This window comes from Medicago sativa, chromosome 1 (assembly GCF_051527215.1).
Source record: "Medicago sativa cultivar Bolivia chromosome 1, Bolivia_mono, whole genome shotgun sequence".
Taxonomy (NCBI): domain Eukaryota; kingdom Viridiplantae; phylum Streptophyta; class Magnoliopsida; order Fabales; family Fabaceae; genus Medicago; species Medicago sativa.
The window spans coordinates 63318279-63381811 of NC_140749.1; the positions used below are offsets into that span (position 1 = coordinate 63318279).

Sequence of the window (63533 nt, forward strand, 5' to 3'; positions counted from 1 at the left end):
AGAAGAAGTCAAGATAGTATAACCATATGTAAGAAAATGACCATTACGTTTCATTGTCCACAATAATGTACGTAAACGGTGAAGTTCCCTCTTTAGATACCTGCAAATAACAGGGAGCATAACCACAAAAAAAAAAAAGTATTAATAAAATAGTAGAGGCCATTGGCAGTCCAGAACCCCACTAATTAATTTTAATTCTCGATGGAATGAATTCATATCTATATAAAACCTTAATTAACTACATTTCGATTTGTCTGGTCATATTTAATTGATAACCCTTGGGAAATTATACTTCGAATCAGTTGGTGGGGAGTGTCAACAAAATACTGAGATTTGAGAGTGGATGTGCAAGAAATCAGGTACAGACTTGGAGAAATCAGCTGCAGACTAGGGATCATGTACTTTCATCAGATGATTATATTGTTGCCCATAACTAAAAGGCATGAGCAACAAATTCAAATCTTACTACAGATACCAAATGCAATAAACCAAATTTCAAGCTTCATGAAGATTGCAAATGCAATTAAAGAGAAAAAAGTGTTAAAACCATTACCACAATAAAAGATGTATCCACGCCATCAGTCTGTAGCTCATCTAATATGCCCCTGCCTGGGCTGTCATCCGCAATCTAATGAGTACCAAACACATTAGTAAAATGCACGCATACACAATGGTTTCAAAAAACTCAGGCTTGTTTGGACTGACCTATTTTATTCAGTTTATTTAATGACATAGATACTTGTGAGACTGTTTTGGAGAGCTTATGAAAACAACTCATGACTTGTCCATAAGTTGTTTTCAGCATATTTCGCATAAACTTTCCACAATAGTCTATGAAAAGAGTTTAACTTCATTTTATGTTTTGTTGAAGAAATAAAGTATACATAAGCACTTATATGATAAAATATTATTTTATAAGCACTTAAACAAGTGGTTTATCGGTCCAAACAGCGCCTAATTAAATAAGCAATGTCGAGAGGGTTTAGTTAAAATAGATAACCTTAGAAACGAGCCTTGTGTTTAGACCTAAACGAGCAAGGCAGGTTAAAGCATTGCCGGCATTACCACCACCTTGAACCTGAAAATTACAATGCATAATAAAAGCCACTCTTTAAAGCATTTGGAGCTGCTAGAATTGATTATGGAGGTGTAAAAGACATTTGTTCTCGAGTAGAATTGACTTTGCTTCCAGCATTGATTCTACTTGACGCTAGGATTTGTAATTTTTGAGTCTAAAAGTGATTTTTTACACTTCTTTTTTTTACGCAAATATATCCAAATATAAACATTTTACATTATTAATTTTACAAGATCAATTCATTCAAAAATCAATTCCAAATATGCACTATACTAGCTTAAAACTATTAAAAAAAAAAAGGAAGCAACCTTCAAAGCGGTTGTTCTGATTTTATCATCTGGCTTAGGATAAGCAGCAACGGTAGCCAAGAAATCGACGGTGACTGATCCGCAACCCACCTGCATAAGCACGTGCGTGTATGTGTAAAGAGACATAAAAAAACCTCAAAATTTGGCGGGAATGAAAGAAAGAGAGAAAGAGAGGGAAACGCACAACGGTGGCGCTTTGAGGAACGGAGGAGGAGCACATTTTGACCTTCAAATTTCTACTGCGATGATTCCTTGTTAACTGAAATTAAACAAATGAATACAAATAATTGAATTTACATGATTCTTAAGAGAGTAAAAGAAAAATAATGCGTGAAGTAAATATATTTACATTGTAGAATTTGAGATGTTGAATATTGTTGAAGATGAAAGTTGAAGAAGCAGAAATATTAGAAGAAAAAGTGCAGAGATTCGACATGGTTACGGTTTGTAGCTGTTGAAGATTGAAATTGAAATTTGATTTTTGTGTTTTGGGTTGAAATGAATGAATGAGTGGTGATTGGCCATAAAGTGAGTGAAGTGGATCAACTTTTTCATCACTTTCTTCCACGCGCCGTTCGTTTGCTTTGCTTCAACTTCAATTGCCAATTTTTTTTTTTCCCTTGCCAACTGAGCTATGACCATTTACAATGGTAAAATACATTCAACAACACTCAACACCCACTTTTTTATTTTCAATATTGTACATCATTTTCTCTCTCTTAATTCAACACCCATTCAATTTTTACCTCTTCAATGGTTTTTTCATTCAACACTCTACCCCGTCACCTTTTATTTCTTATTCTTATTTAATTTTATATTTTTGTTTTTTATAATTACATAAAATTACAATTATCGATTATAATTAAATTAAAATAAAGAAACACTTAACAATTTTTTTTTTGTAAAAATAAAATTTATTTAAATAATTTATTTTTATTTTCTTAACTTAAAATGCAATACAACAAACTAAGCACGCGAGACACAAATAGCTTAAAATGCAAGACAACAAACAAGCACACAACACACAAGTAATTTATTTAGTACGATACAAATCATCTTCAATCACGAAACATTCCAAACTTTGTCCATATGTGCTTCCCTAGATCTGCTTGCAATTCGTGATGAACATTTGGATCACCCAACTCGGATCTAGCACGCACATGATTTGAAAAAGTGGGAAACACCTCGGTCGAGTATGGTTGCGGTGTACTAGATTCACTTCCCTCAGATTGCTCAAAATCGGTCCAACGTTGAGCATACGTATCTCGGTCATCCTCAACAATCATATTATGTAATATGATGCATGACCTCATGATGATACCCAAATCGGCTATGTCCCACAAGCGAGCTGGTTCACGGATGATTTTAAATCGAGCTTGAAGCACTCCAAATGCACGTTCGATGTCCTTCCGACATGCCTCCTGATGTTTTGCAAATAACTTATCGGGTTCACTTTGAGGAAGTCTAATCGATTTGACGAAAGTTGGATAAGAAGGGTAGATACCATTAGCTAGATAGTATGCCATATTATAGGGATGTTGATTCACAAAGAAATTCACCCTTGGAGCCTTTCCCTGTTCCACATCATCAAACACCGGTGACCGGTCTAGAACGTTGATATCGTTCAACGTTCCTGGACATCTAAAAAAGGCATGCCAGATCCATAGATCATGAGATGCAACTGCTTCAAGAATAACTGTGGTGGTTCCCTTATCCTTCCTGGTAAATTGACCTTCCCATGCTTTAGGACAATTTTTCCACTCCCAGTGCATGCAGTCAATACTCCCGATCATCCCTGGAAACCCCCGCATTTCACTAACATGTAGTATTCTTTGAAGGTCATCTTGAGTTGGTGCTCTCATGTACACTTGCTCATACAGAGTCCACTAGATCCTACAGAGTCCTCGTGAGATCTCTTAGATCCACTACTTCCTGAGCCAACATTTCCTCCTACTTGACTACCATAACGTGGTTGATCACGGAGAGCGCGCCATTCTTCCTTTAAAGTAAATTGAACATTCTTCCCACATGCATATAATTCCTGGGCTTTTGCCAAAACATCATCTTCCGACCAACCGCTTCCTTGCAAACGCTTAACCCCATCATAAGCACCAACCCATTTATTTATTAATTTACTCATATAATTAAAACGGTTTCGGCATGCAGCTACATCGCGCGGAAAATCGAATGAGCAATGCTCATTACAATACTAAGCAATTTTATCCCAATATGCTTCACTTGTCTGGTTTCTCCTGACAACCCTGCATGTTCCATATTTTATCCACCCATTAATTAACACCAAATTTTGTTCAGTGTTCCATGATGGTTGCTGGTTTTTCTTGCTCTTAGGAGTTGTATCCTCTGGAATTGGAGTGACTTCATTAGCTCTTGTCATTCCACCACGATTTATTTGTGATGAAAATTCAGGATATTCACCAACACTCTGAAAATTTTCATTCACCATTGGCATATAACCATTAAATGGGGGTGTTTGAGATGGATATCCCATCATAGATCTAGAATATGGATGAAAGTTGTTTGGAACAGAGGATGGGTGATTGAAATTTGAGGCAAAACCAAAATTAGACATGTTTTGAGGATGTTGGTTGGGAAATTGATTTGGGTGTTGATAATTGTTGGGATTTTGGTAGCTAAATGAGTAATCAGAAGAATTTTGGGTGTTGAATTGATTGTTATTGGGATCCATTTCACTAATGAAAGACTAAAACTTCAAAAGAAAAACTAATAATAAGATTAAGAGAGTGAAAAACTTGGTTTTTTTTCTGTGTCCAAATCAAATGATCCAAGTCTCTATTTGTAGAGAAAAAAAATCACGAATTTTGGTAAAATAAAATAAAATTATTTGCAATGAAATAATTGAGTCCAAATTATTAAGAAGATAAAAATCCAAGCAGCCAATCGTAGCAAGCCATGTGTCACAACATTATCCAAAAAGCATTCTCTCTCCGCGTCCAACTACTCCACACGCGCCCTGGCGGCGCGTGCACTACACGCGCTCGCTTTCACCAACCAAACGCGACGCGTGGCACGGCGGGGACATATTTCTACATGTTGAAGGCATTCATCTACTCTTTCCTCCAGCTCATCTTTAATACCCTCCCTCCAATGGTTTCAATCTATGAAGCCCCGATACGGATACGGATACGGGTACGATACGATACGGGTATGCGAATACGTCAAAAATTTCAAATTTAGGATACGATACGGCTTGGATACGTTTACAATTTTTTTTAATATATATATATATATATATATATATATATATACACATATATATATATATACATATATATATATATATATATATATTAGACATAAACGCACAAAAAATAAATAGCGTGAAATCTTAAAACTAATTACACCAAGTCAAAATACATTGGACCATTCACCAACTAAGATATCCTTTAAACCAAAACATACCATATAAACAACCTGCACTATGATGATACCAAGGTAGTATGAAGATAGTCACCCTTTTCAAGTAATGGCCAATATAATGATCCCAATTTACAAAAATTAATACTTGTGATCAAAATACAAATAAAAATTTTAAATAAAAATTAAATTAAATCATTCGGATACTTCTGGGATACGTATCCGGGAGTATCCTTAACGTATCCTTAAGGTATCCAATATATTTTTAAATAAAAATTAAATTAAATCATTCGGATACTTCTGGGATACGTATCCGGGAGTATCCGCGGAGTATCGGTATCCGATACGTATCCGACACGGGTACGACACCATTTTGGAGTATCCGGGCTTCATAGGTTTCAATATGTTGAAAATGGCATTCAATAGGCCATTGTAAATATGGTCTTAGGTCATGGGAACCAATTTTATTTTAATTAATAATCTAACCAAAATACTTTCTTTTTCCAATATTTCTTTAAACAACAATTTCGTGCTTTTATTTTATTTTTTACCTATTATTCTAAAAAAAAAACTGCGATTACTGGCTGTTTAGGTTTTTATTATTACAATCTTATTTTTTATGTTTATTTTACAAATTTTCATTATATTTCACGCTATGACACAAACTCCTTTGAGATATGTCCAAATGAGTAATGACACAACTATTCTCTCTATTTGCAAGGATGACTTGAGTGTAATTAAAGGAAGGAAAATGAGAGTGTTTTGTTTCGTTTCAAAGAGAAACAGGGTCTCTTAGTTCAAAAGAAAAAAATAAGTAAATCCGATAAAAAGTTGTTTCAGTCGGATGAGTGTTTTTTATATAAAAAATTGAGGTGATGTACACCAGTTATATATATTTCAAAATCTTTTTTATTTTTAAGGAATATATTTCAAAAAACTTATAAATTAACAAAGTAACAAAAAATTATGAAGGTTTAAAGCTCACAAGCAGATCTAAAACCAAAAGGAGAATAGCATGAGTTCAGTATGAAGAGCAGAGCAAATTCACAAATTGCAGACAAAGCCTTTGATGAAATTTCCATTTGAGTTTCTTATGATTCCACCACAAGTATATAAACCAGTAATATCCTATTATGAGTACCATCAACATTGACTTTGAAAGAATTCCATGGAGGTAGAGACCAAAGCAATATGAATTATTGTTTGTCGATCTTCCATAAAACCAGAAGATTGAATGATTTCGTTCACAATTAATTGAGTTTGGCTGCAAATTTTATGCCACGGATCATTTTCAACGCGAGTTTCTCAAGAGAAAACGAAAAGATCCTTATCGGTACATTGTAAGCCTAGACCACCAACTTCTTTAGGAAGACAAATTTGATTCCAATCTACCAAGTGACACTTTATAGCATTTGTAGTAGATCACCAAATAACTGTGACTTGCATCACAAGTTTATTACACTAAATCCTTAAATTTAATTTACTACAACAAGAAACAAAGAAAACAAGCTTGTACCAAAAAAAGAAACATAGAAGTACAAGCATTTCATTTCAACTAAATGAATAACTAACTTTTGTAAACTAAAATATGCTGAGGATTTTGATGACCAAATATTTGAGGCTCTAATTAATAAAGGATGCCAGGTATGGATCAGTGCGATATGGAAGACCACTCCTAGCTCCAAGAGCTCTACATTGAGCAGCTGCCTGTAATACCATCACATGCCAACAACAAAAACATTCATATATAGCAGTTAATAATAAACACAGGTATGGTCTGTGACCTTGATTTTCTCCTAATTTCAGTTAAATTGCCTCTAAAATGGTATGAAAAACAACAAGATTTTATTAATTTAATGATGTGCGTTTATGTAAACAATCTTTTATATGTCCATTACCGACCAATAAATTGCGTAAAAAAAAGTGCCAACTATAAATCTTAATTATGCCATCTTATCGCTATTTGAGTAATTGCTTGTTTCTTATGCTGCTTACCACATGAGATGCAAAAGGCAACATTTTCTCTGGTGAGAAGTTGGCACAGATAGCTGCAAATAAAATAAGGCATTGTTAACTATAAATTGTATCATCAAACTAACAATATAAACAAAATAGTTGTTTGGTGAATTAATCAAAAATTTAGAAGATAAAACAACAGTTCGTAAAGTGATCTAGGCCATCAATTTGAAATCGATCGTTTCACATTACATTTTTTAACAAAATCATCTTTAAATATTATTTATCGTAAATTTGAGATCAGGTGGCCAAGATCAATAAATGTGTCTCGCATTTAATTCATGGAATGTTAAGAGGTTGAACATACCATATAAAACTGCGCCAACAAATGCATCCCCAGCACCAGTTGTATCAATAAGCTCTGATGGTGGAATCTTTTCAGATGTCCCATAATATAACCTCCCACGTACTGATCCTATCCCGTCCGCTCTAAATTTTGTAACATTCTAGGAAGATTAAGCAAAAAAAGATCAATCTAAGTTGAATCTAACAAGAGATATTGTTCTGTAGACAAAATCTACTTAAAACCTGTTTATAATATTAGCTAGATCAACAAATTTGACTAATTATAGCACCAATGATTAGAAAGGAAAAAAAAGGCTTGTATGTTGCTATTGACAGGAATAAGTGATGAGTCTTTGTGGCAATGTAGGTTACCAAAATAGGGAAGAAATAACTACAAATATAAGTTAATATACTTTGTTCGCTTTCTCATATTAACTATCTTTCATGATAATGCACAATTATTAGGAAAATGATTACTTACAAGTTACACCTATTTTCAATGTAAAGTATGTTTTGAAAAAAAAAACATCCCTATATTCTCAGTTTTTATTAACTCACCATATACTTACAACTACTTTAACAAATACGAGTAATATTTGATATTCTAAAATGACAAATGATATGAGACAGTGAAATATATCAAATGTAACACTTAAGAATTATATGAGAAGGAGGGAGTAAGTTTTACGTAGCTATTACCGAGGCAACACAGGTTGGCATGGTGGTGCTATCATCCTTTCTCATTGTTAATGATTTCATAGAGTCGTCCACATCCACTTCTTCTAAGTGAGAATCCTCTGCTAGAAAGTAAATTGAAAAACAACATGCTAAAGTTTCTCTCCATTCTTGTATATAAATGCATCATGACAAGGATCAAACAAAAGGGGTGGCAAAAAGGTATGTTTACCATCTGCACATTTCTGAAGCATTATGCAGCCGTCTTTTCCCAAAGTTGCAATCACAAATTTAAGTCTTGGAAGCCTTAAAAGAATTGAAACTAGTGCTCTTGGCATAGATGATGCCTCTGTCCATGTCTGTGAAATGTGTCAGAAAGAATTACTTCAGAAATTCTCATTAAATTATGTATGTTCTTGCTTTACATAACTATTAATTCTACTTCATGATAGTACTATGATATGAGTAACTTGCCTGAGGAAACTTTTCTGAGCATACAGCATAATCAGCCAAGTCCAAAAGGTCATTCAATCCTTCCCTTGGCCTTTCAGCATCAACTAAGATTGATATATTTTGGTGAAATGCCTGCAAGAGCGAAATTCAATTAGCTTGGTTTATGGATCTCTCTTTATATATCAAATGCAATTAGATGAACATACATGTGTATTCCTTATCAATATTTGGTACATGGTTATGTTCTGTCACCTCCAACAATGAGAATTTACTTAGAAACCACTTGAGAAAAGTACTAATAGAAGTCACAGAAAATTGAATTGTTCCGAATCTATTTAGAATTATGATAATCCTATATTACATTATGCTACAACTAATATCTAATTACCTCTTTAGCAATGACAAGAGCAGTTGCAGGCATCCTAACATCAAAATAGGCCACTCTAGCTCCATTCAATGCAGATAACAATTTTGCACGCGAAAGATCTTCCGGTACCATTGTAGGAGATCCTTCTGTGAATATACATGTTCGTGTCTTCCTGAATGTTCCACGTTGTAGAATAAATTAGCAGTTGAATTACATCTCTAATAACTTCATGTAGAATACGAATCAAATGAGACTGATTATCAAACCACATGCTTAAGAAATCTAATTATCAATCAAGCATGTCTCACTAGACATTATGTTATTGGTTGTTCCTTTTTAATACTCCTAGTGCTTAAATTTAACTTAATTATAATTTTTGGATTGTGTAATGCCAATAACTTTCATATACTTATATTATTGTCTTTTCAAAGCCCCACAAGTGAAAAATTAGGAGAAAGGTAAAATCAACACAAATTTATGTAAAATCATTTAAGTAATGGTGTACATACGTGTGGTTGTCAATAATAATGTAGCTAAATGGTGTAGTCCCTTCCTTTGAGACCTGGAAACAAATGGAAAAGGAAACAAGAGTTTAATGTAACTTCTGAATATCAAATGTCTAGACAAAAAAATAAATAGCAAGTTTATGATGTTGGTCTTGATAAATTTATTTGATTTGACATATTTTATTTTAGATATGGTTTTTTTTGAAGTAATTTCTTTTAGATGTGATTTATGTACTATGAACTTTGAAAATTGAAGTAAATTTTGGCCTGTTTGCTTTAGATTATTTTTTGAAATCATTTACCACAAATGAAGAAGTATCCACACCCTCAGCTTCTAGCTCCTCTATCAAAACCCTACCCTGAGCGTCATTTGCAACCTAGTCATTAGAAATTAATTAGCCACATTCATAAGGTTTTTGAGTACATTGTCAAAGAAAGCATTTCAAACAGAAACAAAAACCTTAGAAATTATTCTTGGCTTTAAGCCCAAACGAGCAGCACAAGTCAACGCATTTCCGGTATTTCCCCCACCTTGCACCTATATTGCAAACACACATTCATTAATTAGTTACTATTAGTGCATGTATGTTTTAGAAATTGTGTTAGAAATCGTGGTTGGACTTAACACAATCCTATAAAACTGGTATGTGAGGTAAGAATTGTCACTACTTATATTAAACACATGTTTTGGTCATATTTTGTCAGACGTGAGACTCTTCAACACACACGCTCATGATCATCACTATTGGGCTTGATTCATAGAGATAAATGATGGGTGACACAATAAAGGAAACCTGATGGCAGGTGGCCCAATAGATCTTAAAAGACTTTGATATCATGCTTATGTCATATTTTATCCTATGTGAAACTCTTTTAACGAGAAGTATAATTCCAACATCATTAAGAAATATTGATTCTAAGTAAACAACTTTTATTTTAATGAAATCGATGTAATCAACTTCAATATATATATATATATATATATATATATATATATATATATATATATATATATATATATATATATATATATATATTCCCTCCGTCCCTTAATGTAACCATCCATTTGATTTTATTTTTGTCCCTAAATGTAATCCCCTTTTCAAATTACTAGATGCATTTATTACTTTTTTCCTAAACATACCCCTAATTAATACTACTAATTTGTCTTGAAATATGAATAGTCAAATTTATTATACATACAAACAAACGACAGTTTGGTAATATTAATACACAAAACACACACATTAATTACACTGACAACTTTTCTTAAGAAATGTGAAAAAAGTAAAGAGGGGTTACATTAAGAGACGGAGGGAGTATATATATATATCTCTATCAAAATTTATTTTAATGAAATCGATGTAATCAACTTCAAAATATATATATCTCTATCAAAATCAAAGTAGACCGAGATGACGTGGGAAAGAAAATGGGTTGCATTTTTTAAGAAAGTAGCACCACGCCAATATTTAAAATATAATTAGCCCATAATAGTACTCACTATCAAACAAAAGCTAGGCCCACTTTGACTAAAATTATACAGCAGATTACTATCATTTTAATTTTCAAAACGACAACAAAATATTCACTCTATTTTATTATTTAAAAATATTACCCTATCTTAATGGTAGAGCAAAAAAAATGCAACACCATTGCTAATAGTTCTTTAGGATCTCCACATTGTTGTGAACTTTCTAAATTTATCTCTGTTCTGTGCAACGCAACAGAGTACTTAAAGAGCAACCATATGAAGTTCAAGAGATATATGAATTTATGAAAGATCCAAGCGTGAGAGAGTGTAGTTAAAGTGGGTTTTTTTTTTTCTAGCGTGAAAGAGATGTATAGAAGAGACATATGAACGAAGCAATTGAGTTCAAGTGCTTAATGATGAACTTCACTAATGATAAATTGTTCAGAAGAACTCGAGTTTAATTCTTAAGTGAAACAATTCTTAATCAAATTATACTTACCTTCAATCAAACTCTAGATAACCAGGATTTCTTTCTTCGAGAACCGGAGGGTTAACGCAATAAAAATAATGATTTTTTTTTCGTGTCAAAAAGAAAGTGTGTTTTTTTTAGATAGAATTGTCCTTAAAAAATCCATGGACCCACAGAAGTTGCACATCCAATGACTCCCACGGAGATTTCAATTAATAATTTGTTAGCATGTTGCCAAAAAGCACACATATTGATTCCAAAGAGATGAGTACACCAACAACAAATGTTAAACAATGTTGTCTATTTTATCAAGTATATTTAAGAATGTCTTAAGGAGGACTGCTAAGCACAGTCGCTTTAACAGATGCCCTTGGACACACACTCCACTATTGGTCCAAATCATTGACATTAAATTGCCTTGCAATTGGCAACCGACTGAGTTGGTACAATTTATTTTAATTTTAAAACATAAATAAACAAAAAAAACCTATTTTGTTGACTTTTCATTACTATGCTTCGTGTTTAATTTTTCCAAAGCCACAATAGCAATCGGAAACTACAAGATTAGTGGCAAGGAAATCTTTCTTCGTCAAGCTCATAAAAATGGTGGCAAGCAAAGAACAAGTGCTTCAATCCTTTGCATTGTGAATGCGATGAAGGCATGTGAATATTAAAAAATTGGTACAAAGAAAGAGATATAAACATGTTAAATTCAAGCAAATTTATTCTGGATGGATATTGGATTTTTGCAGATGATATAAACATTAAGAAATAGAGATAGAGATAAGTAATTATTTACAGAAAATCAAAGAACCTGATTTTTTTTAATAGTCAAAAACCCTTTTTTAATTTGTAAGGGAGTAGTAGAATGTGTTTGGCTTGTTGAGATGTGTAGTTGTGTTTGGGCAGGATGGTTGATTTTGACTATTCTCAGAAATCAGATCTGGGCACAAAGAAAGAAGGTCATGTGCGATAGATTTTCTTTTCCTTCTTTTTTTAATTTGTAAAAAAAAAAAAAAAAAAACAACAACATGAGTGAATGTAAACCAGCACAACCGGTTATCAGGTAATTGATTTTAAAAAGTTGATGATGTGGACCAATAATTGAGGGAGTGTTTGAGAGAGAGTGTGAGAGAGGTTGTCCTTAGCATTCCTCATGTCTTAAGAGTTAAGGCTGGTGCTAGTTGTAATACTTTTTTCTCCGTCCTTATACATAAGATTTGTTTTTTTAAATTTACCTTGTCTATAGTATTCATTATTAAAAAAACTAGTAATATACACTTGTTGACAAATTTAGTTAGCATGGAGTTCCGTAATTATATTTTTTTGACAAATGAGTTCATTGATTTTTGTGAGGTATAACTAATTTTGATTGGTCCAAATGGAACTTCATTGTAATAATAAAAACACAAGGAAAAGAGGAAGAGGATGAACCTTGAATTGAGTGGTTCTATTCTTGGTGTCTGGTTTTGGAAAAGATTCAACTGTTGCTAAAAGATCAACTCCAACCCCACCAAACCCAACCTGCCACACAAACAATTTCATTCATTCAATTTGAATTCATATATCCAGAATGAGAAAACAAAAACAGTAACAAGAACTAAGAAGACACTCACAATGACAGGATTTTCAGGGAGAGGAAAAGCAGTGTTGGAAGACATTAATTAAGGTTTCAGTGTTTGTTTTGTTTCTGCTCCTGCCAGGGAAACTGAAAGAGAAGTTATTATTAAAAAAGTTAGCAATCATATGATTTCAACATTAATATATATAGTACCAGTAGCATAATAACCAACCTGGGGGGGTATAGTATAGCGAGTAGCGTGAAGAAAAGAAAAAAAATGGAAGGTGTTGAGAATATTATTGTATAGTATTATTTGGACGAAGAAATCAATAAAGAAGCTTGTTAATTTCTGCCATGGTGAAATTGGTCAAGAGTCATATCTTAAATTTATTAGTATCAACTAACTACTCCAATACTAGTATTATTTTCATAGCTAAATTGCCATGCAATTGACTTGTGAAAGTTGAAGAAGGTTAATGGCCCTTCCTATACGCGGTGGTAGGAATGGACCGTTTTGTCTGAATCGAATGCAGTTCGTGTTCATCGGTTTGGATTTGACTTTACACATCATCTCAAGAAAATAATTGATCAAAAAGTGTGAGGTACATGTAAAATGATGATAAAGCTAGTTGTATTCACGTTTTTTGTTTGGTACAAAGTTGTATTCACGTTTTAATAATTATATAAAATTATAAATGAAAAGGTAAAATGTTAAATTAAGGGACTTGTAAAATAATTTTACTCAGTTCTACCAAAAAGAAAAAAAAGAATAATTTTACTCAAAATCAATTATGGATAATTATCAATGTTTTAGCTAAATCTATATTACCGTCCATAAATATAATCAATGTTTTAGCTAAATCCCCCGTTGTAAATTTTACATATATTAAGAAAAATCAATAATATAATTAATGTGTCTATTTTATGTGGTGATATTTTTAAATTGTTCTTTGCATATAATGTGTATTTAATATTGATTTTTCATATGATTCTAGCTTTTGGGGTGTGTTTGTTTCAAGTTATATTTGTAGATTCGTGGGAATACAATCATAAAAATACATATGTCTATGTTTGTTACAAGTTTACTAAACTTTATTCCCAGGTATAAAATGCATGGGAATAGAAAAGTTTTCCCAAAGAAAAGGGTGGGAATAAAGTTCTCATGAAGATGAGAATAAAATTATGTGTAATTACCTATTATAATCCCTATTTTTAAGGTTCCTTGAAATATTATAATGTTAACCAAACACACCCTTAGATACCTTAGAATAAATTTCTCATCTTTATATTCTAAGAAATGTTATTCCTAGGAATACATTTGGTAAACTTGCAACAAACACACCCTTAGATATTTATGATTGAGGATGAAGTTAGAACATTTTCGAGTCTCTTATTAAGATGTAGTTAAAGTGACCTCCACGCCTGCACATCATTTATTCAATCAATTTTCAAAAGTAATGCCTAATAAGCATTCATTTGTTTCAATCCAAAAACTCTTAAAATATACTAGGTGGGTCCTGCTAATAACTTTACATCAGTACATTTCAAAAACAATTAATAATTTAATATATTTGCCCAACATTTTTTTTAAATACGAGGAAACTATTGAATATTAAATAGAGTATGCAATGAGACCATAATAATGCAAGAGAGATAATGCTTGCACAATCCTTATTCTAAATAGCACTACTTCTTATTTCTTCTCCAACGAAAGTAGTTAATAAACTCTACATGTTATTAGGCAAAACATCTCTCATTAAAGATGCTCTTAGTGTAACTAAAGTCTTCCTTCATATTGGGACTAAAATATTTTCCTTAGTTCCCCTAATGGTGTTGTTAGGGGGTAGCACTTTGTGCCATTAATGGCACCGTACCATTAAATCTGGGTCACACAATCACATTGCCATTGCATCTGGGCCACACAACACATCTATCTTGGTGTCATTAATGGCCCAGATTTAATGGCACGGTGCCATTAATGGCACCAAAGTGCTACCCGTTGTTAGGTGGTAACGTATTTCCACGGAAGCAAATTAGATGGTAGGCTCTCTTGCAAGTTTAAACTTAGTCAAACTACTTCCGTTAAGATTTATAATTTTGCTCTTTATTTTTTGACTCTCTCTTTAGGTGTTTAGCCGGTGTTTTTCCCCTAGAAGTTTCTAGATCGTCTTGACTCTTGAGCCTTTAGCTTCTTTATTTCATTTAAAAAAACGAACTAGTTGAACTCACGTCTAATGTATCTAACCTATATATAAAACAGATACATTAGGTATTTGAATTTAAAATGTTGATTTTTATTTGTAAATGTGATTGGAGGGAGGAGGTTAATAGGGTTAATAGGTCATTGATGGAATTAGAGAATCGCTGGTAAAGTTATTTGAATCCATGCGTGTATATTAAAATTGTAATCCAGCATTTTCTTTTTAAACTGTGGGGGCAAGAAGAAGGTCTTTTTTTAGTTTGATTTTGCACTGGTTGCAATTTCCTTTTCATTTGGAACGAGAGGGGGGTAGGGTTTGGACACTACTACCAACTCAATAATTTGAGTAAAAGACCATGACCTCTCTTTTAGGCTCAATTCAAAGGTGTACAGTTTAATATTTAAGGTATCAGTTCACAACTAACCATTATTTGTTTCTTTTTCTTTTTTAAACTAATTGTTGTTTAGTTTAATTAAATAATATAATGATAATTAAAGTATATGTAATTTGCGTGTGCGTTTTTTTTCCGTTTGTTAAAATTATGAAGAATTGTTCTACTCAGAAATCAAATTCAGAAGTTTATTAACGAGTTGAGTCCAATTGTTTGGTTTAACTTGTGTGTGATTAATGCTACACTATTAGGAAAATTGTATTTAAGGTTGAAAACCTATTGTTGGATAACTTTACTTTGCTGATAATGTAAAGATATATAAATGGGGATAATGTTCAAAACTGGTATTTTGTTAATATGCTTGCAATGAATTGTGGAGGATCTTATGAAGTGACGTTTCTCCTTTCGGTGCATTCATTTGGAATAAATTTGTTCATTTTTTAGGTATCGTTGTTTGCATGGAGATTGGTGAATAATAGGTTTCATACAAAAAACGGTCTTACCAAAAAACGGTCTTACTAAATGTGATATTTTACAATCTGATTTAAGATCGTGCATGAGAGGTGTGGTATAGAGGAAACAATTCAATATATTTTTTTCAATGTCCATTTTTTCGACGTGTATGAACCACGACTTTGTGTTGATTGGGCATTCATTGTATTTTGGAAAAACGATGTATTATTTCAGGCTTAACAATTTTCTAGTTTGAACTTGAGAGGCAGAGTGTAGTTTTTTTTTTTAATATCACTCTTTAAATAAAAAAATCCAAAATGCACCACTTTTAAAATTAAAAACCAAAATATTGTTTTTTCACCCTCACAAAATCGCATCCTCCCAACATGGCTATGTCTTTTAAAAGCATTTTTTTTTATATGTTTTTAAGTGGTGCAGGTTGGAGACCGCATCCCCATAATGCGGCCCTGCTTCACAAGTTTAAAGCCAAAAAAAATCAATAGATGGCAGGATGAAACCTTCCCGTATAAAGTTAAAAAAATATACTCCCTCCGTTTCAAAATGAATGTGGTTTTAGGTGTTTACACACATATTAAGAAATAAAATGATTAAAAGAAAGAGAATGATTATTTTATCAAATTATCCTTATTAACTATTGGTTAGTTTTAAAAGTAATACTTTGGAAGTAGTGTGCAGAGTATTAATTGGAGGGTACAATTGAAAAGAAAAAGTTATTATTGCATTGAAAACTGAAAGTGACATTCATTTGAAAATAATTTTTTTTGGCTAAAGCGACACTCATTTTGAAACAGAGAGAGTATAAAAATAAAAAGGCTTAATTGCATGTTTGGTCCCTTATGTTTATTTTAGTTTTCAAGTTGGTCCCTTACGTTTTGAAAGTTTCAAGTTGGTCCCTTACGTTTTAAAAGTTTTCAAATTGGTCCCTTACGTTTTGAAAGTTTCAAGTTGGTCCCTTATGTTTATTTTAGTTTTCAAGTTGGTCCCTTATGTTTATTTTAGTTTTCAAGTCGGTCCAAAACATAAGGGACCAACTTGAAAACTAAAATAAACATAAGGGACTAACTTGAAACTTTCAAAACGTAAGGGACCAACTTGAAAACTAAAATAAACGTATGGGACCAACTTGAAACTTTCAAAACATAAGGGACCAACTTGAAAACTAAAATAAACATAAGGGACCAAACATGCAATTAAGCCAAATAAAAATCAACAAAACATAAACCATGTTGGAAGGTCGCATCTTGGAAATTTACATTTTATGAGGGGGGAGAGAGAAGAGCGGGGGGGGGGGGGGGGGGGGGGTGTGTGGGGGGGGTGGGTTCTCTTGTAAATAGAACCGGAGGGAGTATATTAAACTGTACACCTTTGAATTGAGCCTAAAAGAGAGGTCATGGTCTTTTACTCAAATTATTGAGTTGGTAGTAGTGTCCAAACCCTACCCCCCTCTCGTTCCAAATGAAAAGGAAATTGCAACCAGTGCAAAATCAAACTAAAAAAAGACCTTCTTCTTGCCATTTATTGAGCTAATATATGTGGTTAAATTTCAAAAGTGGGGTTTTTTGAACCTAAAAAAGTATTAATTGTAAACCGTTGCGTAAGAAATTTAACTCTGTTTAGTTGGCTTGTGCATGGTCTACTCGAAGTAACAAAAAAAAGTGCATGATCTATTTGAAAGATGATAAATAATGCTATATTCCTTCATCAGGAATTGAGTGTTCTGTTAGTAAGAACGTGGTTGTAGCCTCCTCTTAAGTGTTAACCATTTAATTGAAAGGAATTGAAGCATTAGAAGTGAATGTTAATTTTTTTCTTCTTCAAAACTATGTCCTTATAGTTGAATTTTTATTTAACAGAAAAAAATTATAAAAAAAAAATTCCAACACTTAATACTCTTAAAAAAATTGGTCTATATTTATGGAGTAAACTATGTATTGCGCTCAATTGCAGAGATTAATTCATTGATCCGATTTGAGTAGGACCACAATAAGAGAAGCTCTTGCACAAGAGTTTTAACGATGCTTTATTTCCAGGGATTGGATTCGAATCCATGATTTTTAGTTAAGCTAGAAAAGACTTAAATAATTTCATCTAAACACTCTTGGATGGTCTATATATTCAAACGCTCGAAATAAATTTCGCTAAGAACAACTTGGTGTTAATGTGAATGACGAATTCTTGCAGGAAGCCTCCATCTTTTTATCTTGTCATGTAAGTTCTATTCCTTTCAAGTTTTTAAGTATGCCTGTTGGAGCCAACCCTCGGCTTAAGGCTACTTGGCTGCCACTGGTGAAGAGTCCGAAAAAACAATTGGTTAGTTGGAAGAGTCACCAACTATCCATCGAAGGGAGAGTTACATTGGTAAAGTCGATCTTGGCTTGCTTGTCTTTGTATTTTTCTTTTTGCAGAGCTTCCAAAGATGTGACCAAAGCATTTATCAAAATTTAGAGGAACTTCTTATACTAGCTGGAGAAAGGTGTGTTTTCCTAAAGATAAGGGAGGGCTAGGGGAGATGGAACTTGAATGATTTAATATATCTTTATTGAGCTAATGGAAATGAAGACTGACAACATATTGGTTACCTGTCATGCATGCCAAGTACAATGTCACATTACAGCGCATATGAGTGACAACAACATATGCTCAAGTTGGTGGCGCAATCTGGCCTCCATCGAGGACTTTCCTGCTACTACACAACACAACTTATCATAGTTCTCTGGCTATGTATCTCACAAGTTAGGTAACAATGGTGACATGTTTGTCTGGTCTGAACTGTGGTGTGGTCATATTGATGATATGGGTTGCCGGGATAACGGAATTGGAACTGGAATTTGAGACACACTCTTTTTGATTGGGATGAAGAGCAATGGGTCAAGCTGCAGACTTTTTTTCGTTGCAGGAACTTAGTATTCAGCTAGACATATTGGATTCATGCATTTGGGATTGTGATAGCAGTGGCTGCTACACAATAAAATCAGCATATCAAAATTTGTTGGTGAACAATTTTGGTGGGAGTGTAAACCAGCACCAACACAACTGAGCAAGAAATTGTGGTTCAGTTCCCTCAAAGGTGCAGACATTAATTTGGCATTTGTTTGCGAATGAATTACCAACTTGTAAAGCTACTGGTGCAAAGAGGCATCAATTCACAAGCAGGAACCTCTTGTGTGTTATGTTTTCGAGCAGAAGAGGAGACAGGTCACCTCTTTCTATCATGCACTTTCTCTCATAAAATTTGGTATGAGAGGTATGCCTGGATGAGGGTGTTAGGAACATCCTATAATAAAATCACATAACACTATGTACACTTTGGTTCTTTGGTTCCTGGCAAGTCAGTAAAGAAGGTTAAATTTTAATTTGGCTAGCCGTGGTGTGGTGTCTATGGGAGGCAATAAACGTAATCATCTTTAAAGGAGAAACATTTGATCCCATCAGAGTCGTATCTCAAATAAAACTTCTTGGGATGGTTTATAAATCGGGTGGAGAAAAATTCAGGATTGAAATTTTCTGAAGGGTGGTAAAAGCCTATTGGATGGGTGCAATCTTTTTGATTTGATCGTTTTTGTACCATGGGTTAGAGTACCATTTATACTTAAAATATATTCTGATTATTAAAGAAAGAAAAAAGAATCAGTGAGTTTATAAGAAGTCAATCTGCCTAATATTGCAAACTGGCTATAATCCTAAACCCTAAACTAAATCCATGTTTGAACCTAAACCGTACCGGGGTACCATGTTTGGACCTAAATCGTACCGGGGTATAACCACGAAAATCTCAAGGTCCATCCCTTCAAAAGTATTTGGGACAAAAATCAAGCAATTAGAAATATGACGATGAAAATCATGCAAACACCAAACCAAATGGCTAAAAATGTAATTAAGCCTACATTTTATAACGCAAGTTTGGTTCAAATTACATTTTCTCCCTGTATAATTTAAATCGAAATTTTAAAATTAGAATCCATCATATCTCCAATCTTAACAAGAAAACTGTAGGATTTTTTTTATATACCAAAAACACTAGAAAACTTTAGGACTTTGAGACGCCTTACCTACCACCAATCAAACACTTTGGATCCATGTTGAAACTGTACAATTTTAAAAATCGCCACTAGAAGAAACCTCAAGGCCAGTAACCCTCGTTCCTAACACGCTTGGAAGGAAGTACTGCAGGATCACTCTGACTTCCATTAAACCTATAAAAGGAAAGGTTGCTTCTTCGGCCGGTTCTCAAGGGACCTGATCTGTTCCCGAGTCTACTTGCTAAAGACATATCATCTCCCACAAAACCTGAAGCTACAAAATGTCTGTTTTCCAGTTCTTCAAGTGGACCAGAACTGTAATCCATTGTGATGAAGGAAGATGCTAATGGTTGCCTAAAACCTAGTCGACAGGTTATATCTTCAGGCTCATCACACCGCCAACTGCTATCAGAAAGGTCGCCTCTAAAATCAGACTCTTGACCAGAAGATTCCTTCCGGCTGTAGCGATCCATGTCATCGTTATCATTGAATATCAACTTAAGAGCCTGCACAACTTCACCCATAAAGGGTCTCTTAGTGACCTCCAGGTGAACACACATTGAAGCGATAGCAGCAACCTTTGTCATTTCATCAAAGTCATAAGTTCCAGCCAATGTTGGATCCACCAACTGTTCTAAACCCTCCCTACTTTTCAAAAGTGGACGTGCCCATACTACTAGATTCTCCTCTCCAAGAGGTTGAGACATATCCACTGGCTTTCTTCCTGTTAGAAGTTCAAGCAGTACAACACCATAACTATAAACATCACTTTTAACAAGCAAGTGGCCTGTCATTGCATATTCTGGGGCGACATACCTGCAAAACCAAACAGATAAAAATGGTATCATTTTGAAGGCCAGGAATAACGACGTCACACACTGATGTTAATCACGCGCAATTTATAAGATACAGAAATTACAATTAATGCAGTTGATAATTTTGGTAAACTATTAAGTAGAGAAGAAAAGACAGTCTACAGAATTATTGGCTAACTGACGTAAAATATAGTACAAGTTAATCATTATTCTGTTAAAAATTGAAAGATATCGAATATCTTAATCATGGCCAAACTCAATAATGCTTACGAAATGGAAAAGGTACACATCATGTATGTACCACCCCCATCTATTATGCAAGTTGGATTAACAACCATACTCTCCAGGGTATAACATTTTAAGAATTATTAAATCAATTGTGGCAGACAAAGTCTTGTACTTACCCAAAAGTCCCCACGACCCTTGTAGGAATAGAACGACTTCCTTCAGTTGCTTCTCTTGCTAATCCAAAATCAGAAACCTTGGGGGTAAAGTCATCTTCTAACAACACGTTGCTAGCTTTAAAGTCTCGGTGGATCACACGAGGATTAGAATCCTCGTGAAGATAGGCCAATCCTCTCGCAGCTCCAAGGGCAATTTTTTTTCGTGCTTCCCAATCTAGAGGGTGATTTATCCGGTCAACACCTGCAAGGAAAAATAACATGAGTTAAATTAAGTTAATGGCAACGCAATGTAAATTGAACAACAGATGCATACTGAAGCCGGAAAAAATACGTCATCACTTACCATGCAAATGAGACTCGACACTACCATTGCGAATAAGCTCATACACCATGCACCGTTTGTGCCCTTCTGTGCATATACCGATGAGTTTCACAAGATTACGATGATGAAAACGGCACAACATCTCAACTTCCACAATAAATTCATGATCTCCACCTTGATGAATATCCCTCCTTAGTTGTTTAACTGCAACATCAGTTCCATCATCCAATCTCCCATGATAAACACGCCCAAATCCTCCTTCTCCCAATAATCTTTGTGAGCTAAACTTATCTGTTGCTTTCTCAAGCTCAGAAAGGGAAAATGTTTTCACAGAAAGAGCAGAAGTAGCTAAGTTGGATGAATGGGACACTGACGATGAGCTTGTAATTCTGCTAGACAGCATAGACTCCATGGCTGCAAAACAATCAATCATCCGTTTTTATTTAACCTCGATTCTGATATGATATACTGAACAAAGTAGACAGCAAAGAGTCCAAGGCAACATAATAGTTTTGCCATTAATGCAAGAGACAATGTACCAAATTTGCAACAATTTTTGCATCCCACTTAGCAACCGAAGTCCACAAAATAGGTAAAGGCGATTTTTTTTTTTATCATAAATGAGAAAACGTTAATTTCATTACTTTATTTGTTGAATCACAAAGTTATCGATATAGCCACTTAAAGCGGAGAAAATCCCGCTGATCTTATAAATCTTGTAGACAAATACCACTATCATATTGGTTGAAAACATACTAATAAGGGTGTGGCATGCCAGGGATCCCAGAGGATTCTCTTTAAGGATTTTTGCCCCTTGTAAGAAGGCTATTCAACTAGCCCTTAAACAGGAGGCGATGTCCCCAAGTAATACTAATATGTATTGGTCAAAAAATTTGCTTTCTAATTGTTGAATCGAATCAAATCACTAGAAAGCACACACATTTAAATCACGGAAAGCTAATTGAACTGTGGCACAGTTGACATTTGATGATCAAATAATATTGGGAAAAAATGAAATCCAGAGATCATCAAGCTATGAATTTGTAAAAGTGTAAAAGACAGTCTTTTGCAACTACTTTTCAAGAAATAGAATATAACAGACATAATCTTTAGCACATGGTAATGATTCTAATGAAGATATTTTGAACTGATAGAAATGAAGTGCAAAAAGAGTCAATCTTAACGTAAGGAATCATCTCTTAAGCAAGTAAGCAACAACCTAACCTAGAATAATTCACAAGATAATGCTTAGAAAAACCTCAAAATTTCTATGCAAGCATCTGAAAAATATTTTACAAAACAAAAACAAACACACACACAAAAGAAAACTGAAACTGTACCTGAGCTCTTGTTTAGAGATGATGTGAATGGTGGGTGAACAGCACCTGATGGTCTCCGGAGTTTTCTCAGCTTAAAAATGATGAAAAATGCTCCAACCAAACCCAGAAAGAGTATAATGGAAGATGCAGAAATAATGATTATGGTCCTCAGAGCCATTTCCTCGTTCTTGTTGATAAAGTTGGCAGTGAATGGGAGAAGACCTGCAGCACTTCCACTGGGAAGAGGACCACTCCCAGTTATTGTTCCATGTGGTGGCGATGATGGCATTCCTGATACTAATTGCTTCAGTCTCAACCAGTAACATATGACAGGAAAAATGTAAAATTCAGGTAAGCAAAACAATTACCTACCTGGATAATTAGTGTACAAAACTGTGTAATCACCAAAAAGACTCCTATTTAGAGGAACTTTCTTGTGCCAAAATCTTCGGGATATCAGAACCACAGTTGTATTGCTAAATTTTTCACCAAGTGGAACCAGGTAAATATCAACTACGGTTCTTTCTTGATTTTGAATGTCAGCACTAACACCCATTATCCTCACCTGGCTTTGCTTCAAATATGTTCCGAATGCAAGTTCAATCTCTAACTCACGAATTACAGGAAAAACAACCAAAGGAGCTACATCCAGTAAAAGTCCGACTTTCATGGGAAATACACAGCCACAAGGTGAACCAAAGGGAGTTGTTGTGAGTGGATCCCTGCAGCTTAGGCCACATTCTGCAGAAATTTGTTTTTGAAGAATGAGTGCATGGTAATATGTTCCATGAAAAATGTAATGAAATGCAATCCTTGGTGTAGTGTATGGTACTAAGGAATAAAAGGACTGAAAAAATGCTGCTTCACAGAACTACGTGTATTTCAATCAAAAAAATGATTAATCTCATTGAAATGTAAACTTTGGACTTTCCATTAAAATGAAAAGTCAGCACCACTCCAGTCCACTCTATTAGCTAAACCCGTTAGACATTATCATGATGTACATAAGCAGACAATAATTTTTAAAAAAACCAAACGAAACTTCAATGAACATCCAGAGGTAAATTTAGTTTCAAATAACTTCCTTTCTACATATAAAACCATAAAATCTAGCAAATAAATTGATTCTTTGCGCGTTATTTTTAATCCAAATCATTAAACTAGTTAGATTCAAAAAATTCTTTCCAATATTTCTGTTTTTGAGAGTATGCCTATTTATAGCATCTTACCGCTTAACATGATAGCATGCACTAAAAGAATTACTATAGACAAATCACAAAATTTCAGAGTATTAGGTTATGTTGTAACATTCCAACATGTTACAAAAAATTTACTCATGATTCCCTTGATCAACTCATCGCCAAGCATATAAAGGAAGGGAAAACAAGGGACTGTGGCTACAATATTATTTAAAGACCAAAAAGACGTTGAGATATCATAATAGTCCCACTCTGGTAAAAGTAGAAGCAGAAGAAAGGTGTCTAACTGCAAGAAATTACCTTGGCCTTCAGAAGGGGAGGGAGACACGGCATAAGGTTTCACAGGATGGTATTGTCTGGGATGGTGAGGATGTTTTGGTCCTGGAGTCACGCTAGGAGCTAAAACACGAGAAGATTAATTCAGAGGCTCATTGAAAACATGATATGTAACAGAAAGTTCTCGATAAATATGATAGTATATACCTTGAAAAGATTGAGATGACACATGAGCAGAAGATGTCCCAGACGAAGGTTTAACTAACCACACTTTAGATGGTTCAGATGAAGCAAATGACACACTCATAGAAACCAACTTCGCTGCAGGAAAAGAAGCCAAAATATCATACATAATAGCATATATTTTAGTAACCATGTCACTTATACGAATTATCCACTGACTTTGTGGATGACTACTGACCACGTTTAGTGGGATCTCCCTTTCCAACCACGTTTGTTTCATCAACAAGGTTCGAACCCGAGACCTTGCTTAAGAAATCTGAGTCCTAGTTCTACTCAGACCAATGTAATGTTGGTATACAAAATAAGTCCTAAAAGAAATCTCTTACATAATCAATACTTTTTTGACAGTTCTGAAATATTGAGTACTAATATTTACATTTGTTTTAAAACTCGGTATCCGACCTAAGGACTGAATAATCCAAGGTTTCTGATCCCACCATCCACTTGCGAGGGTACTAAAATTTACATTTAAATCAATTGGATCAGCAGAATAGTTAGTTATCTTCCAGCAAAAGCCAATATAAACAAGATGCAATTAAAAAAATGGGTTTCATTTCATGTGAGGTTCAAACATTACAAAAGCAGTTCAAGACGTAATCAAAATCACAAAATTATTGAACAGAAAAAAAAAAATTATAGAACAGTAATTGAGAAGCAATTAATAAATGAACATGACATTATGAACTCACACTCTAATAATAAGTTAAGTTTCTTTAATTCAGATTACTGAACAGTAACATAAAAGAATTAAAACATGGTAATCGGCAACGAATTTAATTATACGATCATTTTAGATTATCTTCCACAATAGAGTACAGCTCGCATCCTTTTAATATTCAGAATTAAAAACAAAAAAAATGAGGTGAGAAAATAAGTAGAAAGTTTGACAATGAAATCGTAGTTGATGATCGATGATGAATGAAATTGCAAGAGGATTTACCTTGAGAAGAGTAAATTAGGAAGTGAATGAAAGCAAAGAAGATGATGATGAAAAGTGAAGTTGTAGACATTTTCTTCCCTGAAATAGGGAAGAAAATAAGAGAGAAACTGAAATGCATTGTGCAACGATAGAAGAAGAAAATGTAAGCAATGTACTGACCCAGTAAAAGAGAGAGTGATGACATAAAAGAAATGGACACTGAATTTTGGGGACTATGAGTTTTGTTTTGTGAAGGTGGCGCGCGTGAGAATATTCAATTCAATTCAATTCAAGGGAGAAAAGGCGTTTTCTGACGTTGGATATTGGAAATTGGAAAATGGAAAATCATATTTCTTCTTCTTCCTTCCTTCCTTCCTTCCTTTTGAACTCAGTAAAGTAGTATGCGTTTTTTCTGACGCTTTTCAAAAAGCCAGCTACCTTTCACTCAAACAATTCTACTCTCTAATTGGTTCAAACTCCTTCCTTCCATACGAAAACAAATCTTTTTTAATCATAAAATATGTTTGATTTGCTAAAATGCTTTTATTAATTATATTTATTTGAGTATTTAAATGATTGAAATGTAGTAATGAATATATGTTGGTGAAAAATAATAATAAATGTTTTATTGACACCCTAATTTAAAATGGATGGTGTTTCATTTAGTAAAATATATTTGTTAATTATACAATAAATAAAAATATATTAATAGAAAAGAATAATAAATGTTGTACTAATATTACATACGATACAAATAATTTAAAACAAAGAAAAACCTAATAAATAGTGTGAAAACTCAATTTAATCCTTTACACTTTTTCATCAATTCAATTTAGTTTTCAAAAGAAATACTACTCAAATTAGTCCTAGATATTATTCTCCATCGATATCATTTTTTATTAGAAACTAAATTGGGTTGCAAGAAAAAATTGTTGGGGACCGAATAGAAAGAATTGAAACATGTAGTATTCTTAATTATTTATTACTATGAGTAATAATGAATCTTTTTATTTATTTTTTGTCATAATAGTTATAAATTCACCTTTCTAAGGTGAATAAATAGGGTGTCCGAGGTGCAAACCCCGACCTAGACATATAATATTATGCAATATCTCTGCCAACTGAATTAAGTTCACAAGACAAATCTCTTTAGTTTTGACTTGTTGTTTTAGTGTTATTTACATATTCCAAAAATGTATTAATTATATGTTTAATGAAATTGTTTATTTTTTCTATCATACTTTTAAATATTTATTATTTTATTCTAATTATTTTCCTCTTTGCATTAAACCTCTTAAAAAGTGATTTTTTTTCTTATAATAAGAACAAAAGGAGTATGATGGTGAATTTAAAATTTATTAATTAAAGTTTTTTTTGTGTGCATATCAAACAACCTTAAAATATGTTTGTATGAATATACTCTCTAAAATAAAATATAGTAAAAAATCATACAAAATGTCAAATGTGTTTCACCCAAAATTCAGACTAAATACATTTAATCACATATTTAATTTTATAATTTTTTAAATTATAATTTTTGTATTTGTATAATCTAAATAAAGTTACATATGTTCAAAAAGTACATATATTTCTTAGTTTTAATTCCTTAAAAAAATTATTAGCTTTAATATTTGTATGACTTTAAGTCATCATATATTTTATCTTTTTATAATAATTTTCAATTTTTTGGCTAAGTGGTTTAGTGATTAGAATACGACACTTTTTGAATGTGTATAATAAGTGGAGAGCCGCAGGGTTCGAACCTGCACCCTCTGCAAATGGATGTGCACCAATTGAGTTATGCACATGGGATATAAAATTCAAATTTTTACTTTTATCTTAAACATTGTATATTATATCAAATTTTAAATTGGTCCTTTAAGTTTTTTTTCCATACCAATTAGGCCATTTAAGTTATTTAACCGTAATAATCTGGGAGATTTCAGATCTTAAAAATGTAGGTTATTCTGAGACTAAAAGTTACAATTAAATAACTTAAAGGACCTAAGTGGTACGAAAAATACTTAAATGACAAATTTGTTACAACTAGTTAACTTATAGGACCTAAGTTATACAAAAAAAAAATAATTAAAGGATCAATTTGTTACAATTAAATAGCTTAAAGGACTCTCGTGTAATTTAGCCAAAAATTAATCTTATTTAACTTCTTATACTATGCAAATTTGAACACGATAGAAAAACCTTTATAAAATATATGCTCTTACTTTTGTTAAAACAAAAGTCGAAATTGAATTCAAGCGGTTAACGTTAACGAGTTCCCCCCTAAGACAAATCGTTTGAAAAGCATGAGTTTGATTGTGGTAATAATTTTTAGGGTCATGCTAACTGGTGCCCTCGGGGCACTGATTAAGCACACCATTAAAAAAAAAAGCATTACTAAAAAAAGAAATTTTTTTTAACTTTTTATGGATTAATTACACAATTTTCACTACATTAATTACTATAAAATTTCCTTTTCTAGCATCCTAAATCAGTGCCTCGGAGGCACCGGTTAACATTTCCCTAATTTTTAACTAAACCTTACTTACATTTTAGCTAAACTCAAAATTATTAAGTTCTATTTTCCTAAGAATGAGAGAGATAAAAAAGATTGAAATGTATTTAATTCAAATTTGTACGAGATACAGTACATTTTTAAATTGTTTTATGTCCTAAGAAAAAACAGTTTTTACAATCTAGGCACGACTCCTATGATGATGGCGATGGTGAGGTGGATAAGAAGCAGAAGACGACCCACTCAGCAGATAACAATAAAACCGTCTTTTTAACATAACACACACACACAGTGGGAACCAACCAACGACCAAAACAAAAACACACTCTCACTCCTCTTCTCTCTTCTCTTCTTCTTCTTCTTCTTCTTCATTCGATCGCGTTCGTTCTCAATTCGCATGAAACAATGGAGAAGAATAATCCTTCTGATACACTTGGTTCAAAAGGGTTAATCAAAAAACATGAATTCATTCGTATCATACTCCAGTCTTTATATTCATTAGGTTACACAAAAACCGCTTCTTTGTTAGAATCTGAATCTGGGGTTTCTTACAAGTCCAGTGAATTTCAATTATTTGAATCTCATGTTCTCAATGGAAATTGGGATGCTTGTGTTACTTTTCTCAATTCCATCACTGAAATTCTCGGTGAATCAGTAGAATCTGCTTTGTTTCTTGTTTTTAGACAGTCTGTTATGGAGTATTTGAAGCGTGGTGAGGATGGTTTAGCTTTGGATGTGTTGAGGAAACGCGTTTCTGCGTTGCGTGTGGATCGGTTTAAGGTTCATAGTTTGGCTAATAGTGTGGTCAATTTGAATGATGATGGGGATGGTGATTTAAGGGGGAAGTTGTTGATGGATTTGGAGAAATTGTTGCCTCCGTCGATTTCAATACCGGATGGGAGGTTGGAGCATTTGGTTGAAACTACTGTAACTGCTTGGGTTGATTCGTGCTTGTATCATAGTTCGTCGAATCCTGTTTCGCTTTATGAGGATCATTCTTGTGGTAGAGATCAGTTTCCTACTACAACCACTCAGGTGTGGGGACTATTTTACTGTTTTCGAGATAAATTGTTTTGTGATTTTTAGATTGTTTAACTGAGAATTGTGGCATGCTGTTTTAGGTTGTACAAAAGTAATTTATTTGGTTTTCTTTGCATAAGTGATTGATGGATACTTTTATGTTTTGCTTTAAACATGTGATTGTGTTTGTAAAATAAGAGAAAGCTTTGAAGAGAAAAAAAAGCTATGTTGAATTTCACGTTTAGACCAATGTAATGCTCATCCATATTTCATTTCACCAATGATTTCTGTATTCTATAATGCATATTTACTTGTCCCGTTTAAGAAAAATTATGGAATCACTGGTTTCTCTAAATGCAAACTGAGTTATGTTGGTATTGGCCGTCTTTTAGTAACTCTGATGAACATGAATTCATGTTTCAGTCCAATCAATTTATATAATTTTATTTGTGTTTTTCTTGTGTTTGCTTATTGGGCCTGCCTTTTCTAATATTATGTCTGTATGTTTTGTCGGCTGAGGTTCTAAAGAATCTTTGTTCTTGTTGGTTAGGGGCTTAGAGCTTAGATTTTATTTCTATAGCTTCCTTTGTGAGGATTAGCTTCACATCATTATATACCATAGAAAGGGGAAATTGCATTGTTTCCATCTTCTTACAGTGTCCAATTGTGTATAAACTAGAAAATTGATTTCTGTGAAATAGAGATAATGTGTAGCTAGTTAAGCATTTATGTTTAACCGTAAGAGTGATTTATTTTTCTTACGTAATAAGGAACAGTGCTCTAGTGTCTACCATCCATATGTTTCTCGCATTTACGTAGTTTCCATATTCCTGTACATTATGAGCATGTAGAAAGACTGTTTGCTTGTCTGTCTGTTTCCCTCTACAGAATTGATCTATTAGGGCCATATGGCAAGATATTAATTATTTTGGGCTGCTATGATATTGAAATAAAGCATGAATCAGATTTGCGATCATGAAGATAAATGTCCAAGTTAATCTTCTAGTTTTTAACATTTGATATTGCATGCTTTACTTATCAAATAATACTTTTCTCTTTTGCCATCGCTGCAGATATTGACTGGACATAAAAATGAAGTTTGGTTTGTTCAGTTTTCTAATAGTGGAGACTATCTAGCTTCTTCTTCCAATGATTGTACAGCTATCATATGGAAGGTATTATGTTATTGGCATTATATGACACATCTGTTTTTGCTTTAGATGATTCTTCCAATATAATTGTCTTTCTTTTTCTTGGCTTTGATTAAATTTCTGTGTTTTAGCTCACAATAATACAATATGCCGAACAAGAATGGAATTGGCAAATTCACATTCGTACAATATCCAGTTATTCACTACAACCTGTAGTGCATGGCATGATTTTCAAATACTAATTCCTTTAACTAGTATGGGCATGATAATATACACATTTATATATGGGTTAGTGAAAATTTGTGTTTTGTACATCTTTTCCTTGGTGGTGTCATTAATTCCTTGTCAAGTTCTACATGACTAGTGATGGGAAAGTCTTTCAGGCATCTATGATGTCAATATTCGACGAAAGTGCTGCTGAGCTATTAAAAGTCGGGGAAACTTCAAATGATTATTTTTTATAGCACTTTATCTTTTATACCTCTCCTCAAATATCATGTAAGCCGTGTAATAAAAAGTTCACATTTTAGGAGACTTGTCCTGGGACTGGCGATATTTGTTGTGTATCTTAAGAGTTTTGTAGGTTTATGACCTGAAGACAAAAAGGAAAGACTTGCTATAGAGTGTGCCTGTAAAAATAAAGGATAGTTGGAGCTCATTATCTTGTCTGGAAGTTCCTTGGAATAACATATAATGGATGTCTCTTGTTTGGTTAGGTGTTAATATGTATGGGAACGTTATAGGATGTTAGGGTCCATTTACAAGGTAATATCGAAAGATAAAAGAATAGGCTCTGCAGTTTCATTAGATGTTATTGCTATCATGGAGAGGTCACTGTTACATCATTGCAGACTCCCAACTCATAATTCCTTAGAGGGGCGTGCTAACTAATGCCCCAGGGGAATTAGTTAAGGAAACAAAAGGAGTAAATTTTGTATTGAAATGCGCATTTTTACACTTTTAAGAGTTTGACTACAGAAGTTTCAAGATGTTTTTACTATATTTGTTTCCTTAACTAGTGCCCCAGGGTCCCCTTGTTAGCATTTTCCTTACTTAAACCTAGTTACTGGAGGTTCACTACATGATTCCTTGCCAGAGTCCTCATTACAACATAATGTAGTGAATGAATAAATAATGATGGAAGAAGTTGATCATTAAAGACTAGCTCTAAAATAATAGTTCTATATTAGCCTCAATATGCGATGATTGTTGGCCTGGCAGCCAATCTCAAGATTTGGAATTGATCAAGGATGGAAATAGAAGCAGGCTGTCATGTCAATATGTGTGTGGGTTCAGACTTTGCCCTGTCATTCCCTTTCAACTGGTCAATTGTACTGCCCTGGTTCCATCCTGCTACGTGAGTTCACTGTGCTTCATCAAGTTCTCTTTCTTGTTGGCGCGTTTCTCTCAGCATTCAGCTGTAGTTCGACCACACGCGCCTTCTCCGGTGAGATCTATTCTCTGACAACTATCACATTCACCTTTGGAATCCTCCGGCGAGCCCAACCATCTTTGCTACAGTCACCTCCGGCTGTGCTACAACTTTCCATCTGCAGCTACACCCCCATTGTTTCTATTTTCTAGGGTACATCCTCCCATTGTGACAGGCTTAAAGCTTAGTAAGCTTTAGCTTGAGGGGAAGTGTAGACTTAGTCACATGTTGTTAGAATTGATCACATGCTATTATTCCTTATCTGCATCATATAAGTGATTAGGATTTAGCATTAGATTGAGCAATCATATCAATCAACATTTATTGTATATTTGTATTCATTCTGATCCTATTATAAATACAGCCTTGTGTGATCTGATTTAGACACAAAAATCACCAATTCAACGAATTTTTAAGTTTGTCATGAGACTGGTCGCAGCAATTGCCAAGTCTGATTCTACGAAAATAGTTTGTATCAGGTAGTCTATATAACTAGACAACTTATGTGCGATAAAAGTTATCTGGAATTTATATATTAAACTTCTTCCGGTGATATGGTACCAAAAAAAACCTTCTTGTAGTGATATGTTAGCAAAAAAATCTTGCTGTGATATATGTTTTGATATCTTTCGGAGAATACCACAAGATGTTTGATAGTTTGACTGTCAAGGAAGGTCAAATTCTTCTTATATCTCGCTAAATTGACGTCAATATATCAAATTTAAGTTCTGCCAAACTATCTCAATCTAGTGGTTTATACAACTTGTCAGACAGGTAATAAAAATATATAAAATTTAAATATGATTTATAGTTTTATGCTCCAAGCTCAAATGTGGTAAATTGGTAATGGACTGTTTAGTAGTTTGATTCCTAATGTTCTGAAATACTCATGACAGGTGCAAGAAGATGGGAAATTGACATTGAAACACACACTCAGCGGGCATCAACGTGCTGTATCTTTTGTGGCATGGAGTCCTGATGACACCAAGTTGCTCACTTGTGGGAACATGGAAGTTTTGAAGCTGTGGGATGTTGAAACTGGCACATGCAAGCATACATTTGGGAATGATGGCTTTGTTGTCAGCTCATGTGCCTGGTTTCCCAACTCAACACAATTTGTGTGCGGCAGTTTTGACCCTGAAAAGGGCATCTGCATGTGGGATTGTGATGGAAACGAACTAAGAGCATGGAGAGGAATGAGGATGCCCAAAGTTGTAGATCTTACTGTTACTCCAGACGGAGAGTATCTAATCAGCATATTATTGGATAAAGAAATTCGGATTTTACATTTGGCAACCAATGCGGAACGAGTCATTTCAGAGGAGCACCCTATCACATCCATTTCGGTTTCTGCTGATGGTAAATTCTTCATTGTCAATCTGAACAGCCAGGAGATCCATATGTGGGACGTAGCCGGTACATGGAAGAAGCCACTGAGGTATACTGGTCACAAACAGTGCAAATATGTGATTAGGTCCTGTTTTGGTGGATCAGATAGTACATTTATTGCCAGTGGCAGTGAAAATTCAGAGGTAGTTTCCATTCTTAAGTGTATTAATTAATTAACAATCAATATACGCCGTAATCCACACGCTGTATTTTTTCGTCATTAATTGAAGCACCCCAAAATTTATGTCATGCAGGTATACATCTGGAATTCTCGGAGTTCAAAGCCAATAGAGGTTTTATCTGGGCACTCCCTGACTGTAAATTGTGTGAGTTGGAATCCTAAAAGGCCACAAATGTTAGCATCTGCAAGTGATGATCATACAATTCGTATATGGGGACCCAGCTTATAGAAAAGAATGCAACTTGAATAGATCAGTTGAACACAGTGCATATTAGGTTATGACTGTATATAAACCCTACATTATTTTGCCCCACCTCAAGTTGTTCAGTATGAGTTTGTAAAGTCCTGATTTGTCCATGCAGGAATTTTGGCGTACATTTTTATCTGTAAATCAATCTTGCCCTTTAGTTGGTGCAGAAACTAGAAACATATGGGTTTAAGTTAGGGTTTATACTTGTTCACATTTTATAGTTATATTTATCATGATTATGATTTTTTGTTGCTTTTGAGGCTATAGCATTCTGGGTGGCCAAGTGCTTTTCTATCATCTTGATTGCCAAGTTACACCGTTGAACCGAGGGAGTGTCAAATATTGCAAATTTCTTTTGTAAGATTCAAAAGCTGATATCTGATGATGTTATCACAAAATTCTTAATCATTCAAATTGTGTACAGATGATGCTAGGCACATAACAACACAATTTTTCTTCATAATTCCCAACTTAATTGCATGGAAACGGATCCATAAAGCACAAACTCATTCTTATGTACAGCATCAAGATACGGGGTCCATTTCATTCACAAAAAGACGTACGTTGAAGGAGGGAAGGAGCCCTTTGGTCAACATTAGGGGTTGTTCCTTCCTTAAGGGTTATGCTAATTAGTGTGGAGAGTTGAGATCTTTCTCCATGTATGTTTTGTTCGTAGTAATAAAAATCATTTTTTTAAGAAGTTTGTTTGGATATGACTATATCAAAAAGATTTTTTATTTTCTCTCTTCTCTAAAAAAAATATGTATTTCTTAAGAAAATACTCTTAACAGATTCTCATTTAAAGTTGTTTTTAGATCTTTTGTAGATTCTTGGTGGTGATTTATTTATTTTTTTAAACTATAACAAATGGATGCAATAACAAGCGATTTATATTATTTTTTTAAAATGTTTTTTTCCTTAAAAATGTTATATTGAACGGGTAATTGAAAAAATACGATACATTGAGGGTTTCTGTTCATTCTTAGTCACAACGACTAGTCATTGGATTTATGTTTGATATATAGATAATACCAACATTATAAAAAGGATAAATTCATTTGTTAAATTTCAAAGTAACTCTTACTTGTACTGTTCAAATAAATACATAACAATGCAAAAGTTTCTGTCAAATTATCAATTTATTATATTATTTAATTTAGATAATATAATAAATTGATAACTTGACATAAACTTTTACATTTCTTTTGATAAATTGATAGTTTCCGTCTTAATATCGTTCATGTCTTTGCTGGTATTATAAAAAGGATAAATTCCTTTTGTTAGATTTCAAAGTAAGTCTTAATATAATATTCAAATAAACATCTAACAATGTAAAAATTCTCTCAAATTGATTTAAAACATCAATTTATTATATGATTATGGATACTATAAAATTAAAACATTTAAATGTGGATTAACCTGTTTGGGTTGGTCCAGTAGTCTTGACTTGGGACCTTGAAGTATACTTCTCTCAAGCTATTAGGTTCGATATAGTCGGTGTCAATTGCGATGAGTTAATTTGATTTTTTTTAATATTTAAATGAGTGAGTGTTAGAGTAAGTGTTGGAAAAGAGTGTTACTCATCTTTAAAATTTGTCATTCCAATACTTTTTTTTTATCAAGTAGTTTAGTGATTAAAAATTCACCTCTTAAACTGAATAAGTGGGGGAATCCATGATTCGAACCCTAGCCAAGCATTTCGCAATGTCCCTACCAACTGAACTATGATCGCCATGACTTGTTATTCCAATATTATTATTGAGATATGAGTTAAACTATTGTAATCATCATTTTGTATATATCTTATCTTATTTATGTAACACATAAAACTTTTCATTTTTTACATTAGTGACACACATTTATCTCTTGTTTGAATTTATGACACATATTTATTCTTACCCATACAAAAATGAAAACAAACAATGTACTAAGCCTTTTGTTCCTTATTTTAGTTTATGTTTGATTTCACTTCTAGATTGATAAAATTTGATTCTAAAGATGTAGAATTGATTCTAATATGTTTGGTTGATCTCAAATAAGATTGGTTTTTGCCTCCATAATTGATTCTACTTGAAGCTATAAATTGGAGTTATTGATTCTAAAATTTATTTTAACACTCAATGTAACGTCCTCCTTTTTATTTAATTATTTTAATTAGTTTTAGAATATATTTATATGATTGGTATGATTTACATGATTTATGTGATATTTTCTTATGTTATATGTTGGTATTTACTAGCATAATATAATTGTTATTTGGTGTAGAAATATATTTGTTATTTGTTATAGATATATTTGTTATTTGGTGTAGAAATATATTTGTTATTTGTTATAGATATATTTGTTACTTGGTGTAGAAATATATTTGTTATTTGTTAGAGATATATTTGTTATTGGTGTATTATTATTATTAAGTGGGGGAGAGATATATTTAATTTAGAAATAAATAAGATTATGAGGAATAGAGTAGTTTTGAGGTGTAAGAGAAATAAGAAGGGGGTTAGAATAGAAAGAAGAATAAGTTGTTGGGCCAAAATAGATTTAGGAAGAGCGTTTAGTATTATAAATAGAGAAGCTTAGGTTAGAAAGAGTTTACCGGAAACTGCTTTTTGGAAAAGAGGAGAACAAGAAAGAAGAGAAGAGGAGAGAAAAGTCAAGAGAAGAGGAGAAGACCTTAGGAAAGAAGAACGCTGCCGCTGATTCAAGAATTAATCTAAGGTGAGGGTGAGACTATCTTGCATTAATATTAAGTTGTTAAATCATTAGATTGCATCTAACAAGTTGGGGAAAGTTTGTGAGAATTTGAGAATTAGGGTTTTGAGAGAGATTTGATGATTAGATGATGAAAACTTGTTGAATTGATGTAGAAATTGTATACAGTCCTTAGATAACCCATAGGATGATTATTGGATGTAGTTTTGAGGTTAAAACCATGAAATTGGATTAGATGTTGGTGAGTTTAAGAATTAGGGTTTAATAATTGTAATAGGTTGTTAATAGATTTGAGAACCCTTTGAATTTGCATACAGTAAGTTGATGAATAATTAGTGTTCTAATGATAGGGCAATCATAGAGTAATGATTAGGATCAAGTTTGGAGAGTATTAGATCGAATAAGAAGTGGAAAAGATTTTCCCAAAGCGAAATCGCAGCTGAACTGCGATTTTGCTGTCAATGTGCAAAACGCGTTTTTATTGTCTCAGTTTGACAAGTTTAAGTTCCGAACTGGGTTTAGCTGTAAACACGAAAGTTGTAGGTATGGATGTTAGCTTTCTAATGCCGTTGGTCTCACGTCAATAGGATTTATAGAGCTTGAGTTATGGTCAAATTACTGCATGTAGGTCACAGTGAATTTTTATGGACTTTCAGCACAACTTTTCCGAATTTAAAATAAAAACTGGTATTGATCGGTACAGAATTGGTCTTACGCGTAAACATGAAAGTTTTAGATAATTTTGTTAGCTTTCTAGTGGCTTTGGTTTTACGTGAAAATAATGTTTGGTCTTTGAGTTATGATTAAAATACTACAGGGAGGTCTTAGCGATATTGTACGGTGACAGCATTCTCTGTTTCATGTTTTTGCGTTTTGTTCATATGTTTCTGTTTTGAATTGATCTTTGTTCTAAACATGAAAGTTGTTGATATTTGTGATATCTTTCCAGTAGCTTTGGTTTGACATGAAAATATGTTGTGGATAATTTATTATGTTTTTACAAAGATACATAGTGAATTATTGTCGATGTTTAAATACGATGTTATATGAAGTTGTTTATGATTGATGAATATGACGTTTTAAGATGTTGTTTATTATCATTTGATATTGTTATATTATGATATGACATGAATTATTTATGTGATCCATATGTTGTCAAGATGTTAAGACGTTAAGATGATAAGAGTTGTTAAGTCGTCGAGTTGTTATGAAGTCATCAAGTTGTTAAGATGTTATGTTGCCAAGATATCAAGATGTTAGGATGTCATAGATGTTCATAAAGTTTCTAAGACATAAGATGTTGAGTCCATGCATACTCATTTAAAGATGAGGGCTCATGCCCTGGAGCTTTTGCTCAACCACGACGATGGAGCTTTTTGCTCAACCACGACGATGGAGCTTTTGCTCAACCACGACGATGAGGGCTTATGCCCTAGGAGTATATTTATGCTCAACCACGATGATGAGGGCTTATGCCCTAAAATGGTACCACATGCATTTGCATTTTCATGATGATCAAAGATGGTTTAAGACGTTAAGAGTTGCATAGTCGAGTCTAGATGCATTGTCAGGTCAAGTTGTTAAGATGTCAAGTTATCGAGATGTTAAGATGTTAATATGTCAAGTTGATGAGCTATTAATGAAGTGCTTTATGAATGATTATGATGCTTAAGATGATGAATGATTATGATGTGTATGATGATTGATTACGAAGTTGCTTATGATGATTGATTATGAAGTTGTTTATGATAAGATGCTATGTGATTTATGATAAGATGCTATGTGATTTATGGTATGATGCTATGTGATTTATGATATGATGCTACATGTTTACTAATGATGATATGTGATGATGTATGTGATATTATTGATAATATAAGATGAAGTATATGACTAATATAGGAAGAATAGTGACACTAGTTAAGAAAGTTTAAGTTGTTAGATATGATTAATGAATTATAAGATGTTTAAGTTGTTGAATGTACTTTATATGATTTATATGCTTTATATTATTGTTTGAGAAATCTCACCCCTCTGCTTGGAAATGTTGCTCTTCGTATGGGTAACTTGCAGGTAACCAGGATTAGTTGCGGTCGTGAGTGGACTCCTCACAAGTGTGTCTTAGGTGCTCTGATACGTAACGGGATGGGATTATGTCTTTACTTTCTGTTCCTTACGTATTACTTTATGAATCTTTCAAGAATTGATGTTGAACTAAGTTTTATGAAATTTTATATTGAGGCCCTTGTGCCAAAGATTATTTAAGTTGTCAAACTATTCCGCTGCGAAGTTTTAAAGATTATGTTGTTATATTTTTGAAGGATAAATTATTATTCCATTTACGTTTTTTTAAGAAATGTGACATTCCTTTTTATGATGAAAAACTCTGATTTTATTTAAGAAATTTTTACGTTGGGAAAACGGGGTGTTACACTCAACTTTTATTTCAACTCACATTTACACGACTTTATCCAAACATACATCACTTTACATTCAATTTTTTATTCATAATAAATTTTACAAAATCAATTCACTTAAAATCAATTTTTGTCAAAACAAAACCAAACATACACTTTAGTCAAAACTAAATATATATTCCACTCGAACTTTGATATACACAAATAATCAAATGCATTTTGGTTCAAACTTAGGCCAACACACATTTGACTTAGTTTTTTCAGTTTTTCTTCTGCTATTCAAATAACAATGTAACAGTTTCAACCCACTTGGGTTGGCCTGGTGGCATTGACTTGGGTCTTGGGAGTGTGCTCCTCCGCAAGGTCTCAGGTTCGATTCTCTGTAGTGCCAATTTGGGTGAGCTATTTAGCTTCTTCAAAAAAAAACAATGTAGCAGTTTCTCTCAAATTTCTCTCAAATTTATTTAAGACATCAATTTATTATATCATATTATATCAAGACAATAATTATATCAAGACAATTATATCAAGACAATAATATAGAGTCCATCTTTGCTCCATTTAGCTTTGCTCAATTTATTCCATTTTATTGCATGGATGTGTGACACATGGTAAAAATAAATCCAAAGGCTGAGATTAAAAGGTTAACATAAACACTTATCCATCTTATTCCTCTCATCATCCCCATCCCTGGTACACTACACCCATCTCTCTTCTTCTCATCGCCTCTCTCTCTCCACCACCGCCTCCGCCTTGCATCTGGGTGAGCAAGGCTAAATGGAGCAAAGATGGACTCAATAACATTCATGTGTCACATTTTTTTTTACAAATTGGTTTTTTTCTTTCTTTTTGGTGTTGCTTCCCAATATTTGAAATTAAATATTTTTAACTTATTCCAATTATTATTAAGATATAAGTTAAACTATTGTAATGATTTATGTAAAAAAAAAAACTATTGTAATAATTTTTGTAAAAAAAAAAAACCATAGTAATAATTATTTAGTATATATCTTGTTCATGTAACACATGAATGTTTTCACATTTATCTTTTGTTCTTATCTATATATAAATGAAAAGAAACAATGTATTAAGTCCTTTTTTTTCATTCTTTTAGTCAAAACTAATTAACTAAATGTATATTCAGATGGACTAAAATAAGCAAATTATCAAATGTATCTGATTCAAACTTGGTCAAATACATTTGACTCTGAGGAAGAACCAACGTAAGCATTGAAAATAAGTTAGGGTATCTTTCTAATGCTACATATTTTGTTACTATTGTACTCGGTCCCTCTCAAAACATGTGATATAGTTTGATTATTTCATTATTCACGTGACATAATTTACCCATATTTTTCTATTAATATATAATAAAAACATACAGTAGAATAAAAGATGTTGTTGGGTTTGTTTAGATGAACATTTTTAAAATTTCATATTTTTTTCTAATAGATAATTAAAAATAGGTTAATTAAGTAAACGATCCTTATAAATATTCAGAATTTCATTTTTAGTCCATAAAAAAATCGCACTTTTCAGTCCCTCTTAAATTTTCCGTCTGCATTTTTAGTCAATGTATAATTTTCCATCAACATTTTACTTTCTTTAAAAAAAAATCTTCAGCATTTTTAGTCCCTAAGAATGATAAAGAAAAATATTACAAGACTAAAAAGTGCAATTTTTTTAGGTATTAGAAATAATTTTATGGATATTCATATGTACCATTTACTTAATTAACCCTTAAAAATATTAAAGATCAAAATTGTATATTAACATATGTGAAACAATCATCTAGATGTCACTCATTTTAAAATGGATGAACTATGTCAAGTCTTTAGTTCATCCAATTTAAACATTATCAAATTATCAAATGTATTCGGTAGGCATTTAAACCAAATACATTTGACCTTAAGAAAGTAGTAATCCTAATTTAAGTGTTAAAGAAAACAAGTTAGGGTACTTTCCCAATGCTTCCTCTCTCTCACTATGTAGTAACTCATCAAAGACATAAACATGAGAAGTACTTCTAAGACCATCAATTAGAGGACCAAACAAACATGAAACATGCAAATCATCATGTTAAATTCCAACATCATCCATGTCTTTGATTCAAAGTACAACTAGAACTATAATTTCAACAAAACTATTTACACCTAGACGCCACGTCATCATCTTTATCAAAATCCTCACCCAAAAACTTTTGAAAATTATCTTTTCCACCCCAAATTCGATTCTTCTAGTTCTTCAGTTTTTCTTCCGTTATTCCTCCTAAGCACCAATATATAGATATAGAGAGAGAAAGAAAGAGGACCTTAGAGAGAGAGAAACTTTGTGTTCTTCGAATTGTTTCGTTAACAACACAAACGGCGCTTTCCATAAATTCAATCAAGAACCAATTTCTCAGATTTGATCCTTCTTTCTTTAATCTCAATTCTCCATGGAATTTTCCATGGAATCAGCGGAACTTCATCCTCTGTGTCATGATCAACCCTCATCCTCCCAGAATTCCAACACCAGGTATGAATTTTCCATATCTTCTTTGTTAATATTCAATTTGATTCAGTTTTTGATACATATGATATTCAATTCTGGATTGTAGTAGTAATTTGATTGTGAATTTTGATGTGTTATTATGATTTTTATGACCTAAGTATTTTTTTTTTAAGTTGTTATATACATTTTGTGATTATATTAATCTTGTTTTACTATTGTTGCTGTTAAGTTAGCTGAGATTTTTAGGTTGAAGCTTGATTAAACCCTAAATAATTATGTGGTTATTAATTCTCAGGGTTGGTTTTATATTATATGAATCTATGTTGTTAAATTTTGAAGTTGAATTGGACCTAAGTATTTTGAAGTAATTTTAATTCACTGTATTGATTCAACTAGGGCTTACTCAGTTATTTGAACTTAGCTTGAGGGTTAGGTCAAACTAATTTGACATCTGATTTGCATCATTTTTTACAAGTTAATTGGGATGATAACAAAAAAAATTGGCCCGGATGAAAAATACACGAATTTAATGACCATAAATGCTTGATAGTGTGACAGTCACAGGAAATTTATACACATGTTGTTGAATGATTGTTGAGGATTAAACTCGTTGACAACTTAGGGTAAATTTTTTTTGAAATTTATGCTCATGCTGCTTTGTTTGTTAGATATCAGACCATATTTATTCCCACCATACATATGCTTAGCATGCTTAATTGAACAGCCAATGTCGAATTCATTATTGTTAGCTGTGGCATTTAACAGATCCACCCACCTTGTTTATTGTGAATTTGAAGTATGTATTTTTTTGTTACAATGTTCCTCACATGATTTTTTATTTTTATTTTTAAATTTGGGCAGTGGTAGAAATGTCTTCAGTTTGCTAGCTCAAAGAGAGATTTCACCTAGAAACAAGCATGTACGAAAGTGTCACTGGGGAGAATCTTCTGAATCAAAATCTGGATGTTCTCGTTCTAGAACAGTGGTAGATGCAAAGTGTGGTCTCCTCTCATGGTACTTACACAACTTTAGTCCGTTCAGTGTATAATTTATACCGAATAAAAACAAAGCCTTTTGTCGACTGTGAATTTGTTTCCTTTCTCTAGGAAAGTCAATTACGAGGACTGACATTTTTAAATTTGATTTCCAGGGTCGAGGCTGAGTCATTGCAGCATTTGTCAGCCAAGTATTGCCCTTTATTGCCTGCCCCACGGTCTACTATTGCTGCAGCATTTAGTCCAGATGGGAAAATTCTTGCCTCCACACAGTAAGTTGCAATTGGATTTTCTTCTCTTGTGCCAATTTGAATCACAGACTCTTTATGATTGAATTTTTGTGTGCTTTTGGCATGTGCAGTGGTGACCACACAGTTAAGATCATTGATTGTGAAACTGGAAATTGCTTGAAGGTATTAGTTGGCCACAGAAGGACGCCTTGGGTGGTAAGCTTTGGCTTAATTTCTTGTCTCTACCTTTTTCCTTTTCATTTCTTTTTGTCTGGTTATAACTTATAGACAATGTCATGAACCAAGTGAATAATAATTTTATATTATATCTCAACACCTCCTGAAAGTGTTGTGGGCCCATAACCCATGTCTCCTTGAATCGGATCTAAGATTTGATACCGACTTGATCAATTAGTTTATTGAATACTACTTGTTGTTGTTGATTAATGATTATAATTGTACGATAGAGCATGTATTATATATGACTAATTACTACTTTCCTATAGTAGAGCTACACTATGAGTTACATACCCGTCCTAATAAAAGGAAGTTAAGTAAGAAATCTGTACTGGGAAATGAAATAGAAATATTAACTCTTAACAGAATTAATATATTTCCATTAAGTTTGATGAGATATATCCAGAAGACGAGCCAATTTATGGAGTTGAGTTTATAGATTTTTCATTTCTATCAAAGCACTAACCAGCTACTCAATTTTGGTTGTTAGTGTGTACTTCAAGAATTCAATAATCTAGATTTTATTTTGTTTAAGAAGATATGTCATGTAAAATTAATTTCATGTTTCTTTGCCGTTGCATTCAATTTTATACCATGTTATTTCCCATGGCTTGTAAAGTGAGTTTGATTTTGGCACTTTTCAATTCAAGTGTGCGACAAATATGTGCTGTTGAATATTTTTCTTTGATTCTTTTGTACTTTTTGGGAAATTGCATGAGTACTTCTATGAAAGAGGCAATGCAAATTATATAATCTTTTTGATTCCCTGTAATCTCTAATGCCAAGTGGTTTTGTGCCCATAGTTACAGAATATGAGAACCGTTCTAGGCATATGTCCTGATGGGTGCTTCAAATCCTAGCACAGTCTTAGTGTTTGTTTTTATAGTCTTCATTTGGAATAATGTGTTAATCGGCTACAGGTTAGGTTCCATCCATTGCAACGACAGATACTTGCTAGTGGGAGTTTGGACCAAGAAGTTCGTTTATGGGATGCTAGCTCATCAGAGTGGATTTTATCTCACTATTTTTGTAACTACACTACCCATCTCCCCTTTTCTATTGTTAATCACATTTGAAGCTATTACTGAATTTGTTGTTGGTTTCTCTTTGATGAACTTAATGGGTTATTTTCTCAGATCGCCCTATTGCATCTCTCGCTTTCCATGCCAATGGGGAAATAATTGCTGTTGCATCAGGTCACAAGGTAACAATGTAGTGTAGTGTTTTTACCGAGAACCTGCCATGTGTTATAACCTTTGGTGACATGTTCTACCTTTGTTTTTTTATTTTTTTATTTTGTTTAATTGTGATTTGGATGGAATACTGTGTCAGTTGTACGTGTGGCACTACAAAAATGCAAGGGAATTATCTTCACCAGTATTTGTGTTGAAGACAAGGCGCTCGCTACGGGCTGTGCATTTTCACCCGCATGGGGCACCATATCTTTTAACTGCTCAGGTGAGTGAACTGACTTGGATTAATTAACTGGCTTCATGTGCTATAAAAACTATTACTTTTTGGATTTTCTTTTTTGTCACCATATTTGGATTGATGTGCAGGTCAATGATCTCAACTCTTCAGATTGCTCAATGACAGAGGCAACATCTCATGGTCATTTAGAATATCCTCCACCGGCTGTTTTTGTCACAAATGTTCATCCCAGGACGCAGATCAACATGTCAAGTGAACCACCAGTGTCAAGAGTTGAATTGCAGCATGCTAGTAACGATGTTGGTTTGAGTAGCATGCAGGTTGAACAATACGGTACTCGATTGTCAAACTCCGAGATACCCACTAGCTCTCAAACCGGAGCAGAATATAATGGCCATACTACTTTGCCTAATCAAATGAGAATTGGCATCAATAACCTCACAATGGGTGGTAGGGAGGCTTATGAAACAGAACCAGCCGAAGCAAGCCAACATGAAAACGCTGATCATGTTGTAAAACGCGTTGAACTCTCTGAGCTTGGTCAATTTCCTCAGATTGTTCCGTCACCAGATTCTAATGGATGGGAGCTGCCTTTTCTGCAAGGATGGTTAGTCGGTCAAAGCCAAGTTGGTGTTCCCTCAATGCTTCCTCAACAGATTGGTTCTTTCACTATGCCATCTAATCTGTTCACCACCAATGTTGAGCTAGCTGTGCCACCTTCAGGAATGCCCAATGGCATCAGCATACCTGCAGTTTTACAATCAGGTTTACAGAATCAATTTTCACCATCCCGTTTACCTGTAACTGATTTTGGCAATCTCGTTCCTTCTATTAATTTGCCGCATGATGGGTTTGATAGCCAAACCATTATAAATCGAATCCAGTCGGAACTTGCCAAATCAGTGGCCACTGCAGCTGCTACAGAATTACCTTGCACTGTTAACTTAAAAGTATGGTCATATGACTTAAAAAATCCCTGCGCCCCACTACAAAGATGCCGTCTAACTATACCACATGTCGTCCTCTGCAGGTACCTTCTGAAGTTATGAACCTATCATATCTGCTCCAGCATGTGATTGATATAGTGTTATTGTTAATTTTCTTTGCTTTTGCATGCATAATGTGAATTGAGTGCTTTTCTTTTTTATTGTGAATGAACATAGACTGATTACTTGATGGAAATTGATTAATATTATAAAGTTGTTATAGAAATGTTTGGAGTGACTTTGTGGAACTATACTCGATTGTATTTAGATTTTTAATTTGCAACTGTGTTTGCAGTGAAATGGGTGCCCATTTTTCACCATGTGGTAGATTTTTAGCCGCCTGTGTTGCATGTATGCACCCTCATATGGAAGCTGATCCAGGATTACAAACTCTTGTACACCAGGAGCCTGGACTTCCAACATCACCAACTCGACATCCAATCTCAGCACATCAAGTAATGTATGAGCTCCGGATGTATTCCCTGGAGGAAGCAACGTACGACTCTTCCTTTCAACAATTGTTGCTAGTATTTAATTATTCCTCTCAGATGTACTCTAGTCCAAGCATATCATTAAAATTTATGTATATACATTTCTTTTAACAGATTTGGATCGGTGCTTGTATCACGACCAATTAGAGCTGCTCATTGCCTGACTTCAATCCAGGTCAGTTAATTTACTTTATCACCTGGTTGATGTAAATTATGCAAACTTAAAATAATTACATTTTGAATACATTATTCTTTTTTTGGGTTAAATATGTTTTTCCGTCCCTTGAAAATTACCTGCTTTCATTTTTAGTCCTCAAAATAAAATAAAAAAGAGGCACTTTGTCGTCCTTACAGTATTTTCCTGCGCCCAGTTTTAGTCCCTGCTAAAACCAATTTGGATTAATTATCCTTAAACCTTTAAATTTTTGAATTATTTTTTGTAGACATGTTTAGAACATTATAAGAAGTTCTTTTACCACAATTTTGAATTTTTTAGCATAAGATGAATTAAATATGAATGAATGTTTTAAACGCCAAAAGTTCAATATGAAAGTAATGAAAATCTGGACCTAGTAATCAATTTTTGAGCTCATTCTTTGCAGAGAAACTTTTATAATGTTCTAAACATGTCTGCAAAAAAAAAATCATTCAAAAATACATGTTAACTTAACAGTAGGGAATAAAAGTGCGTGCAGGAAAATTTTATAGGGACGACGAAGTGTGCCACCTTTTTTTATGAGCACGAGAAATGGAAGTTGGTGATTTTGTAGGGATGAAAAAAATATTTAACCCTTGTTTTTTTGACACAAAAATGTATTGTTGTTGAAAGCTATTTAATTTATATTTTGTGAATAGCAAGTTATTACTGTATTGTTTAACATTGTAGGTGCTATGCAGTTTGTACTTTTTTTTACTCTTTTTTCATCACAATATTACAACAGTTTGTTTCGTCCTTTTTAATTTATGTTCAGCATATGCCCTCAATCCTCATAATCATATTTCTATTTTTCGTTTACATGTTTGCATCTTTTTTCAATATTATCAATACATGATGAATAATTTCCCATATCTCTGTCCCTCCCTCCTGCGCACACACACACACACACACACACACACACACACACACACACACAGTTTGTATTACACAAACAAAAGGTAAATCCATTGGCACTATAATTGTTATCACACTTATCCTAATAGTTTACTTACCTATTTTTGTCTTGAAGTTGCATGGGTCATTTAAATATTAATAGCTACTACAGTCACATTTCACTTGATTAGCAAATAATCAAAAAATTACTTTTCTTGGTGGATTGAATTTGTGCAACTGTTGTTTTAAATGTAGTTCTCGCCTACATCTGAGCATATTCTGCTCGCCTATGGTCGACGTCATAGCTCTCTTCTGAAAAGCATTGTCATTGATGGAGAAAAAACATCATCAATATATACAGTCTTGGAGGTAAAAATGGTTTTCCTTTTCTCAATCTAAAATTATCTTATCATGTGAACTGTACTTCATTGTGATATCAATAATAATAGAATCCCTCATGTCTCGAATAAAAGAAAAAAATATTCATATTTTTTTAATGTTGTCATTTCTAAATACCTCTAATTTAATGGAAGTATTATTTTTCAGAGATTCTTATTTTCATGAAACAAGTTTCCATGAACGACATTTTTAGAATGCACTTATTTTTTTTTATGGGATCAAGAAAATTAATCTCACTTAAACAAATTTCTTATCAAGTGTGAAGTTATTTAGTTTTGCTTACAATCAAATTTGGAGTGAGTATACATTTACGTATTATAATCTCTATATAATTATTGGTCAACAAGTAGGCACTATTTATGGAACATTAATGTTTAGTTGTTGTGTTGGCTGGTGAATGATAGTAATTTATTCTTGTGTTTGAACTATCATTGATTGTTCCCAGTCATCTCATTCATGTATTTGTTGTTGTAATGAAAGATGTTTTGAGCTGAATTTCGTGCCTTTGAATTTGTTTGTGTTTTAGGTATATAGAGTATCAGATATGGAACTTGTCAGGGTGCTTTCTAGTGCAGAGGATGAGGTCAATGTGGCATGCTTTCATCCTTTTCCTGGGGGAGGGCTTGTCTATGGAACCAAGGTATGCTTTTGAATGCAAACTGAAAATTTTCACTTATATTATTTGATTGATAACCCTTTGCTCGTGGTGGTTGTAGGAAGGAAAGCTTAGGGTCTTCCAGTTTGACCGTACTTGTAATGTGAATGGCACTGGATCTGGTTACTTCCCTGAGGAGAACATGATTGGAGTCGATCAATGAGCAAGGTGTCATACATTACATATTTTTGGGGTTTCTAACTTTTTTAGATGATTTTAATTTTATTTTCCTGTGGATGGAAGTGAATTTTTCACCCTTTCCTTCTGCTCTTGGTTAATTATTGAACAGTCAAAGTAAGAAAGGTTTCTATATCATGGCCATTTTCAGGACACATGATATATTGATTTTCGCATGTAAGTTACATGTGAAAATGTAAGGTGTTGTAGAAGTTCAAAAACTATAAAGAACTAGCAAGTATGTTGTACATTATGCGGTGCTCTTTTGTTAAACGTGAAAAAATATTTTGAAAAGATGAATGTTTTTAGAAAATTAGTTTAGTATTAATAAAAGTAAAATATAATAAATCAATTGGTTGGGGTTTGAGTGGTTAATCAAGTCGATAAGGTCGAATTGATCATGAGTACTCAAGTTTGATCTCTGGCTGAGGCAATATTTGGCTAGACTTTATTTGCCCCTCTATCAAACTTCGAATTATCAGGGGCCCTTTTCCTTGGGAGTTGGATGATTAAGAAAAAAAAGTATTAAAAACTTAAATTTTAAAAATTTCAAGAATTGGTATAATTTATAAAAGAATATTTTAATTATGATTTTGTAAATATTCTATTATTGTTAATATCACTATCACACATTTTCATTATTCTTAGTTTTTTTCGATTCTTATCTTTTCACTTTGTTCTATGTGTGTTCTAATTTGATTTGCCTAATGACTTGATTTTCAACTTCAACTGAAATGAACTTTTTCTTAAAAAAAATTGGGAAATTTGTTGCAACTTATAATAGTCATTAACAAGGTTTTTTTTTCTTCGGTAAACAAGATAATATAACATCTTTATATTCTGATGTCTTAACATATATTTAGAGGTCGATGCCCGGCATTGTTTTGTCATAGTAACTACTTTCATGCTTGTGCAACAAAGCGTCAAATCGTAATGTAATTACGATCATTTGTATGTTGGCTTTTCCCATCTTAATTTTACATGTTCCTCGAATATTTCACTATGAATAAGCCATAATTTTATGTTACTTTAAAGTCATGGCCTTACATTTTTGTGCTAAAAGAATATTTGCTTTTGCTTCTTTTTTTTTTTAATGCCCGTTGTACAGGCTTTTATGCCTGTTATATTGCCGACCCCACTTAGTGGGATAAGGCTTGGTTGTTGTTGTATATAGGCTTTTAAATTCCTAATGTGAAAAGACACGACTTCATTGAATGAACACCAAAATTGTCCCTGAAATTTCAATGTTTCATCTATTCAGTCCCTTACATTGATTAGTCTGGTCTAGTTAACACAGTGGTGTCGAGGTGTCGCATTAACTGCCCTGCTGACACTGATGAAATGGTACACATAGACATCACGGATGAAATACCTAAAGCTGTCCCTGAAATTTGGGAGTTTTATCAATTCAGTCCTTGCTTTGATGAATTCCAAAACCTTCTTAGCTTTACCAAATATTAGTTGGTATGGACAATGCATAATATATGCAAGGTCCGGGTTCGAACCCCTGCTACCACAAAAAAAAAATTAGTTTGGTCTCTGTCAGTTTCAGTTTCTTTAACATTGTGTTGCTGAGGTGATCCGATAATTACCTTGTCAAAAGTTAGATGAGAAGTAGAAGGGTTCAAATTTGGACAACTAGATGTTGGAAATATTCAACAGAGCAAATGATTTTGTACGATTCGAATCAATCTGTCCATATTGTTCCACTTACACCGCCCTCCGCCATAACGATGCAATCAAATGAGGCGGCATGGGAGAAGGATGTGGATGCAGCAGTATTGGCACATTGGTTCCAATAGTACTCGTTTGCTCTTTTAACCACTAACATCTTGCCTCCAATAATTGATCACTTCTACTTCACCTGTCTTATTTCATTAGCGATTCATATATCAGTAACAAGTATAATTGTGTGCACATATTTTTTTCTATGGAGAATTGATGTGAGTTGTTTCATCAGCCTTTCATATATCTGTAGCAATAGCAAGTGTACTTGTGTGCACATATTATCTTTGGAGAATTGACGTGAGTTTAAAGTTTCATCAGGCTTTCATATATCTGTATGGAGAATTGATGTGAGTTTAAATGTTGGTTTTGTTGCATGTGGATACTAATGTGATGTGTGCAAGTATTTTCGAATCATCAAACATACATTTATCGACCTATTCCCTCCCCATGTGAGTCCTGATCTAACACTCCCTCTCGCATGATCTGATGACCAATTGAAAATTGGAGAATAATCTGATGACTAATTGAAAATTAGAGAACCGTTGCTAATTGTATTGTTTGCATATCTGTTATTATTGGTATGTTTAATTTCAAACATGTACCTTTTAAATCACAATGTTATATGAGGCCAAGGTGCATACATTTAGAGCTGGATCATATAGCTATTGATGTTCTAAACTTTCTAGCATGAATAGCTATTAATGTTTTAAACTTTATAGCATGATAATCAATTGTTCCAACTTCCAACTATTGCTTGTAATAGTGTTGCAAGCAATGCATATCATCGGATGAGGCACATATGATATCAGCTTTTGAGGGGACGTGTTAATTTGTTTCCTTGTTGTATTTTGCGGCTTTTTCATGGTGGATTCTAGGGTGAGGGTGCTTAAGTTCCTCACCGGTGGTCCACTTTCATATATCATCATATTTATTTAAAGGTTTAGACGAGTTATTAAAAAAGTGAGAATACATTTCTTTCCTCACGCAATCCTTGCTCCTCCGTCTCCCTCTCCGTTCACTGACTCTACCCCTAAATCTAGCCACCGCCACTAGATCTCCGCTAAACAACCATCTACCATTCTGTCTCCATCCACCTCTAGTGTTTTACATAAATTCCTTAAAATTTGCTGCTTGTACAGAAGTTATGTTTATGTCATAACACTAGTGTGTATAAGAGTTAACAGAAATATAATTATTCAATTAACACATTTATATGTTAATTCGTTTATTCAGAGACATTTATTAGGAAGAAGAATGTTTATACCCGAGTCACCATTTCCGTCTTTTTTTTTTCCTAATCAAATTTGAGAATGTTTATTAGCAAGAAACAAATGACAATGATAAATTAATCCAATTGGGTCTGAAACTCTGATTTTTCTTTGGCATAAGGAGGCAGAAAATCAGACAAAAATGAACGGGAGATATAGAGAGTGAAATCGGCTTGCGAGAGAGAGAAACAATGTACCGCAATCCAATGTGGCAATCAATATTGAAATCACACAGGCCTTCTTAATACGTTTAAAGTTAATGAACCACCAGTGAGAGACTTAGGATGCGTGTGTTTTAGCTTAAAAAAAAAAAAATAGATTTTATGTTAAAAGAATCTAGAGATTAATTTTTAAAAAATTTTAAAAAAATCTAAAGTTATTTTTGTTTGCCAACTACCCATAAAAATCTATATTTTTTTTGTTTAAAAAACTAGTTTTAACGTGTACATGTGTTACCTTCTTGTTTTTGAAAAAAAAAATAGATTTTGAGAAAAGTTAATTCTAATAGCTTTTCATTTTAGGATCAAAATAGATTTTATTTATAAAATGATTTTTCTAAAAATCCTAAACAAACACTTAAAAATGAAAAAAATAATTTTTTTTTTGAAAAAAATTCAAAACAAACAGGGCCTTAATTGCACCTTCACTTTAGGATCCACCCTTTTTCATATAGTTTTTTTTTTCTTCCTCTTTCAATTGACCTTAATCCATTGTAGAGTTGTACTCCATCTGTTCCTAAATACAAAGCCGCAATTTTATAATATGCATATTTTTAAACTATTATGTCCACTTTGTTTCGATAAATATTTTCATTTTAAAATATCAAATTTTCATAATTTTTTATTGCAGATAATTAAAGATATTAATAACATGACATGTGTGTAGTGGTTGACTTCAATATATATTTAGAAATGGATGGGGTATTAGTATAAGGAAAAATGCTAAGACATTTGTTAAGGAATACTCCTCCGGTCCTATTTATAAGAAAAATTTGACTTTTTAGATTCATTGAGTAATAGATGTATCTTGTCTATAACATAGACCAAATACATCATTTATGCAATGAATCAAAAAAGTCAAATATTTCTTATAAATAGGACCGAATGGAGTATATTAAAAGTTGTGTAGTCAAATGTTTTATTTTTTCAAGTCTAAAAAATATTATTTTCACACACAATTTTTTTATTTTCTATTTTGTTTTTCTAAGGGTATTTGTTAACATAAATTAATGCTGGTCTCATCAACAACAACAACAACAACGCCTTATCCCACTAAGTGGGGTCGGCTACATGGATCAAATGCCGCCATAATGTTCTATCAAAGACCATATTTGGATCCAACTCATTGACCTCTTGGTCCATGTCATAGAGATTCGACAAAGTTTTACGTTGGCTGTCGAGGCCTAACACAACCCTCTCCATTTTACCCGGGCTTGGGACCGGCCTTGGCAGGATTAATTGTTAACTTAATTAATTAAAGACAAATTAAGAAGGACCTTGACAACTTATTTTTACACCACTAAACTGACGATGGGAGAAAAGCAAATTAACGTTTAGTGAAGTCAAAGTCTTTTGGAATTTCAACAAAGATTGATGCAAGTTCAAATTTCATGGACAATTCTGTTTTTTTTTTGAGGAATGGACAATTCTGTTATTTACTCGACTTATTTTTACAATAAAAAGAAGAGACTTTACCACGAGAGAAGTTCATAAAAAAGAGAATACCATGTACTCCAATTATTTCATGTTCAAGAATAAGGACTCAAATTTAATATTGGAAAATGAGGGTGGGATTTAGTATGGGAAAGGATAGTTTTTTCCCACCATGGGAAAGTAAATTTTATCCATTAGATTAAGCAAAGAACATTGTCTTATGGTGCACTCTCAACACTAGATTATCTTTTTTCCCTATCTTCCACCATCATCTCTCCTTCATTGTCATGTTCAATCTTCAACCAGAACAGAAAAACTCTTCTTCACATGGGTTCCATAAATCAAATTAAAACTAAACTACTCAAACAAACAGAATAAGATCTCAAAAAAGGAAATAAGTCTAGAAAATGGAAACGATTTTTTTTTTCTTTTTCTGATGAACACATTTTGCAAGAGATTTATTCAACTCATGTCCATAGTGATACTAAGTTTGATGCTGAATATCTTTTCAACATTGCTGGAAACATCCATTGTTGATAATAGGCTTGAAAAATGAAAATAGACTAGCTAATTATACCGAAGAGTTTTTTATTCTAGAAACAACAACAATATTCATCATCACATAAAGCATATTCCTGAGAAATCCTTTCAAACCCATCACTCCAAAATTTCTCATTTTTAATGTGAGATTCAAGTGAGAAGAATCAAATTAAACAAGAAGATGAGTTATGAGAAAAGGTGAGTGATAGAATAATAAATTGGGGTTTTGTTACAAGTGAGTGAGTGAAGATTAAGAAGATGATTTATGAAATTGGTAATTCATCTCTCAATTGACTAAGATGATGATTGAAGTGTAATAATTACTGATGGTGGTGGGTGAGTGGAGACCGTGTTTTCATTTTAAGGAAATTTTGATGCTGTTGTTGTTGATGGGTTAATGGTGATGGAAGAGAGAGTGGTGGTGGAAGCTAAAGTGAAAAAAAATTTAGTGTTTAGAGTGTACCATAAGACCATGTTCTTTACTTAATCTAATGGTCAATATTTACTTTCCCATGGTGGGAAAAAACTATCATTTCCCATACTAAATCCCATGCTAACAAGTTAGGGAATTGAAAGGAAATATTATTTTAAAAATTGCGTACTTTACTTTTTGAAAGTCGAAAAAGAGTTTCTTTTTTTAATGTAAAATTTATTTTATTGTTACTTTTATTTTTTTAATAAGGACTCAGAGGTAATTAGCGTGACTTTTTTTCTTCCAATGTTCATCTTATTGTTTTAGTGAAAACTGGTTTTTCTAATAATGATGCACTTGATTAGAGTAAATGTTGTTGGAATATACACAGAAAAAATAAAGAAACTATTCTATCATTCTTATATTTGGATAGTAATATGAGAACTCTATTTATGCAATGATCTATATTTCTTATCCTCCAACATGTTGGAGAAGGAGAAGACTATGGTGGCTTTTGGGAGGAATTGAGAAGGAAAAATATATTTTACTATTGTTTGCTTGGTTACTTACTTTTTATGTTTTAGAAATGACAAGTTCTCTTATTTTTACAGGCTTCACGGAGAGTTATATACATAAAAATATTATTCCACGCACTTCAAGCAGAAGTTTTACATGCTTCTCTCAACTATTTATATTCAATGTTATATCTTTTGGTTATTATTTACTTCGACACTCCTCTAATTTTTTAGACTAAACATCTACAAAGTAATTCGGCCTAACACTTAATTAGTCAAACAGACTGAATCAAATTTACAATCTAAAATTCACGACTCATGAGTATAACTCAATTGATATGCATTTCTTTGATTCAATACTAGTCATGCAGGGGCGAATGCTTGCATATGAATGGGGTAGCATTGGCTACCCCAAAAGAGAGAAAAAACTTCAATAATTAGTATAGATTTGTAAGTAGCTACCCCATTATTTTTTTACTTGGCTACTCCAAACAATTTTGTTGGTTTAAAAATGGATGATATTAATAAAATATTGATAATTTATTTAGTTTAATGTCAATTATAGATAAATTTGACTTATTAAAACTTCATAGAGCTCAACTTTTATACATAATTATTTTCAGATTTTATTTTCTTCGTTGTCATTTCATTAAATATAAGTAAAAATTATTGTAAATTTATTTTATTTATTGATTAAGTTTAATATATTATTTTTTAAAATATATTATATTTCTTGTTTATATTTGGCATCCTCATAAAAATTGTGTTAGCTTCGCCGCTGTAGTCATGTATTGGTTTATATGAAAATCTCACACCGAAGCAATCTTTTATATTCAACCACGAAGATCTTCGGTAACATCGGTCCTCCGAGAGTTTCCATGTTACTCTTGACAAATCTATTGTTAATTCTGTGAAGACAACAAGTGGTGAATTGCTCATTGGGTTCTCTGGAATTTGTGGTTTTACCTCAAATATAAATGCTATCCTTCAAGCTATTTCACATGGGTTCAAAATATTCGGAAACAATGTTTAGCGAGGTCATTTGTGTATTAATCTGACTCTCAATCTGCTTTATTATTATTAATTGATGAGTGTGTTGTTTAGCATACTCATGCATACACTCCTATTTTTTTTTTTAAAGGCTGTCCGAGAGGGAGTTTTTGGATAGTTTTTTTTAGGGGTATATTTTGGAGGGTTGAATCTATATGACAACATGATATAATACTTCTATCAATAGTGCCCGTCAACATAACTCAGTTGGCATGGACATGCATTGTTATATGCAAGGGCCGGGGTTCGAACCACAGACACCCCACTTATTCACCTTGAAAAAGGTAAATTCTAGCCACTAGACTACTTGACAAAAAAATAATAATGCTTCTATCAATATAATATTTCTATCACACTTAATTGATTATAGAAATATATTTTATCGTGTAGGTGATTTAAAGAGTAAAATAAGTTCTTCCTTCCATCCAAAACACTTCATCCAAACATATATATCTTTTCTGAAAGCAAAATTTATTTAATTATATTTGGAAATATTAACTTTGTGATTTTTCTTTGTATCATGTTGGTTCGAATCGTATGGAAAGAATCTCATTCGATGCCCTCATCAAATGGATGATAAAGAACGCTGTGGGTGAGAATTCAAAGAAATTGTTGTCTAATTTGAGGTAAAAAGGTGACCTTCGAGTTCAAGTAAGCCTTAAACTCAAAGCTGTTTATGCATATAGATGTTGAATTTAAAAGTGTGATCTTTTTATGTTCATGGTTGCAAGAGATTATCCAAATATTTTTTTTATCGGAAAAAAAATTAGTCAAATGATTTATATGAAAATTTCTACATCGGTAGTGTTAATTATATCATATGGAATTTTGATATGGTAATACAATGATTCATAAACTGGAAACATTGATAGTAAAGTATACGGTTTCATGGCTTTCTTCGAAAATATTATAAGCAAATTTGTGAGATTTTTATGAAGAGTAGAGGCATGAATTTGATTATTTATTTGTTAAGAAAACCTCTTGCAAATTTCTGAATATTTTATTGGTCTTGTCATGGCTGAATTTGACAATATTTGAAAGTAGCTCCATTTCACAATTTTAAGAAATATAAAATAAATTGTGTGGGAATGAATATAGTTGTGATTGTTTATATTGTCTATAAACATTTTGTGATATTTGGATTGTGCTCTTATGCATGAACTAGTTTATGCATTTGATGTATTGTTGATGAGAAAGTTATACATTTGATGCATTGTTGATGAATTTACATATTCGTATAATTTATGTTTAACTTTCTCTTTTATGTGTGGGATGGTTATATATATATTTTTTTACCTCTAAAGGACTGATTGTATAATTTTCTCCTATTGGTAGGAGTAGAAGATGTTGATAAATTAAGAATAAAAGTCTATGCTTAAGATATTTTACGATCTATGAGGATTTAATGGAATTAAGAAATTCTATTTTATTTTTAAAAACGAAGGCAATTGTAGAGAACTACATTTCAAGATAAATATGGTTTGAAATGGATGCATTTGCTTTAAGATAATATAATCTTAGGGCCTGTTTGGTTTGGCTTCTGAGAAGCAATTCTAGCCCAAAATCAATTCTCTACAGTGTCAAAAGCAATTATAGCCAAAAACAACGTGTTTGGTTCAGCTTTTCAGAATTGCTTTTGTCCTCCAAAAGCAATTCTCCATGAAGCTATAAATCCTAGCTTCTAGCTTTTCTAGAATCAATTCTCCTTGAACAACGTGTATAGGTTTGTATATTTTATTATTACAACACGTTATTTTACTTTATTGCCCTTTATCAATTCTCATTCTTTATCAATTCTCCTTTAGCTATGTCTATTTTAGTAATTATACATTCAAAAGCAATTCTACATAATTGCATCCAAACATAAATCATTTTGTTTAATCAATTCTACATAATTGTATCCAAACATAAATCAATTCTCTCAGAATCAATTCTGTCAGAATCAATTCTATCAGAATCAATTCTCTCAGAATCAATTATATTCAAAGCTGAACCAAACGGGCACTTATAGATAGTAAGTGAAATTTCAAAAGATAACCTCTCAATTTGAGTGTGAGATAATTGATTGTGTTGTGTATTTTATAAATTATATTAGATGTGACATTGCATGTGATATAATGATTAGATTGAGTATATAGACTCATGATTTCAATGATTATTTGAATGGACAATCATGTATTCTAAAATATCTAAAAAGTAATTTGGATATTACATTTTGATGATTGTTTATCTTAGTGCCCGTTTGGTTCAACTTTGAATATAATTGATTCTGAGAGAATTGATTCTGATAGAATTGATTCTGACAGAATTGATTCTGAGAGAATTGATTTATGTTTGGATACAATTATGTAGAATTGATTAAACAAAATGATTTATGTTTGGATGCAATTATGTAGAATTGCTTTTGAATGTATAATTACTAAAATAGACATAGTTAAAGGAGAATTGATAAAGAATGAGAATTGATAAAGGGCAATAAAGTAAAATAACGTGTTGTAATAATAAAATATACAAACCTATACACGTTGTTCAAGGAGAATTGATTCTAGAAAAGCTAGAAGCTAGGATTTGTAGCTTCATGGAGAATTGCTTTTGGAGGACAAAAGCAATTCTGAAAAGCTGAACCAAACACGTTGTTTTTGGCTAGAATTGCTTTTGGCACTGTAGAGAATTGATTTTGGGCTAGAATTGCTTCTCAGAAGCCAAACCAAACAGACCCTTAGAAGGATTTTATATTGTAAATTGGATCTCCAATAAGGATGAGGTGAGTTCCATTGCGAAACACTTATTTATTTCATGATGATGTGATATTTCTTGGAAATAAATAAGCAAATTATGCATGGTCAAATTTACTAATGGAATCAAAATTCTCAGCTCTTGAATTTGTAGGTCAAGAAGCATAATAGATGAAAGACTTAGTGTTAATGAGATACTTTTGTTGAGGAGATCCACACCTTCTAAATATTTTGTGTTCACAAGCTATAAGTTATGTGACTAATAATAGTGTCTACAGGAGACGATACAAATTCTTTTGCAAAAAGAATTAAAAATAATGTTATCTCACTATATGAGAAGTGAGAAAAGAAAAAAAAAACTTAAGATCCTTATGTGAAAGGATTAACCAGGAAAGTTGTCCCGGATACGTCGAGGGGGATGAATTAAAGCCTTGAGTGGAGGAAAATATGGTTGATACCCAATTTGTGGTCAAACGAAGCCATATGAATACTCCTATATGCACTACATTTTTCATCCCTATGACGTGTGGTAGTGCTTAATGTGAGGTTGAGCTTTTAGCTCTTAAATGAGTTCATAGCCCTAATTTTTGGGTGGTCCTTAAGAGACGGACTTGATGGACTCACCGCTTGTTAAATTTGAGGTTGAACATTTTTTTATGTTCTTAATAAATTCATAGCCTTTTATGGTGGTGCTTTTGAGACGCACTTGATGAATTTACCTACTTGAGTGTGAAGGCTTAGACCACCTTCTATGAAAGACTTGGGCAATCTTTCAAGAGCACTCATGAGAGACCCAAGGTAATAAAGGTCTTATGTATTGTGGAAATAATTATCGCGGAGCTATCACAATTTTAAAGGTAAAAGTGCGTGTTGTGGGGGTCTCATCTAAAATCTATTAAGTTCAAGAGTAATTTCACTTTATAGATTTAAGGTGTTGTCTCACTTCACTACGTGTTAATTCAATCCTTGTGACATTAACACTTAAGCATAAAAAAACCTTTCCTTGCCCAATGTTTCAATTTCTGTTCTTTGTCCATGCTTCAATTCAATTTTCCTTGATTGCCATTAGTGGGGGATTGTTGGATATAATGACAATCAGTTATCTTTTACTCCTTTAATTATCTTTTCTTCTTATAACCGATTGGTACAATTCCTTTATGTTAATGAAATATACCAACGGATCCTATGGTCAAAGTTATTGTCATTAGTACACTTCAATGGTATATACTCTTTCGGTTATGAATAGCATTGTGAAGGAAAAGTAAATATGGAATTAGCTTGGTAAGATATGGTACCTTGGTCTCTCTCTATATATACGAGGATAAAGATATAGGAACAGTGGACGTGAAAAAGCATGTAGCCAATTGCAACATATATACAAGGACGTGTATGGAAACTATGGCAGTGGCTAGAAGTGGCAAAAATCATATTCATAGCTTTCTATTCTACTCTAAACTTGGGCATTGTTTGTGAAGCTCCAACGTGTTGACCTCGAGTGCACGAGCTCAGACACGTAGTTGTGTAAACCTTGGGGATCAAAACCGGTTATTGGGTTGCACCGGAGGTCCACCTGAATTTTGCTTTCAGGGCAGTGGTTTTGGCCACGGCACAACAACAACTCTCTTCTATCTTTTCTTAACTCTCTCAATTCTAGTTTACTCTTAATATTTCCAACATCTTTAGGCGTTGTTATTAGCGCAACATATGTTTCTTGCATTGTAATCAAAGCTAGGTTATGAATGAATTAGGGAGGAAGAAGAAGAAGAGAGTAATTAGATGTTGTTATGGAGAGAGAAGAGAGTATTGGAAAGTTGTTATGATTTCATTGATTGATGAATTGAGAGTTTACATGGTATTTATATACATGACTTAGAGAACAAGTCTTCTTGTAACTAACTAACAAAACTTATCCAAATGTAAAGTTAATCACAACTAACTCTACTAAACTTTATTATGGATCAATAATAAACTAATAGTTGTTTGAATATTTTAAAAGCGAACGGAGTGGAATATTATATTTGTTCAAATAATAATATTAGTCATATATGTATGTTTACGAGCTTTCAATAAAAAAACATTGTATATATGTAGTTAAATGATTAAATCATTATAGTAGAAAAATGATTAAATCATTATTATTTACTTGACTGGCACTTCAATCTTTATGTATGTATGATTTACTTGACATAATGTGATGATCCTCAAGTTCACCTCATGATCCAAATTTCAATAAGAAATACTGCTCTTTAATGATAAGAAGTTAGTCTTGTAATCTCAAACATAAAATATAATATCATGGAAATGGTTGTAAAATGGTCATGTCACTTTTTTTTTTGGTCAGGTAGTCTAATGGCTAGAATTCACCTTATAATTCACCTTATAAGCTTTTTTTTTGGTCAGGTAGCCTTCACCTTATAATTCACCTTATAAGCTTTTTTTGTTTTGGTCAGGTAGCCTAATGTAGACATGGCAAAACAACCCGTACCCGCCGGGTCCCCCCCGCCCCCGCCCCGATTTTAACGGGGAAAAGCCGAATTAACTGGGTCCGGGGAAAACCCGCAGGTTTAATGCGGGGGCGGGGGCGGGGGCGGGGACGGGGGATACTCGCACCCGCCCCGCACCCACCCCCGCCCCGCACCCGTACACGAGAATTTACACCCACTTGTAGCATGCCACGTTACCTATATTTTTTTATAACTTACCTGCTGACCGGTTCTACACTTCTACTTGTTAAAACATTTATTTTATTTTTTTGATTTGTCAGACTCTTCATGTCTGCAACTGACCCACCTCCGTCAATCTTATCCATCTTTCATTTTTCATTACCTCATACTTTCAACCTTCCTTCCTTCTCATTTTGGCATTTACGTTCATACTTTCATGCTAAAGAATTGTTTTTCATTACCTCATACTTTCATCAACCAAAGTTTCCAGAGAATCACTTCTCTCTCTCAAAAACAATTTCACTTCTCTCATTCAAAAACAATTCACTTCTCTCTAGAATTCAGACTACCACAAGGACTATTTACAGGATTGGAGACCAGATCTGAGTCATTCTCTACAAGCTTTTGATTTCTAATGTTCTAATATGACATTAATTTATTCACCTTCCGTCTTCCTTCTACTGTTCTTCGATTTCCCTCTGTTCCGAGCTTTGTTGTGTTCGTTACACCTTCCTCCTTGCCTTGGATTTCGAAAATGAAGTGTTGGTGATGGTTTGTGTCGAATTGATTGATGATGATTTTCTGGATAATGACGAACAGTGGTGTTATTTTGGTTTTGTGGGGATGGATTCGAGTTTGTGAGCCGATTTGTATGTGTTAATGGTGGTTGATTTATATTCTGGAAAAGTTTATGTGTTCTTCATGTTCTTCAGGCTTACTGCAATTTTTTTTTTCCTACACTTTTCACGGGTGGGGGTGGGGGCGGGTCTGGGAAACCCGTCCCCGTTGGGGGCAGGTCTGGTGTAACACCCCGTTCTCCCAACAACGTAATATTAATAAATAAAATCAGAGTAATCACACAACGGAGTGTCACACTGCTAATCAAAATTTCATAATAGAAAATTGTCTATTTATTAAAATACCAACATTTAATTATCTTACAAACTGCAGCGGAATAATTCTTTAAAATATAAATTCAACCAAATTTAACATCAATAAAAATCTTGCCACAAAGGCCACAACATAATTCAGCTTTATTCTAATAGCAAGTCTTTTCCAAAATATGTGATACATAAGAGAAATGAGAAGACACTCGCGACGATCCCCATCCTAATATGTATCAGAGCCCTAACACTTGAGCCAATCAACCTACAAGCCATCATTACCTGCACATTACCCACGATCGAGGCAACATATACGCAGAAGGGGTGAGAAACTTATCCAATAATAATATATATAATTCATCAAATTAATGAAAACAAACAAGCATATCACAACAGACATCATTAATAATGTATATAAATAAACACATAAGCAACGACATAATTATTTTCAGCAACAAGGTACAGCAACAACAACAACAACAACAACAACGTTATCCACAACGACACCGACAACTCGACAATGCGACAACGACGACAACTCGACAATGCTACAACGACAACAACAACTCGACAATGCTACGACAACAACAACTAATGCATCATGCAGGTGGTACCAATCTACGCGCGTTGAATGCTAAGCATTCCAGGGCATAAGCCCCCAACGATTTGGATGGTTAAAGCATCCCAGGGCATAAGCCCCCAACAGGTGAATGATAGCATTCCAGGGCATAAGCCCCCAACAATTTGAATGATAAACATTCCAGGGCATAAGCCCCCAACAGAACATGAGTATGCATATGGACTCGACTTGTGTATATCAACATACAACTTCAACAACGACTACAACAACAACATATGTGCCTACAACAATTATGACACACTCCCCAATTTTGACATTAGACGTTACAACAACGTCAACAACGGGAATCAACAACATAGTATATATTTATAAATCAATTACATTCATCTCAAAGTCTAAAACATCCCCCAAAAGCAATTAAGTTTTGATCAATAGAACATAAGTCAAATATCCATAAAACACCTCAACTAAATCCCTAACACTTAAGTTTATTGATTTGGGGTCTTACTATACATCTTAGGACCCCTTTAGAGGCATAGAAATAGGTCAAAAATAGTCTAAGTCAATACTTCATCGTGGCACGTTAAGGTACCATCGTGGCACGTTTGGACAGCCTAAAAAATGGTTTCGTTCCTGGAAAAATCGTGGCACGTTGGGATGCCATCGTGGCACGTTCATAGTTCGACAGACAACATCAGATTTTCTACCTCTCACGTTTTCGTGCGTAAAACCTAAACCGTTAATCCGTTTTCGATGCCGTTTTCGCTCATGCGCTCCTGACATTAAGCTCTATCATATTCTACAGGAAAATTCAAGTTTAAACCACTCAAAAAAATCGTTTTCCCAACCTCACATAATCACTTGTCTGTAGAACATTCAGACACCGACGTTTCAATCAAAATCCCAATTTTTGATCCCTGATTACCCAAAATACGTTTCAACAGTAGTTTTCAGGCTCAATTAGGCAATATAGCAATCAAATAACATAGAAACATGCATCAACAACACAATTCATCATATTAAGCAATTAACCTAAAACTTTCTAACCCTAATGCCCAAAACATCACAATCATCAAAAATCAGAATTATATACCATGATTATTGAAAGGAATCCCACCCTTACCTTAGTTCAGCAACACCAAACGACAAGCTACCGTAATCGATTTCTTCCTAGCTCTCTCTTGGCCTCTTCTAGGTTTTCTCTCCAAAACCAGTTTTCTTCTAATGTTTTTACGTGAAAAATGTTTCTCTCCCTTTTCTTTCTTTTACTTCAAAAATATCTCTCTTTTCTTTTCTCACCCAACTCCCTTAATTTCTATTAATTTCCACTTAATTTCCATTAACCAAAAATAAATACTATTTCTATAATATTTCTATTTCTCATATTATTTCTATCAACTAATAACAACATTCATTCAAATAAAATACAACTCCATAAATCATATAATAAAATAGCATCATAACATTTATCACACAAAAATCATATAAAATATATATTTCACATAAAATCATATATATATATATATATATATAATAAATAAAGTCATATAAAAATATTCACACATCTATTAAAAATAATAGAATAAAAATGGGGCGTTACATCTGGGGGTAAAGATTCTATCCCCGCCGGGTCTGGGGGCGGGGGCGGGGCTGGGTAGTGTGAAACGGGGCCGGGGACGGGTGTGTCAAAACCCGCCCCCGTCCCGCCCGGTTGCCATGTCTAGCCTAATGGCTAGAATTCACCTTATAAGGTGAATAAGTGGGGTGTCCGGGGTTCGAACCCCGGCCCTTGCATATAATAATGCATTATCCTACCAACTGAGTTATGCTCACAGGACAATGGTCATGTCACTTTAATTTATTTATTTTAGTTACAACGTCACTTTAATAAATAAAAATTCTTCCCTTCTCCAATTAATTTTTAGAAAATCATTATGTATGTGTGTAATATGGCAGTAGCATGAAAAAGTTATATGGGTCGGGCCTTAGAGAGGCTTCACACATCTGTCTTTGCCTTTGTTCACATTGTTAATCGATCATAATCGCTATACTATTAAAGAAATGATTTCATTTATAACTATTTTG

General features: G+C 33.2%; 5 protein-coding genes and 1 pseudogene across 12 annotated transcripts in view; 2 read left to right on the forward strand and 4 right to left on the reverse strand.

The window, feature by feature from the left end:
* The window catches only part of LOC146956256 (pfkB-like carbohydrate kinase family protein), a 5685-nt gene extending 3804 nt beyond the window's left edge, over positions 1 to 1881 (reverse strand). Inside the window, exons 1-6 of the mRNA XM_085727920.1 lie at positions 1736 to 1881; positions 1571 to 1645; positions 1387 to 1476; positions 1001 to 1078; positions 554 to 628; positions 48 to 100 (exon numbers count right to left, since the gene is read on the reverse strand). Of these exons, the coding sequence (XP_085584046.1) occupies positions 48 to 100; positions 554 to 628; positions 1001 to 1078; positions 1387 to 1476; positions 1571 to 1645; positions 1736 to 1822 (458 nt within the window). The 5' untranslated portion in view covers positions 1823 to 1881. The remainder of the gene's footprint in view (positions 1 to 47; positions 101 to 553; positions 629 to 1000; positions 1079 to 1386; positions 1477 to 1570; positions 1646 to 1735) is intronic.
* A 483-nt stretch (positions 1882 to 2364) lies between these two features.
* On the reverse strand, positions 2365 to 4093 carry LOC146956257 (uncharacterized; annotated as a pseudogene).
* Positions 4094 to 6158: 2065 nt separating this feature from the next.
* On the reverse strand, positions 6159 to 13046 carry LOC146956258 (uncharacterized). Of its 8 annotated transcripts, none has more exons than XM_085728001.1 (13): positions 12821 to 13046; positions 12644 to 12723; positions 12462 to 12551; positions 9545 to 9622; positions 9387 to 9461; positions 9088 to 9140; positions 8600 to 8750; positions 8233 to 8343; positions 7991 to 8117; positions 7783 to 7880; positions 7106 to 7244; positions 6778 to 6830; positions 6159 to 6489 (listed from the first exon to the last, which is right to left on the reverse strand). In XM_085728001.1, the coding sequence occupies exons 2-13, from the start codon at positions 12686 to 12688 to the stop codon at positions 6406 to 6408; spliced, it is 1104 nt and encodes a 367-aa protein (XP_085584127.1). In that variant the 5' UTR covers positions 12689 to 12723; positions 12821 to 13046; the 3' UTR covers positions 6159 to 6405. The 8 variants fall into 8 exon arrangements, with proteins under 8 accessions (XP_085584127.1, XP_085584121.1, XP_085584122.1 ...); XM_085727995.1 differs by having other exon boundaries at positions 7783 to 7883; XM_085727996.1 differs by having other exon boundaries at positions 12644 to 12735.
* Positions 13047 to 19513: 6467 nt separating this feature from the next.
* Positions 19514 to 25584, reverse strand: LOC146956259 (receptor-like serine/threonine-protein kinase ALE2). Its single transcript, XM_085728033.1, has 8 exons — positions 25192 to 25584; positions 24216 to 24329; positions 24033 to 24131; positions 22906 to 23274; positions 22555 to 22824; positions 21236 to 21628; positions 20893 to 21133; positions 19514 to 20489 (listed from the first exon to the last, which is right to left on the reverse strand). Exons 1-8 carry the CDS (start codon positions 25373 to 25375, stop codon positions 19775 to 19777), a joined length of 2385 nt encoding a protein of 794 aa, XP_085584159.1. The 5' UTR covers positions 25376 to 25584; the 3' UTR covers positions 19514 to 19774.
* A 2389-nt stretch (positions 25585 to 27973) lies between these two features.
* Positions 27974 to 33367, forward strand: LOC146956260 (transducin family protein / WD-40 repeat family protein). The gene is made up of 4 exons (XM_085728043.1): positions 27974 to 28720; positions 29779 to 29880; positions 32185 to 32820; positions 32932 to 33367. The coding sequence occupies exons 1-4, from the start codon at positions 28091 to 28093 to the stop codon at positions 33085 to 33087; spliced, it is 1524 nt and encodes a 507-aa protein (XP_085584169.1). The 5' UTR covers positions 27974 to 28090; the 3' UTR covers positions 33088 to 33367.
* Positions 33368 to 40510: 7143 nt separating this feature from the next.
* On the forward strand, positions 40511 to 47715 carry LOC146956261 (Transducin family protein / WD-40 repeat family protein). Its single transcript, XM_085728090.1, has 13 exons — positions 40511 to 40754; positions 41592 to 41744; positions 41881 to 41997; positions 42087 to 42171; positions 43113 to 43221; positions 43329 to 43396; positions 43525 to 43650; positions 43752 to 44653; positions 44905 to 45105; positions 45215 to 45275; positions 46446 to 46559; positions 47116 to 47229; positions 47306 to 47715. The coding sequence occupies exons 1-13, from the start codon at positions 40675 to 40677 to the stop codon at positions 47405 to 47407; spliced, it is 2232 nt and encodes a 743-aa protein (XP_085584216.1). The 5' UTR covers positions 40511 to 40674; the 3' UTR covers positions 47408 to 47715.
* The last annotated feature ends 15818 nt before the right edge of the window (positions 47716 to 63533 follow it).

Coding starts and splice junctions, on each gene's coding strand:
- LOC146956258 (XM_085727995.1), bottom strand. CDS start 12,688: ATGTCTTCCAACACTGCTTTTCCTCTCCCTGAAAATCCTGTCATT. Junction 8,751..9,087: donor ATTATTATTGACAACCACAC/GTATGTACACCA, acceptor TGGAACATTCAG/GAAGACACGAACATGTATAT. Junction 7,884..7,990: donor GCTTCAGAAATGTGCAGATG/GTAAACATACCT, acceptor TTTACTTTCTAG/CAGAGGATTCTCACTTAGAA.
- LOC146956260 (XM_085728043.1), top strand. CDS start 28,091: ATGGAGAAGAATAATCCTTCTGATACACTTGGTTCAAAAGGGTTAATC. Junction 29,881..32,184: donor GTACAGCTATCATATGGAAG/GTATTATGTTAT, acceptor TACTCATGACAG/GTGCAAGAAGATGGGAAATT. Junction 32,821..32,931: donor GTGGCAGTGAAAATTCAGAG/GTAGTTTCCATT, acceptor TATGTCATGCAG/GTATACATCTGGAATTCTCG.
- LOC146956259 (XM_085728033.1), bottom strand. CDS start 25,375: ATGTCATCACTCTCTCTTTTACTGGGTCAGTACATTGCTTACATTTTC. Junction 24,330..25,191: donor CCTAATTTACTCTTCTCAAG/GTAAATCCTCTT, acceptor CTTTTCCTGCAG/CGAAGTTGGTTTCTATGAGT. Junction 21,134..21,235: donor TGTCGAGTCTCATTTGCATG/GTAAGTGATGAC, acceptor TTTTCCTTGCAG/GTGTTGACCGGATAAATCAC.
- LOC146956261 (XM_085728090.1), top strand. CDS start 40,675: ATGGAATTTTCCATGGAATCAGCGGAACTTCATCCTCTGTGTCATGAT. Junction 43,222..43,328: donor GATTTTATCTCACTATTTTT/GTAACTACACTA, acceptor TTATTTTCTCAG/ATCGCCCTATTGCATCTCTC. Junction 47,230..47,305: donor GGCTTGTCTATGGAACCAAG/GTATGCTTTTGA, acceptor TGGTGGTTGTAG/GAAGGAAAGCTTAGGGTCTT.